The following is a 71,888-nucleotide window of genomic DNA, read 5'->3' as shown; positions in this document are numbered from 1 at the left end:
TCAATAAATCAAGAAGTGTTGCCTGACCAGGAGGTGGTGCAGTGGATAGAGTGTCATACTAGAACACAAAGGAGCCAGGTTAGAAACCCTGAGGTCACCAGCTTGAGTGCAAGGTCACTGGCTTGAGCGTGGGATCATAGATGTGACCCCATGGTCGCTGGCTTGAGCCCAAAGGTTGCTGGCTTGAAGCCCAAGGTCTCTGGCTTGAGCCCGAAGTCACTGGCTTGAGTAAGGGGTCACTCGCTCTGCTGGAGGCCCCCCCCCCAGTCAAGGCACATATGAGAAAGCAATCAATGAACAACTAAGGTGCCACAATAAAGAATTAATGCTTCTCATCTCTCTCCCTTCCTGTCTGTCTGTCCCTATCTGTTCCTCTCTCTGACTCTGTGTCTCTGTCAATAAATAAATAAATAAATAAATAAATAAATAAATAAATAAATCAACAAGTGCTGGTGAGGGTGTGGAGAAGGGAACCCTCCTGCACTGCTAGTGGGAATGCAGACTTGGTGTAGCCACTGTGGAAAACAGTATAGAGTTTCCTCAAAAAAATTAAAAATGGAAGTGCCTTATGACCCAGCAATTCCACTTCTGGGTATTTATCAGAAGAAATACAAAACACTAATTCAGGAAGAGACATGCACTGCTATGTTCATTGCAGTGTTATTTATTACAATAGCCAAGATTTGGAAATGGCCAAGTGTCCATCAATGGACAAGTGGATAAGAAGAAGTGGTGCATATATACAATAGAATATGACTCTGCCATAAAAGAATGAAATCTTGCCATTTGTGACAGCATGGGTGCACCTAGAGGGTATTGTGCTGAGTGAAATAAGTCACACAAGGAAAGGCAAACATCATTGTCTTTTAAATAAATACCATATTCATTTAAATGTAGAATCTAAAAAAATAAAAAAAATAAATGAACAAACAAAACAGAAACAAGTTATAGATACAGAGAAAAATTGTTGGTTACCGGATGAGAGGGGCTGAGTGAACAGGGGAAGAGGTGAGGAAGTGTGGATTGTCTTAGGGACGGAAAGCACAGCGTGGGAAACACATCAGTCATACTGTGATAATTATGGAGAGTGCCAGGTGGGTACCAGCATCAGACTAACCACTTCGCAAGTTATATAAATGTTTAATCATTATGTTGTACACCTCAACTAATATAATATTGTATGTCAACTGTAATTAAAAAATAAAAATATTAGGGGTTAAAAAGAAAGGAAAATCACCATCCTATAGCCCTGAATGAAATGATCAGCTCCAGCTTGTGTCCCCTGTGGATACCGGTGACAGACTGGAAGGGAACTGGACGTTCGCCAGTGTCCCTCGTAGATTACTTGATGGCTCCCAAGAGAGGGACCAGTTCTGACCAAGCCTAGGGACCAAGATCCCCAGGTGCAGTCACTGTGATGATGTACATCATCTATATATCCCTCCAAGACATGTAACCTTCTCATCACACCTGGTTCAGATATAACCTCCAGGTCACAAGCAATGTTGAGTGATGAAGCAAGTAACAGCACAAGAAAACCATCAATCATTGGCCAAGTCTCTTCCACAGTCAATGTTATAAGAAACAAAAGGGGAGGTGGGTCTCATTCTGAATAGAGATTGGCCATTAAGTAACACCAGGGGACTACTGTTCATTTTATTAGCTGTTGAGAGTGGTTTTGTATTGAGTAGGAAAATGTGCTCTTTTGAAAATAAGCTTACTCAAACACTTCAGGCAGAAATGTCACAAAGATAGTAATTTATTTTAAAATAATTTAGGAAGAACCAGGGGAAGCAAACATAGTGAATATTAGCAATTGTTAAATATAGATTCCTGATTGATTCCTGGTCAGGGTACACAGGAGAGGCAACCACCTGCTTCTCCACCCCTCCCTCTCCCCCTTCTCTGTCCTCTCTCTTCTCTCCCATAGCCATGGCTTGATAGATTTGAGTGCATTAGCCCCAGACACTGAGGATGACTCCTGGGAGCCCCACCTCAGGCACTAAAGATAGCTTGGTTGAGAGCATGGCTCCAGATGGGCAGAGCATTAGCCCCAGATGGGGGTCATCTATCTCCCCTCCTCTCACTTGGAAAAGAAGGAAAAATAATATAGATAGGTAGATAGAGGGTATGTAGGCATTCCTAACACTACTCTCTGTATTTTTTTTTTGAAATTTTTCATAATAACGTGCTTTTTTTTTTTAACTTCTAATAAAAACTGAGTACAGGCCTGACCTGTGGTGGCGCAGTGGATAACGCGTCGACCTGGAAATGCTGAGGTCGCCGGTTCGAAACCTTGGGCTTGCCTGGTCAAGGCACATATGGGAGTTGATGCTTCCAGCTCCTCCTCCCTTCTCTCTCTCTGTCTCTCCTCTCTCTCTCTCTCTCTCTCTCTCTCTCTGTCTCTCTCTTTCTCCTCTCTAAAATGAATAAATAAAAAATTAAAAAAAAAAACACCTGAGTACAGACCACATGGTGAACGTGGGCTTTAGAGGACATGTTGTGCAGTATCAATGCGCAGCAGCAATGCACGACTCTTACGTAAGGGAGGGACTGTTGGAAGTTTTTTGTGGGTGCCTGGAGGACCAGGTGCTCTCAGAGGACAAAGCCCTTGAGGCCCTCAGGGGTCGCTTTTTCATCCAGGATTTACACATTCCGGTGCCCAGGAGCTTGGGGGTCTGGGTGAGACGGAAAGGCACAGAGTGGGGGCCAGGAGCTTGGGGGTCTGGGTGAGACGGAAAGGCACAGAGTGGGGGCCAGGAGCTTGGGGGTCTGGGTGAGACGGAAAGGCACAGAGTGGGGGCCAGGAGCTTGGGGGTCTGGGTGAGACGGAAAGGCACAGAGTGGGGGCCAGGAGCTTGGGGGTCTGGGTGAGACGGAAAGGCACAGAGTGGGGGCCAGGAGCTTGGGGGTCTGGGTGAGACGGAAAGGCACAGAGTGGGGGCCAGGAGCTTGGGGGTCTGGGTGAGACGGAAAGGCACAGAGTGGGGGCCAGGAGCTTGGGGGTCTGGGTGAAACGGAAAGGCACAGAGTGGGGGCCAGGTCTTGGAGTTGGGGGTCTGGGTGAGACGGAAAGGCACAGAGTGGAGGCCAGGTCTTAGAGTTGGGGGTCTGGGTGAGACGGAAAGGCACAGAGTGGAGGCCAGGTCTTGGAGTTGGGGGTCTGGGTGAGACGGAAAGGCACAGAGTGGAGGCCAGGTCTTGGAGTTGGGGGTCTGGGTGAGACGGAAAGGCACAGAGTGGAGGCCAGGAGCTTGGGGGTCTGGGTGAGACGGAAAGGCACAGAGTGGAGGCCAGGAGCTTGGGGGTCTGGGTGAGACGGAAAGGCACAGAGTGGAGGCCAGGTCTTGGAGTTGGGGGTCTGGGTGAGACGGAAAGGCACAGAGTGGAGGCCAGGAGCTTGGGGGTCTGGGTGAGACGGAAAGGCACAGAGTGGGGGCCAGGTCTTGGAGTTGGGGGTCTGGGTGAGACGGAAAGGCACAGAGTGGAGGCCAGGAGCTTGAGGGTCTGGGTGAGACGGAAAAGCACAGAGTGGAGGCCAGGAGTTGGGGGTCTGGGTGAGACGGAAAGGCACAGAGTGGAGGCCAGGAGTTGGGGGTCTGGGTGAGACGGAAAGGCACAGAGTGGAGACCAGGTCTTGGAGTTGGGGGTCTGGGTGAGACGGAAAGGCACAGAGTGGGGGCCAGGTCTTGGAGTTGGGGGTCTGGGTGAGACGGAAAGGCACAGAGTGGGGGCCAGGAGCTTGGGGGTCTGGGTGAGACGGAAAGGCACAGAGTGGGGGCCAGGAGCTTGGGGGTCTGGGTGAGACGGAAAGGCACAGAGTGGGGGCCAGGAGCTTGGGGGTCTGGGTGAGACGGAAAGGCACAGAGTGGAGGCCAGGAGCTTGGGGGTCTGGGTGAGACGGAAAGGCACAGAGTGGGGGCCAGGTCTTGGAGTTGGGGGTCTGGGTGAGACGGAAAGGCACAGAGTGGGGGCCAGGTCTTGGAGCAGCTCAGAGGATTCTAGAACTGTGGGGAAGCCCCTGACCTTGGCCAACAGCTTCTCCCTCAAAGACCTCTGCACTGTTTACTGTACCTGCTGTGGAGCCAGGTTGCTGTCCGCTGTGGAGGCTTCTGGCCATGTTCAGGGAGTTCGTTTCTCAAGTCACAGACCCTGCGGAATAGTCCTGCGCCCAGTCGGTTACCCCTTGACTCGCCTCCAAGCTCACTGAAAGATTTGCACCATTTCTAGAAACTGTCACATGAGGCTGGCAGGACTTCCTAGGGTACAGTGTGTACACTGCAGATGCTCCCTGGGAAATCTCCTTTGAAGAGGTGTCTACCCTCCCAATTAGGTCCCAAACGGCTGGAGGTGTAAGAACCTCGCTAGGAAAAATACTGACAAACTGTCACCACTAATAAAGGTCACTGGGTTGGTGCACAGCAATCCTCATGCACAGGTGCCATGGCGAGCTGCCCCTCGCCTGCCCAGACTCCTGGACAGAAGCACTGTGGGCATGTCTATTGCTCCACTGGCTCAGGGCAGGTCATCCATTGAAGGTCTCCTGAAGGTTCAGACATGGTGGGGACTGAGACATCTGGTGTGGCTCTCCAGAAGTGCCCAAGTTGTAAATTGTAAAATCCCAGATTAAGGGGTACCAGATGATGGAGCTGGGTTCACTGACTTTTAATGACTTCATGGAATTCAGCAACAGATGCCAGAGAGGGCAGACTTTACATCATTATGGGGTTCTTTAGCTGGTCTCTCAAGTATCAGGCAACCTCAGGGTGGCCTGGGCCCCTGGCTTGGAGAAGCCCACGTGTGCTGGGTGTCGAGGGGCTGTGTGGCAGCATACATAGGCTTTGGGCCATTGTCTCATCGCATGACTTGTCCAGGACCACGGCCACAGGACCAGCAGACCCTCTGGGATGGACAGCCCAGCTGAGCACCATGTCCGGTGTTCTGTTCCTCCTGTCTTTTCCAACACCACACAGGCCTCTGTGGGCTGTGAAGGCTGGCGTGAGTGGGACAGCCCCACAGCCAGCCTGTGACAGCACTCAGCTGGGCTGGGCTGGAGGACAGAAGTGGCTTCAGGGCCTAGCAGTGAGTCAGCTGTAATCACCTCGCAGAAAGGAACTGACCCGAGTGTGTGACCAGAAGGCCTCGAGTCTGCTTCAAGGCATTGTCATTCTTTGCCTCAGTGCAGCAGCTGACATTTATAGAACACTCACCATGTATGTGCTGGACTCAACACGACACTTGTGGGCTCCTGTCACCCAGGGAATAACCCTCTCAAGATTTAAAGAGGCCTGATAGTTTCCCCAAGGTCGTGCAACTTTAGTGGCAGAGCTAAAGACTAGGACCCCCAGGTCCTGCCCTGGCCCCGGCAGGGAATCAGCCACAGCCAGGTTGCCTGCACCTTGTTCTACAGCCGCCCAGCCCGTCTTCTAAGACAGCTGCACTCCTGGGCAGGACACAGCACTAACCCTAAGGCTTGGGCAGATGCTGGACAGAAAAAGAAATCCAGCTGGCGCTGTCAGACACCATCCCAGGGAGGCAGATAGGCTGAAAATAGAACCAATATTCTGCTCATTTGCATGCAATCTCCCTCCGATTTGCATATTGTGGGCCGGAGTCACTAACTCTAGGCATATAAAAACAAAAGCATGAAGGAATCTGTGTACCGTTCCAAATAGACAAACTCAGTCAATAGGGTATGTCTGGCCACCCCTACATCTCTCTCTCTCTCTCTCTCTCACACACACATACACACACACACATGCATGCTTCTAACCCCACCTCCAAATAAATAATAAACCCTACTTCATACTTCAAGAAATTCCACTCTAATTTCATTTCTTAGACAGAAAATGAGCAAGTAATTGCAGGGAAATCTGGCCCCACCTGAGCATGCTTCCTGGGGTTTCCCTCCCCACGGCCTTTCCTAGTCCACATTGTAACTGCAGCCTGACCCACTGGGAAGGCGCTTGCTGGGCAGCCAGCAGCCTGCTTCTCAACAACACAGCATGCACTTGGAGTTGGCAATTAGTTAGGTACTAATTGATGATGATGACATGATAAAGTGAAACAGAATGGCTAGTCTCAACACATTTGTTGCTGGGAACTTGGGTCAAACATCTCACTTGTGGACCCTCAGTGCATTAGGTGACCAAGATTTGAGTGTATTGGCCCCAGGCACTGAGGATGACTCCCGTGGAGCCGCGGCTCAGGCACTAAAGATAGCTTGGTTGCGAGCATGGCCACACCTTTGACTGTTCATTTCCTTCGCAGCTCTGTGACCAGGCTCCTGGGAGACAGGCAGGTGCCCCAGCAGGCTGACACTACAAGCCTTCACTATGCATTTCCAGAGACAGAGAAACCAATATTCTTTGTTTTCTTTTCATAAAAACCTATGTTCTGACCCTGAATAGTTGGATCTGTGATAGAGTGTTGGCCCAGTGTGTGGATGTCCCAGGTTCAATTCCCAGTCAGGGCACACAGAAGCACCCATCTGCTTCTCCATCCCTTCCCCTCTCGCTTCTCTCTCTCTCTCCCCCTCCTGCAGCCATGACTCGATTGGAGCAAGTTGCCCCCTGCCCTGGGGTGCTGAGGATGGCTCCATGGTCTCTGCCTCAAGCACTAAGAAGAGCTCAGTTGCTGAGCAATGGAGCAATGCCCCAAATGGACAGAGCATCACCCTTAGTGGGCTTGACAGGTGGATCCTGGTCGGGTGCATGCAGGAGTCTCTCTGCCTTCCTTCCTCTTACTGAATTAAAAACAAAAACAAACAAAAACCCTATGTCCCTCTTTCAGATCTGTCCTGGAAATCAGACCTGCAGGGGAAGTAAGTGTACACTAACTTCAGAGGCCAAAACCCACCCCCTGCAGAGCAGAGCTGGTGTTCCAGGACAGCAGAGCATTCCTCATTTGTCTCTCTTGCACTGTCTTTCCAGCTTTCTCGCTATTTTCCAAATCAAACAGCTTCTTGGGAGGCACGCTGAAGTGTTTAAAAATGAGACAATATAATAAATCTCTCATTCTCAGAAGACCACTGACTTGGCCCAATGTTTCAGTCGACTAAATACAGGCACAGGAGAGCTGACTGCTGGACCTGGGGGCTGCAGACCACCTGCAGGGGTGCCGGCAGCAAAGACATGCAGACACCCATGGGCAGCAAAGGCACACAGACACCCATGGTCCTTTGGAAAAGACCCCTCGTTACACCCCCACAAGACGCCTTCACTGCGGCAGGCAGTGACAGTGTCCAGGGGAACACTTGAATTCCTTGCATTTGTGCTGCGACCTATTCCTGCAGTATTGCAGCACTTAGAACCATGCTGCTGCGCACAGGCAGTGGCAGGCGGGCCCTCCCCGAGGACCTGCACTCCCTCCTCCCTCACACCCTCCCTCCCTGCCACATCAGTCCCCAGAGCAGTGCTTTTCAACCCTGGTCTGCGCTGGTTCTAGTCCACCAGAGATTTCATGCCAGTCCACAAAACCTGTCTATTGGGTCTATAATGTTCACACAAAAGGGTGGTTAACTGTTGTAGGTGGCACTGGTCCATGGGCCAGCAGTTGAAAAACACTGTAGAGGATTGCTCATGGGTGTCAAGGAGCTGGGACTGTGCTCCGTCCTGCAGCGACAGAACCCAGAGAACCACTTAGGACTAATCGAAAGTCACCAACTTGCTCTTTACACGAAAATTGTCAGGGCTTGTGGCAACATCATGCAGACATGCACACTGACACCCTTGTGTGCCCTCTGCACTGGAGTTAGCTTTGCTAGATGCATCAGAGATTTAAATATATGTATGTGTATGTGTGTGTGTGTATAAAACCATGAAAGTACCAGAAGAAAATGTAGGAGAATGTAATGTGGGGAAGTCCTAACAAGACATAAAACCTAGAAGCTATTAAGGAAAATACAATAAATTTGATCTCATAAAGATAAAAATTTTCTGTCCAAAAAAAAAGTCATAGCCAAACGCCTGGCACACACATGGCTGAGCACTTGGTTCTGTCGTCTCTAGGCCTCCAAAGCTACAGCGCCCGTGCCTGGAGGACAAGGCTTTCCCTCCTAGAGCCCGGGGCCTGCAGGAACAGCAATAAATGACATGAATGACTGAGCAATGGGTGACCGAGAAAGTATCCACCACCTAGGAAGACCAGGGGGCCCTTTTCTGAAGAAGTAGAGAGCTGTTAAGTTGAAAAGGTCAACGGCCAGATCAAGAGGTGGACAGGCAGTGAAGTGTGGAAAGACGGCTGAGGCACACGGAAAGGGGTGAAGCAGAGGTAGGTTCTCACGCCCAGAGAAAAACGCACAATTATACTCGTGCTTCTTTGTGACTAGCAAAGGTCTAGGCCAGGGGTAGTCAACCTTTCTACACCTGCCGCCCACATTTGTATCTCTGTTAGTAGTAAAATTTTCTAACCACCCACCGGTTCCACAGTAATGGTGATTTATAAAGTGGGAAAGTAACTTTACTTTATGAAATTTATAAAGCAGAGTTACAGCAAGTTAAAGCATATAATAATAATCACTTACCAAGTACTTTATGTCGAATTTTCGCTAAGTTTGGCAGAATAAATCTTTTTTTTTTTTAAATAATTTTTTTTATTCATTTTTAGAGAGGAGAGAGAGAGAGAGAGAGAGAGAGAGAGAGAGAAGGGGGAGGAGCTGGAAGCATCAACTCCCATATGTGCCTTGACCAGGGTTTTGAACCGGTGACCTCAGCATTTCCAGGTCGACGCTCTATCCACTGCGCCACCACAGGTCAGGCTTGGCAGAATAAATCTTTATAAAACAACTTACTATAGTTAAATATTTTTATTTATACTTTGGTTGCTCCGCTACTGGCCTCCATGAAAGCTGGAATGCCCACTAGTGGGCGGTGGGGACCAGGTTGACTACCACTGGTCTAGGAGGATCACCTTAACTGTCCCAGTGGTAGTCTCTGGAGAGTAGGACAGGGTATGGGGGCAGGGGCCAGGAGGTGGTGGAAGAGGACAGGGTGGAAGGGGGCGTTTATTTCTACTTCATTCCTTTCTCCTCTGTTTGAACTTACACCAAGCGAAAATATTCTTATGATAAATACCAATTATTTTTACAGTGACTCTAGTTAATGAAGACCATGTTCACTGCATTGCTTGAATTCAAACATCAAATTAACTAGCACACCCCTTCTGAGGCCAGATTTCATAAGACACAAGAGCTGGAGAGCTGGAGAATTTCTGCTCATGACTTCGACACCCAGGACAGAGCTGAAGCCATCATCGCACCAGCTGGTGAAGTGGGGATGCAGTCCCCCAAGAGGCCACACGGGGGCACGAGGGGAGGAATTCCCTGGTGGTGCTGGGACCACCTTGCTTCCTGGAAAAGAGGCTCTCTGGAAATGCTGAGGTCGCCGGTTCGAAACCCTGGGCTTGCCTGGTCAAGGCACATATGGGAGTTGATGCTTCCTGCTCCTCCCCCCCTTCTCTCTCTATCTCTCCTCTCTCTCTCTCTCTGTCTCTCCCTCTCCTCTCTAAAAATGAATAAATAAAAAAAAAATAAATAAAAAAAAAAAAAAAAAAAAAAAAAAAAAAAAAAAAGCCTGACCTGTGGTGGCGCAGTGGATAAAGCATCGACCTGGAATGCTGAGGTCGCCGGTTCAAAACCCTGGGCTTGCCTGGTCAAGGCACATATGGGAGTTGATGCTTCCTGCTCCTCCCCCCTTCTCTCTCTCCATCTCTCTCTCCTTTCTAAAATGAATTAAAAAAAAAAAAAAAAGAGGCTCTCTGCCTCCAGGCAGAGGTTGGGTTTGCCGTCTGGCTGCAGCACCATGACTGTCAGGGCAAGTGTGCAGACCAGCCTCATAAAACAGAAGATGCAGGGCTGAGTAGGTAGAACTCACCATCCTTGTGTCTCTCCTGCCAGGCTGGCATCTGCAGAGTCCTCAGGAAGGGTTTGTGGCAACATCATGCAGACTCATGTGCCCTCTGCACTGGAGTTAGCTTTGCTAGACAACAATTCCTGGTTCACTCTTTTCTTTCCTAGGAAATCTTAGCTATTCCATTTCCTCCCCGCATAAAGCTCAGACTTTGACAAGCTTGATTTCTCCCCACAGATGCCTCATGGATCTTTCTCTTTAAAACCTGGCATTTTTACTTACCCCAGGTTTTGGTCACTCCCAGATGCTCGTCCTTTCAATGGAACCATCACATTTGCCCTCTGCTTCCCTTCACTCATCTCTTCTTTTCCTTCTTGATTTACTTTTCCTCCTTTGAAGCTCTCATTCCTCTAGGGCAGTGGTCCCTAACCTTTTATGGGCCACGGACCGGTTTAATGTCAGAAAATATTTTCACGGACCGGCCTTTAGGGTGGGACGGATAAATGTATCACGTAACCAAGACAAGCGTTAAGAGTGAGTCTTAGACGGATGTAACAGAGGGAATCTGGTCATTTTTTAAAAATAAAACATCGTTCAGACTTAAATATAAATAAAACAGAAATAATGTAAGTTATTTATTCTTTCTCTGTGGACCGGTACCGGTCCGCGGCCCGGGGTTTGGGGACCACTAATCTAGGGCACTATCTGTCCTATTTTTCACTTTGTGTTCCTTCTAATTTAGCCTTAATTTCTGAAGTGACTTTTTTCATTCATTTTTAATTTTTTGTGACAGAAACAGAGAGGGACAGATAGGGACAGACAGGAAGGGAGAGAGATGAGAAGCATCAATCTTTGTTGTGGCTCCTTAGTTGTTCATTGCTTTCTCATATGTGCCTTGATTGGGGGGGGGGGGGGGGGGGCTACAGCAGAGCAAGTGACCGCTTGCTCAAGCCAGTGACCTTGGGCTTCAAGCCAGTGACCTTTGGGCTCAAGCCAGTGATCCAGCACTGAAGCTGGATGAGCCTACACTCAAGACAGTGACCTTGGGGTTTTGAACCTGGGTCCTCTGCATCCCAGTCCGATGCTCTATTCTCTGCACCACTGCCTGGTCAAGCTCATTTCTGAGTTCCCTTTATAGAGAGAGATGGGGACATTGATCTGCTCCTGTAAGTGCCCTGACTAGGGATCAAACCAGCAAACTGCTTTGGGACAATGCACCAGGGCTCATTTTTTCGTTTGTCTGATTTCATGCTTTAGTGCAGCGGTTCTCAACCTGTGGGTCGTGACCCCAGCGGGGGTCGAATGACCAAAACACAGGGGTCGCCTAAAGCTATCGGAAAATACCTATTTTATTTAAAAATGTATTGTATAATAAATATGTATTTTCCGATGGCTTTAGGCGACCTGTGTTTTGGTCGTTCGACCCCCGTCGGGGTCGCGACCCACAGGTTGAGAACCGCTGCTTTAGTGCCTCACATTTTGTTAATATATTAGTTCATTAAAACAAAGACTTCTGTTTCGCAGGCACATCCTTCTGGCTTGCTCTGCAGTTGTTCTGCTCACGCTCAGCTTTGTATGGACTTGACTGATATCTTTCTGATGCTTCTTCAGTGGTTACAAAATGTGTCCATTTGCTTCAGCATGGCCTTCTTTCCTTCTTGTTTTATTCTGCCCCCAGCAGTTCTTTTCTTTACTATAAGGGAACCCTGGCAGATAAGTCTGGGGACTTTGAAGGAGCTGGACTGCTGCCGCTGCTCAGACTTCTCAAGAACAGCTCCTGGCGCTCACTAGCTCCTGGAAGATGCATCACCTGGCTTGGTTCATCTGCCAGGCTCCCACTGGCCCCTGTGCTCCCCTGCACTGGGGCACCTACCAGCTCTGGTGGAAGCCTGCTCTTGGACTCTGTTTTTAGCACATGAGTTCTAAGACTATTGCATTTGTGCCTCTACTCAGAGTTTATTGGGACACACTATCACCTCCTTTTGCTCTAAATAATGTCTATGGAGTTCACCATGGTAGAATATATGCAACAGACTTGTCATTTTAACCATTTTTACACATATAGTTCAGCTGTCCCTAGGATTTAGGTTTTGCAATCCAGTTGCTATTTTTACATGGGGGTGCCACTACCATCTTCCCAGAATCCCCAGCTGTCCAAAGCCCCGACTTTTTTTTTTTCTTTAGGTGAGAGGGGGAGATAGTGAGGCATTTTCTTGCATGTGCCCTGACCAGGATCCACCCAGCAATCCTATCTGGGGCCAATCCTCAAGTACTGAGCTATTTTTAGTGCCTGAGGTTGATGCGCTCCAATGGAGCTATCCTCAGTGCCTGGGGCCAAGCTCAAAACAATTGAGCCACTGGCTGCGGGAAGGGAAGAGGAAGAGAAGGGGGAGAGGGAGACGGGGGGGGGGGGGGGGGGAGGGGCAGGGGGTGTGTGTGTGGACCAGATGGTCACTTCTCTTGTATGCTCTGACTGAAAATCAAACCCGGGACATCCATACACTGGGCCAACGCTCTATCCACTGAGCTACCGGTCAGGGCCTATAAAGCCCCAACTTTTTCAGACACAACTAATTCACTAGTCTACTTCATGACATTGTACTTAGAACACTCTGCTCAACTCGGGAACCAAAAGACACCCCAAAGCTTAGGCTCTGCTGGGAAACATCATGTATTCAAGGATAAATACATTATTAGAGGTTTCGTGGCCCAAGGTGAAGACACAATGACATCATTTGAGACATTCATTTCATTGCAACACTCTGAAACACACAAGAAGCACAGCAGGTTAACAGAGGCTCACTTTTTCCCAGGTTGCCTCTGGTGCCCCTGTGAGACGATTATGCTGCACTGCAGGCTTGAGAAAGGTCAGCCAGACAAGACAATAGGCAGACACATACTAGAGCACAAACAGAATTTGTGTAAAAGCCCTTCCTTCAGGAACAGGCTGGCTGAGTTGCCTGGAAGTCATTTCGGTGCCCAGGAATGAAGCACATTGGCTATGTAGACTCCTGGGGGACAAACTCCTAACCTAGGCTAAGCCAGGGATGTGTGGGTGTCCTCAGGCATCTCCTGTTACACACCGACATCCCAGCCAGTCCCTTGGCCAGCTCCCACCAAGGACAGGAGCTGACTAGGAAAGTGAATGACCTCACAGGTCCTGATGGGACAAGGGGGCAAGCAGGCGGGCAGCTGCTCTGGCCTGCTCTGCCCACATGGGCCATGCCGCCCCCATAACCCCAATGGGGAGCCGGGGTAAGGCAGCTCAAGTTTCCAAAGGTACATTACTAAAGAAACATCGCATCATGCATCATCCCATGATTCGTGTTTGATTCTGACCCTGCAGTTTTTAAGAAGGACAACATGTCTTCTGGAACTGAGGGAACTGCAAGCACTGGTTTTCATGTCCTGCAGGGGCAGCCCCCACACCTGTGAAACAGTCTGCACAGGTGAGGCCTCATTCTTGGCCTTCTAGAATAGCAACACTGTGGCTCTAGGACCTCTCCTTCCTTTAATCTCTACAGCCTCTAAAGAATGACAAACTCTACCAGGCAGACATCACAATAAAAAAAAAGACATTTTTTCTTTAAACAGTTCACATTTATTATATATAACAATAAAAAAATCTTGTAAAGACTATCAGTATTGTATTACCCAGAGTGAGGTAATAAGTTTACAAAACATTTACAGAATTTGATATGTAAATAATGCATTTAGGGAGAAAAGTGAATTAAGACACTAGTAATAGAGGGAAACCAAAAGAATCATTAGTGCTGGAAGAGGCAAAGTGACAGCAGCTTCTGCAGGAGTGCAGGGCACTGAGAGGACAGATGACACAGCCGCGCCCGCATGGGGACAGTGGTACTGTTACTCATGAGAACCTGCAAGCATCCATGCGGGCCTGTGCTTGACCCTTGGGAGATAAAACAGTGCCACTTCTGAGTCAACTTAAAAAGAACAGATCTTCAGACTGGGGGGGGGGGGGGGGGGGGATGGCTGTGATTCAAAGAGTTCTACAAACATCCCTGGGGTGATGTGGATTGTTGACTGAAGTGTTTTCTTGCCAGCTGTCAACAAAATCGCCATCTGAGACACAGAGAAAGAGAGAAAGAGGGACCATCTTCAGGTCCTTATAACTTGGACACGGGAAGCACCGACTGGAAGCAGCAACTAATCCTACTATGCCATTTGGACAGAAACCTCTGGGTGCTGGTGAGAAACTTCTTTTCTCGCGAGGGGGGTGTGTGGGGGTGTACAGCTCAGCTCCAGGAGGCCAGCAACCACAAGAGAAGCCTGCACCGCCCCCCCCAGTGTGTGGGCAGGTACACGTCCATCACTGACCATGCCAGAGGGCTGCTCCACTTCTTCCAAGCCTTCCCGACACCTCCTCTCTGGGCCACACACACATGTCCTCCACAAAGCTCTCCAGCCTCACCAACAGCCACCTAACACCTTCAGAACAGACTGAGAACACAGCCCAGGTTCTGTACGTCATACACGCTGCTAACAGGGCACAGGCTTCAGAACTGGGCTTCAGAAGCACAGCCCTGCTGCACCCAGCATCACACATCACATCTTTGTCCTGGAGACTGACCTGGCGCAGCATTCAGACAGATTCACAAAAACCCGCTTTTCCAATCAAAAGCTGGAAAACGAGGACTGATACCAGACAAACCAGGCTTTGTAAATGGAAACAGAAAGGAAATGTAAAAGGCAAACCAATCTCATAACTGCTTTGTTTCTATGGAAAATCTTGTTACTAGGATGCAGGTCCTATTTGCCCTGCCCTGCATACACACGCTCCCAAGTCCACTTCTTTTTACAAAGACCCGGGGCTCCTACAAGCCACATGCTATTCTGAAGCAGCCACACTGACAGATTGCTGGTAAGTGAGTGAACAACAAGCAGTTCAGAATGGCAGGTGTGACTGACTAGTGCCTAGGAGGACTGTCTGGGTGCAGGGGAGATAAATCTGGAATAAGCTCAGAACGAACACATGCAGGCAGGAAGAGCAGCACACCAGAAGGAAGGGGAAAGAGTGCCTGCACCCAAGTTCACGCACAGATAGATCCTGCTCTGAAAGTACCAAAAAGATTTGAGAGGAGGAAAGACACAATCACGTTTAATGATGGCGGTGTTTTCCTGGTGTCATGGGAGCCCCGACCCACCAGCACCCACTGGAGAAGTGCAGATCCATTTGGCCTGGGCGCTGAGCTGTGGGTTCCCATAGGCTGCCTCTCAGTCCTTCCAACTTAAGTGGTGTCTGTTCTTAAGGTAGCTAGTGAGCTGTCACTTAATCCGTGGGCCAGGTTGACTAAGAGCAGGGAGAAGGAGAGGACTGCAGTTTGGGGAAAGGCTGGCAGCTTCTGCTTCACGTAGGTTACCTCTGAAGGATGGTGTAGGAATTCATCCACTAATCAACAGTGTGGAGGTTATGCGAAAGATTTTTGCTTCAATATTTGAGACAAAGTCAACCTCTTAATTGGTAATATAAACTATTTTCTTTCAAGATAGCCCTTGTGCTCTGGTTTGATTTTGTGCACACTGTATACAAAATCTATGGCTATTGCGTTAAAGGTTACAGAGAGTTTCGGGACCAATGACTACAGTTAGCATCTGGAGAGCTATCTGCTAGCTAAGGGTAAGAGGAGTCTGCACTGCGGCCGCTGGGCGGTGGAGTGCTCGGGCTGTCTGAGGCAGAGGCACTGCGGCACTACCTGGAAATCATGGAGCTGGAGTAAGACTGGCTGGAGGAGGTGGTGGCGGCACTCAGCTGGGAGAACCCACTGTGGCTGGACTCCAGGCTGGTCATAGAACCTCTGCAAACAGCACAGCAAGGGAACGAGGCATGAGGCCTGAGTGCCGCCCATTTCCCACACTGTCCTGCCAGCTTCCCACAGCCCTGCTCTCTGCACTCCCGCCCCCCCCCCCGCTTTATAACTCCCCCCAACACCAGCAGCACTAATGCAGCAGGGCAGGGTCCCCTAGGGACAAACTTCCCACTGCCCTTGCACACAGATGACACTGTGAAATGAGGACAATAAATGGCCCAAAGGTCACTTCTACCTGTACCCAGCCCTGCTGTCGTGGCTGAGCCCCTCTGCCATGCCAGGAGCTCATACCTGAAGTCCTCAGACCCGATCACTTCGGTGTAGTACATCACTTTACACTTGTGGGAGGACACCTGCAGGGAGGCCAACACATCATCCACTCGGGGCAGGCTGGTGGTGGCGCAGGCTGGCATGTTGTGGAACTTCCACTGCAGAATGTAGAAACCCGGCCACCGTGTCACATGGGAGCCCTGGAACGAGTCAGGCAGATGGCTCAGGAGGTCTCCCTTACAAGTCCCTGTCCTATGTGGGTCTGACAAAGCCGAGGGAGCCGTCTCCGGGTCCACTCAGACTCTGCAGTGGTCACTGACCACCTGGACAGGTGAGGGGCCTGCTACTTTGGTTCATTATCAGGGTTGCTCCCAGCCAGGCCTCTGCTAAGTGTTGGCAAGGCCACGGGGAGTGACACTCTGAGTCTTTCTGCCCCAGGACCCGCCACAGCGTATGGAGAAGAAGGCCAGAGAGAAGAGCTCAAGCGGGCCCATCACTCAAACTTGAGGGGGTCAGAAAAGGTCATATGAACCAGGAAATGCTTTCTGACACATATCCAATAATCTTACTAGCAGATTCTGGGGTAAAAGGATGTCCATCAAAACCAATTGTCACTCTGTGAAAAATACCTCCTCCATTAATTCTGGAATTAAAGACTGTAATATAGCTTAAAATATCCAATTGTAAAACTGAATAAGAGTTTCTTATACTCTGCTCCTAAGACCACCAAAACACTGACAGTCTTATCCCTAAAAACTGTAAAGGCAGCAAAATTATGTGTCTATTATGGAAGGCCTGAGCAGCCAAGAACTGCCATTTTGAGCATAAGCACTCAGAATTAACTGGCTGAAATTCTACAATGAACTGACGGAGCATTTTCAGATAAATTAGAATGCTTAGTAATGACACTTTATGGTCCCCTAAGTACTTGTTCTTCTCACTACTATTTAGGGTGATTTTCCTCTGCAGGAGAAAAATAGACCACGGTCAAAGATGTGCTGGTGGAAGTCCTGTGAAACCCAGCTGTGCATGCACGTGACTTCCCTTCCCTCCCAGGTGGCTTTTGTGAAGATACTTCTAAAGAAAACTCACACACTTCAGACTCACACACATGGATTCTGTGTAAAACCAGTCAGGCCTGAGTCCTTTTATTCCTAAGACTCCCCTGGCTCCTTGAGTCATTCTGATCAGAAATAGAACCAGACAGTTCTATCAGGTCTCCTGCAGACAGTGCCAGTTGTGCAGGGCAGGAAGGAGGCAACTGACCCTTCTCCAGACAAAACTGCCGAGCAGTGTTCCCGCTGGTCTCACCTGCACACTTTCTCCCTCCTTGCAAATCAGAGGCGACTCCACCATGCTGTAGTCCCGGCCCAGCTGCCAGGCCCTGTCTATGAGCTGCACATTGTTCCCTCCTGGAGAAGTAATGCTGTGCGCTCCCAGGGAGTCCTTTTTGGGGGGCTGTGGTGACCTCTTGGAGTGATAGATGTTGAAGACAATGTCCCCTTTGCACACATCAAAATCCCAAGTGATCACTGAAGAGGCATCTACAATCTGAATGAGAATCTGGAAGAAGAGATTGCATCAACCACCAAGGCAGTGAAGGACCCTGCTGTGCTGCTGTGTGCTCATGGGGCTTTCCAGCCCAGTTGTGTGTTAGGGGAGGAGAAATGTCCTATCAGCGTGTCCTTCACACAGATTCATAACCAACTACCAGGTTCCCACTCAGTTTCATTCACTCCACCACTGGGTCCCGCTACAGGTCATGGGCCCTGCTCTGCGCACTTCATGAGACACACCCACAATCCAAGATTTCCTGTTTTAGACAGGACTCTAAAATACTGGGTCCCAGCTGTGAAAACGTCTCAACAATACAAACAGGAAATCAGTCGAGAGGGTATACAAGTGGGCCCATGGACTGCTCTGGGCTGGGGAGCCGTGGGTAGGCCCAGAGCAGGTAGGAGTTGAATGAAGAGCACATAGAAGGAGGAACCACCCCCTGCCAGGGAGGCCCCTTTGCTCACAGTGGGACCATGGCAGCTGGAGGTAGGGGAGCCACGTGGCATGGGGGTGGGGGAAGGGCCAGGGGTTGAGTGCCAATCTAAAATCTACACTTTATATGGCACCCATATAAAGTTTTCCAGCAGGGAATTATCCAAGTTGTACTTTCAAAAGATTACTATGGGAGGGACATGAGAATTAAAACCAGCTGTGCAAAGTTATATATTCACTAAAACATTCCAGCAGAAGCCAGGGCCTGTGCACTCCCTCCGCCCCCGAGTGCGCCTGTGAGCCTCCCTCTGCACGGTGTCTTCAGCACTCTGCTTTGTCGAGCGCGCTTTTCCTTCAGCTGCACCACTACCCTTCTTCTGCTGAAACACCCCTTCAGAACTTTAGTAAAGAGCAGGCTCCATAAAGCACAAAGTCATGTCTAAGAATAACAGTGGCCCTAACCACTCGGCATTCTCTCTCTCCTGCAAAGTAGGTCGCCAGGGCAGCGCTCTCATAGATGTTAACCCCTCAACTGAAAGGCACCCTCTTTCCTGCCTTGATGACAGGACATTTAACTCAGCCTTCATTTGGCGGCGCCACTGTCCTTGATTTGTGCTTTACTTAACCCTCAAAGCAGAAATGAACTTTTCGGACAGAGAAACCCTAGCTACCCATTTTCACAGATAGCCAGTGACTCAAAAAACATAGTGTGCCACTAAGTTCTCCACCACGAACAAGAGTTGATGGTAACTTCAGAAAGGAAAAACAAGAACTATCTTCTTAAACTAGCCTCCAAATAAGAAATACAAATAATCCTTAAGATGCAGCCATGAAAATATGAGACTCCCTACAGAATCTGACTGGGGCACACCACATTTTTATCTCTGCCCATTGAAACCATAACAACAGTATCCACCTGTCCCACAAATTACAGGCAGATCATATGGGGAGACAGCAGAAATGGCAAGCTGCTGTGGCAGGAGGCCATTCTCTGAAAGCCACTGCCTAGTGCTGCCGTCCTCTCAATGTTGAAGCCACAATCTCACACTGGGGCTCAGGAAAAGGCAACTCAGTTGTGAGTTCTTTGCATCTCAGGTCACTCACAATGTCACAGGACACATAGCGTATGTAAAAATATAGGAAAACCTTGTCTGCACTACAATGTGACAGCAAAACAGGAAATTTCTCTTCTATTAGACTAACATAAAATGGGGACATTCCTTTAAAATATAAAACTCAGTCAACAAAAAACAAAAAATGAAATTCCTATGTAATTATAAATAAACCTAAAAGTCAAGCTGCCATGCACACCTCCATGCTCGGGTCTCTGTGCGCTGGAGGGAGGGGCTGCCTCATCCCCAGGTGCTCTGCCTGGGAACAGCTACCTGCAGTTCTGAGACGCTTGCCCAATAAAAGTCTAAAGACAAAGGCTGGCCAAAGCATTTGATTCTTCTAAACTGAACCCTACAGGGATGATCTACTGGTGACTCTGCAGGGAGAGGAGGTCCAGCATCCCGCACGCCCGTCCCACAGGCGCACCTCGTGTGGGGTGCCTTTGAAAACGCTGGCAGACTGGTAGATGGTCTCGGTCCAGAGCTTGAGGTCTTCATTCTCTAGCTCCTCTGCAGTCCGATACAGAGACTTGGGCACCAGCCCGCCCTCTGGTACTTCACACTGGAAAGGGAAACATGGCCATGAAAGCTGTGCAAACACAGCACAGCCCTCCCTGAGCATCAAAGCTCAGGTGAGCCACAGTCTAGCAGGGCCAAACCTGTGCTGCTGAGGGAACGGACACCCAGCGTGTATCAAACACTCTGTGATACTTATTAGCAACACAACTGTCAGAACCCAATGAGACGCATGTGTCTTGCTATAAATAAGACTAAGTCGAAGCTGATTTACCGGAGAATTCACATTAATGTGCACGAGTGCTGGGCTCAATTATTAGAGAAAGGATCTCTGGTTTTTATGAGAATGACAAGTATTAATACTGCACTGTAAAGGAAACATTATGTTAAGAAAGGGGTTTATTCTCAGCAGCTTATAGGCATTATTTTTATTATAGGAAATTACAGTCAAAATACATATCAACAATGAAAGCTCCATGTCTACCTCAAGTCAAATGGTCAGTCCTGACATCAGCCAAAAAATAATAAAAGAGATTGACTGAAACAGGTTAAACTGAATCAGAATCTGTTCATTTCATAAATTTCCTAACTGACCTTGACACAGTGACTTCATACAACTCATAAAATCCAAATGCTTCCCGGATTATCAGTCCTGGGCAGTGATCACACAGAAAACAAACGTGACTAAACCCCATCACAGCAATGGCGTCACGCTGGAAGACTTCACAATGACATGTGGTGAAATGCTCTCGTGCAGGAAAGCAGAGTGAGTGCCACCTCTGTGACAGCCTGGACAGCAGCACAGAAGGCAGAGGAAGTCTCACAGGCCAGAGCATGGTGACTTCCTTCAGTTATAAGGACCCTCCCATTGTGAAGATGTCACGGCAGTCAGTGACAAACAAGCAGCACTGGCCACGAGTCAGGCCAGTCTCCTGCTACAGTTCTCATTTTCGTAGCAGCAACTGCATAAGCGGTTCTCTTACGTAACATGAGTTACTTGTGGGCTTCCACAAACCTGACCTCAGGGTTTCCTAGTCATGGGCACTTGGAAAGTGAGGGACCTGTCATTTGCACAGCACAATGATACACTGGCAATTTTTTATGGCAGAACTGATGAACTTGGAGCTGGATTCAAACACTGTTTAAATTCCTGTAACCATCCAGATTTTCCTAAAAGCCCACTTCATTAGGTAAATACATGAGCCAGATATGCATGTACATATCCTGACAGATAATTTTATTTGCTGTGAAGAATAAGAGAGATCCTTTCTCTAATAAGAACTTGACTTATGATGCCATGACTTCCCACTGGCTGCAGCCGTCCCTCTGCAAGTCACTGGGCCTCCTCAGTTCCCCTCACCCTGCTATCAGGTGGTTGAGCGAGCCCGAGACTGTGAGGTCCTTAGGGAACTAAACTTCTGATTCCTTCATCACAGTGCAGGGTATAGAAATGGAGGCATTTGCCTGATAATCTAGCAACTCAATGTATTAAAAATCCCAAGTAACATAAAAGAGAACTAATTCCCTTCGTTTATGTCCTTTAAAATGTTATCCTAATTTGTCAGTGGGAAAATCTTGAGGATCACTTTGATTTTTTAATAGTGTTTTTAAAAAATGCACAGCTCCTCTAAAACAGTTAAAATCTGATTTCTACCAAGCTGAGGGACTTGCCAAGCTGCAGTTAGATTAGACTCTAGCACACATTTCCACTGATATTTAATGATGAGGAAATGTGCGTGTTATCAGAAATTACTTAATGGTGGGTCTCAGAGATGCCAGCCAAAAATAATAAAAACAAAAATAATCCAAATTAAAAGTTCTGAAGATCAGTTGTGCAAACCAACATTACATTTCCTCTTCATAAGTAGCTGAAGGCACAGCCCCTGCCTAAGTACCTACCATGCACTCCCCGCCCAAGAAATCTGGGATGATCTCTTTGTCGATGTAATCCAGCAGGCCGCCTGGGCCCTGGTAATCGTTTCCCGCGTAAATAAGGAATTTCCTTCTGGTGTTGTCATCGATGAATGGACTAACCTGTCAATAAAAGAAATCCTGTGATCCTATGGTTATCTTTGCTTGGCTGTCTCATTTTCAGAGATTAAGGTTATATTATGAGTGGGAAAGAGAATTTGAGCTTGATATGCTTTTTCTGTCAAGTCCATTTGCATGACATTAGGACACTCAGGAATTCTTTCTTTCCTAAACAATTTGAGAAATTTTATGTCTTCCATGTTAACTGTTTTTTCCCTAACTAGCTAGGATTTAGTCACAGACACATGGATATGAATGCATGCATGTCTGCCTAACAGTCGCTGCAAACCAGCATCTAACCCACCAGTGTCCAGAGGACAGGAAACACCCGGGGAGCCCGCAGTATCAGCAGACGGCCCAGTGTCTCAGGGTAGTTGGCTTCCACCACCTCAATGATGCGCAGCAGGGCCTTGACGCCAGGTCTCCACAAGTGGCGCATGTTCAGTCCCTCCAGGTCCACCAGGCAGGTCCACGAACTGCAGGTGCGCAGATGTGTTATTCAAGAGGGGATACTTAGCAAACTGGGTCCCTTAGCTATTTTTTTCTCTTTAATATTATAAAATCGTCATTTATATCCATTTTTGAAAAATTCCATTCCAGTTTTTAAAATTACAGTGTTATGAACTACACTTCTATCTGCTTGTCTAAGACATATGAAATCAGTGTGGTGGGACCAACCCCTGCACCCTCAAAGTGATTGGCAGCTAATAGACAATGAATAAAATCCTCGGTCTGATACACCAAGTGATCCAGCAAGCGAGGCACATGCTTTGCTGGACAGGCGGAGCCACTCCTAGCAAGCTCATGGGGCAGGCTCTGCGCCCGAATGTGCAGCGCCACAAGTGCTCTCTGATAGAGCACTGTCTTGGGAGCTGAGAACACAGCATGAACAAAACCCTCAGAGCCCTGCCCTCACGGAACTTAAGAGTCCAATGACAACCCACTCAGACTGAGGGCAGGGCAATATCTAGGGGGTTAGAAATACCAAATCCAGCAATGTCCCTCCTAACTGACCACATGACACATGTATCTATTTTCGATCTTTTAGTACACTATGAAAAACAGTCAACTATTTAGATTTGGATCTAAAAATCAAACCAGATTTGGATTCTAAAAATCAGCTAGAAATGTAAAGTCATATTCTCAATAAGCTGGAGAAAAAAACAAAATCTCATGTCTACCTGATGGGCCTGCCAAAAACTTTCGTGTTTTCTTCACATCGTCGTAGCCCTTCTTCATTGATGGAGAGAACCTGCGCACAAAGGGTCACAAATACTCCATGTAAGCCTAAGAAGGTAACACTACCACATCAATAATATAATATATTCTAGGGAAGCCTGTAAACCAAAACAGTCATCTATTCAGATTTTCTGATACACATAAAACATATCCCTGACAAAGACTCTCACTCTGTGGCAAAAGCAACCACTACCTCAAAGTGAGGTCACAGGAGGAGGCACCAGACAGGCAGGGAGGGAGTGACCTGCTTCTGAGTCTTCAGAACAAGCACCTCTGGACAAGCAGTGGTGACTGCTTGTTAAGTGGGGACACTGTAACAACACATGTAGCAGCCAAGAGAAAGGGCAATGTCAGACTGACTTTAAGCATAACTAAAGGGAACACTGTTTAGATAACAAACCTGTCCTGCACCCATACCTTTCTACTATTTCTCTGCACCCATGTGTGCGTGTGGACATGCCTGCATGCACGTGTAAGCACACACAGTGGTGGACGCTAACAGAATCCACAACAAAATGCTAACAGTGGATATTTTAGGAGAACTGAATTATACATAAGCCTTTTAGTTTTTTGCTTTTTAGTCTAAGGACTGTGTTCTCTTCATAACTTCCCACACTGTGGAGGCTGCAGTAGAGGGGATGAGCCTCGATTCAGGGACAAAGGAGACATTTATTTAGTCTAGAAGAAAGATGCTAAGAGCCTGGACTAAGAAAGTGTCAATGGAAAAAATACTATAGGCCCTGGCCGGTTGGTTCAGTGGTAAAGCATTGGCACGGTATATGGAAGTCCTGGGTTGATTCCCGGTCAGGGCACACAGAAAAAGTGCCCATCTGCTTCTCCACCTGTCCTCATTCTCTATCTCTTTCTTCCCCTCCCGCAGACAAGGCTACATTGGAGCAAAGTTGGCCCAGATGCTGAGGATGGCTCCATGGCCTCTGCCTCAGGCGCTAGAATGGCTCTGATTGAAGTGGAGCAACGCCCCAGATGGGCAGAGATTCGCCCCCTGGTGGGCATGTCGGGTGGATCCTGGTCGGGTGCATGTGGGAGTCTTTCTTTGCCTCCCTGACTGCCCGCCTCTCACTTTACAAAAAAAAAGAGGAAAGACTACTACAAAGAGGTCTGGTTTGAGGGACATCTCAAAAAGAGAGTGAGCATGGGAAAGTAGGAACCAATTCAATGTCGGACTCAAGGTCAAAAGATGACTAAGAATCAGCTCCCAAGCAGTCATCTTATGTGGTTATAGTGATTTTGTTTTGTAGATGCTTCCCGTGAACATTTTTATAATTTCTGTGCCTGCTTTTGAAAAATTTTCAAATATATTAATAGCTTTCTCTTTCTAATTACAAAAACAATGCCTGCTTGTCATAACAGGACAATTATAATGTCCCAAACCCACTGGCAGGGAAAGAAAGTGGGAGGCCTAAGGCAGCCTGGCACCCTGGACCCCATGAGCACTTACATATCTCAGCAGGGCCTCCTCCCCGAGGGCCCTTACCAAGCCTTTGGTGTCCATCTGCCCCAGCCTAAGCACATAGAGGGGCCGACCATCTGCAGGAGAGACAGAGGAAAGGTGTTATCAGCACTGTTTTGCTGTGATTCCAAGGATGCAGCTTTAAAAGCCACGACAAGGAAATGCACGCATGCTCTTGTGTATTCCAGAAAAGCTTCAAGTTCTTTCCTACTGAGAAGCAGCAGTGGCTTCTGTGTGTGGACAGGAGGTTCCCTCAACCTTTTCCCCAAAAAAACTGTGCATGGAAAAAACAAAAGCCCCCTGGACAGAGCTGCTTAGCAGGGTTATGGAGACATTTCGGCGCCAGTGAGGGGTCAAGGGTGCTCCACCTCTGTTCAGCTCTAACCACCTGCATTGACTGTGATGTCTGTCACACACTTAGCTCCTCCCTGAAACACCAGGGGCTGAGCAGAGCTCTAACTTCAGCAGCAAGGGACATCAGAATATTCAGTTTTCCTGTGAGTACAGAATGCTTTTATTTTCATTTCATAGGTTATCAAAAATTTAATATCAAGTGTTTTAAAAAGCCAGCTTTCCTTAATTCCCACCCTAAGAATCATGATAAATGAGGGCTTTCTAGAACTCTTAAATCCATAAAAACCAGCACATGTTGGCTCTACTTCTTTACAGCTCAGCAGTCTACTGAATGGAGCCTGAGAGGGACCTAGCTTTGACAAATCCCCACCACCAGAGCCAGCTCCACAGAGGGAGTATGATCCTGATGGCCAGTGTGTCCCTAGGAGCCAGTATTTTCTCGAGCCCTGCCTCTCGGGGCCACAGGAGAGCAGCAGGAAGGATGAGGGTAGATTACGGACCCAAGAAGACACTGAGACGTCTTCTGCTGTCAGCGGAGGGTCAGCACTGGCATCCTGACATGGGCCAACATTTTCCTGGTATTTATCACCTGGTAAACATCATCTCCTAGGGGACTGTGGGTCTAGATCTGGTCTAGTTAAGCAAAAAAGGTTTTTTTGTGCTCTCCAATCTTATTGAAAGGAAGATTTATAAAGTCTCTTCAAACACTAGTAAGATAAATTTAATGTCTTACTACCAAACTTTTTAATCTTTTGAGGTCACAAAGTGGAATAAATGTATGCTTCCAGTAAAAAATTAGTAAACCTACAATTAACCTGCAAAAGTACAGAAGATTAAGTCTGGAAAATGGACAAATCAGAGCTGCTCAATTTTGAAAGGGCCTGTCTAAAAGCGGGAAGAGGGAGTTCCAGGGCAAACCTGTGGCCTCTCTGTGTCTGGGATTCCATTCTGTCCACTGCCAGGAAACAGGGAGCATGCCTATGACAGACAACACAAGTCTCCCCGTGGGCAGGAGATGGAAAGCCCTCCAAATAAAACCGCTCATAAATCAACTTCACTTTAGGTGTGTCACTGTCCTTGGCCTAAGTTTTTGCTTACTCCCCAAAATGGAGCTGAAATTCTCGCTGTTCTGACATTGAAATCCTGGTTATACAATCTTACAGATAACTGTAAGGGTTTAACTCATTGAAGAGTTCCTTTACTAGCACTGTGCTCCTAAAAAAACTGCCTTCAATGTTTTGGTTGTTTAAGTATGTCCAAAAACTATATTTATTTAAGATAGGAACTGACGTAACTAGCCCAAGGGCAATGTGAGCCAGAAGGAAGAGGCAAAGAGCTCAGCCCTCCCGCATGCCCACGGGGATTTCCCAGGTAGGTTAGTGCCATACTGGCTGTGACACAGCATTGGTCTGCTCAGGCTGGGAGGGGAGGGACAAGGCACGCAAGGGCCCACTTAATTCTGTGGAAGGAGTTCTCCACACGTCCCGAACGTTGTCCTGAATGCCAACCTGACACACTACCTTTGTCGTGATGGTGCCAGCCTCCCGCATAGTAGTCCTGAAGGACCTGGGGAGGGTGCCAGGTGTCAAGAATGTAATCCACCTGGTGCTGCTTTCGCCAAGTCAAAGACTGACACATGATCTCTCTGGCTTTGTCTATATTGAAGTCTCGGGCACGTAAGAACCGAAGAATATGCTCGTCTTTTGGGATCTGTTGGGAGAGAAAGATTTTTCTAAGCAACGGTAAAAGCTGCTAAGGGAAAAAAAACAAGTTACCAAGGGAATAGAGCTCTAAAACTCTCACTTCTTACCAAAAGTAGGCTGCATTACTACACTATTTAAAATTCGCCTTTCTTAATGCTTCAGAAAACCAGCATTATTCATCTGAATAGTTTTTACAGTATTCTACTTTAGTTTCAGCAAAGTAGAGAAGGCATCAATAATTTAAATTATCAAATGCTTCAAAATTCACTAAGCTGGTCTATGAATTACAATGATTTCTGCACTTTTCTGTAATGTATGTGTATCATTAACAAGTTAAAAAAAGTGTTGGTTTTGCTAACACATGGGAACCTTCTCTAGAAAGACTGCACTAGTAGCGATCAATACATCGCTTCCCTGAGTAAAAACCAAAGCCAAGACCATGTCTGGGCCTCACTGGACCTACTGTCTTCCCCTATGGCCACGCACTCACTAATGCACATCACTCGCCTACAGGAAATGAGCTGTGGGTGGAAGCTGGAGCCTCCTAACTACCGACTTCTGGGAAAATAACTCTGTACTGAGAGGGCATGACTCAGAAAAATCCACCATAACATGGAAGTGGTTAAAATGACCTGGCTTCAAAACCTGACCTACCACACACTAGCTGCAAGACCTTGGGTAAGTTATTTAACATTTCTAAGTCCCAGTTTCCTCATGTGCAGACAGGGTGATCAAAACCACGTCCACCTCACTGGGCTGTTTGGAAGACTTTTGACATCTTAACACAGTGTCTAATACATGGTCAGTGCACAACAAATGGTCACTAATGTTCCTGTGGCTGTGTTCTTAATAGATGACACCAAGTCCACACCTGGGCTCCAGTAACCATGAGGGACAATTAGAGAGGCCGACTGCCTGTGATGCCTGGCTTCCCTTTACTAAGTAATGCTAGTAATGAGCCAGACACACCATCACACCTCCTCTCACTGCCAGTCCCCATTAGTATGAGGCTTATTTAAAAACCTCATTCTTATGAGGCTAAAATTCTATGAAAAACCTCAAAATCAAAGCTCAAGCTTTTCTAATCTCTGAACAATCTGTGAACTCCTTCAAAGCGTTCTAGAACTGCAATTGTTTTCAAGCAAGATCATTCTCTGTAAAACATGGAAGAACACAGGTAATTATACGCAGAAAGGCACCGTGGCCTGCCACAAGGGACTTGATGCTACACAGAAACACAGATGCAATGACTTTCAGATTGGAAGCATCAGGCTCAGCTATGGCAATCAGGGACCTTAACTCTGAGGAACTGTGGATGGGACCAGGGACCGGTTTCACAGAAAGCACCCCCACACACGGTGCCGATTCTCACTTTGCCCTTGTGGGTCTCCTGGAGCCATTGGCGAAGCCGGATCAGGCAGCTCTCCTGCAGTGGAGTCAAGTCACCCAGGTACCTCTTGATGTAGTCTGCATCCAGTTTGTCTGAAATAGAAGTCATATGCGATCATTTACAACAAGAACACTAGAAGAGAAGTATTCCAGAGTCCTGCTCAGCGGAGCTCAGGTGTGGTTCCGAGTCCCAGAACTCAGTGACACCACAGGACTACAGAGGGAAACCAGCCAGCACAGGACACCTCAAGGACAGCCTCTGAAATCAACTCCCTGAATGACCACAGGTACACTTGCTGAAAGTCTGTTGTATTCTCTAATTGCCAGGTCACCACCATTTGCAAAATTTTAATTCTATTTATAATAGAATGGCGGCTATACCAGATACTTAATGACTTTTAATTCAAAGTTATATAAAAAGAACTTAGATAATAATAATTTGGACCTATCTTGAATACAGCTGTGTTCAAGAATACAAGAAACCTTTTTCATGATAACACACAAACTGCAAAAATGAGGTAAAAATTAAGTATTGCGAAGAAAAATTCACAAGGTGCAAAAACAGAATGTATCCCAAAACCAATGAGACATCTGCCACCTGTTCAAAGCCAGCCAATGGCACAGTTTAACTATAGTGAAGAATTCAGGAAAAGAGAAATACCAACAATTTAACAAAGCTCCCGAATGACAGAATTTTCTCGTGTTTTCTTCTTTTACAATGGGCATCACTCTGAGAAACAAAAAAGGTAGGGGTGTGTGTGTCACACACACATGAAGAGTAGCACAGCAGCTAAAAGCAGACTCTGGAGCCAGCCACTGGTCTAATCCCAGCCCTGCCACTAACAGCGTGACTCTATGCAAGTGACTCAACTTCTCTGGGCCTCAGAAAAGCGTTTCCAACCTAAGAGGAACCACTATTAAATAAGTGTTCATAAAGGGCTTATGACAGCGCCTGACACATAGCATAAAAAGCAATGATGACAGAGTTGTGTTTAAAACATCAGTTGCTACCTTACATTCATTAAAGATGCCTTCAACTGAAATGAAAACCTTTCCTGGTGCCATAACTTCACATAACCCTTCCTGCCCATTAAAAAAAATTCTAAGCTTCTTTATTCTAAGAAACAGGTGCTAGGGGAACTGGAACAGGTAGAGAATAGAGGAGGACAGTTCGTGTCACTAGCTAGTCTTGCTCTCAGAATGAACCCACCGTCGGGGGTCCCCACCACAGGCTCAGGGGCTGCGCTAGGGGTACTGAGGGCCTCGCTGCCCAGCCCTTCCTTCTGCGCAGCGTCTGGGACCACAACAGCCAATGACGCTGCTTGCTTCCTGCACGATACAGATGTCTCTGAAGAGGGTGCGAAGGAGGGAGGAGTCCAGCGGGGTACAAACGTTATGCCTTCTTCCTCTAGCTGATGAAGGTAGTACTCAATGATTTCTTTTCCCTTTAAACAAAATCAACGTTAAAGTTAGTATATATTCACCATTCAAATTATTCATCCCTCACAGGTTTTTAAAACACTAATAAAAACTGAATTGCTTTGGAATAAACAGAAAAAAGTCAAATGCCTTTGCATTTGTTTCTCTTATTTTACTTCTCCTTCTCCAAAAACCTAAGAAATGCTACATAAGGGGGCAGGACTTTGATGACGAATTAAAGCACAGGTTTACCACGTTGGCACTCAATACCACACTGTGTCTCAATCCAAATTCTTTCTTAGGCCCCCAAAATAAAACAAGCCTTCAAAAAGCATTCATAATCCCATACTGATCCATTTCAAAATCCAAATCCCACAACATAATGAGTAGCCGCATAAAAATGGAAGAAAAGTTCTTCCATGGCAGATGAACTGAATGAGCAAAGGTGGGATGGAGAGGTCACCTGGTAAAGCCCCTCGGGGTGCAGGCTGCCTGCCCGCAGAGCCTGAGGGCCCCCAGGCCACTGCTGTGAGTGGCTGCTCCCACCTTGCCCCACCCTTCACCTTCCTGGCGATTTCATGCTCCACATTGAGATGCCCTGGCCAGTGGCTACATGCTCCTCCTTACTTCACTGGCAACAAGCATTCTCTGAACCTGAGGAAGCCTTCCCCTCCCTGGGATCTAAAGGCAAGGGGTAAAGTCAGAACAGTTCTTCTCCACCCCCCCGGCTGGGATCTCTAACTTCCCTCTTCCCAGCCTCCGAAAAAGCCTGCCAGCTCAAATTTTCCCAGGGACGCCTGCCCACCCTTTCCCATAACACCCTAAGATATAGACTCACTTTTTTAATGTTGCTGGTATATTGTTTCATTGCAATTTTTTCCACTGTACTTTCAAAACCAAAGAAAGATTTAATATCTAAACTGGCAGACTGTTCAAAACAGGTCCAATCATCATTTTCAGGGTGAACCTGCAAATAAATGAGAAAACAGTTCATTAACTACAGAATTAACATCCAAGAATAGCATTTATCTGCTCCTCAAGCAACTGGTCACCAGAAGAAAATACTTACTTCACTAATAATGTTACTTTCATGAAAGGAGGAGAAAAGAAAAATTACAGAGAGGTCCAAAATCATGAAAAAAACCAAAACAGTATTTCTAAAATATTCTAATAATGACTTTATAAGGAGAGCTTTACTGTCATTCTTGATTCATTCCTTCATTCACATATACTGAGTGGAGTTCTCCATTATAAACAAAACAACCTGACCAGGCGGTGGTGCAGTGGATAGAGCCTCGGACTGGGACGCAGAGGAACCCAGATCAAAGCCCCAAGGTCACCAGCTTGAGCATGGGCTTATCTGGTTTGAGCAAGGCTCAACAGCTTGGACCCAAGGCCACTGGCTTGAGCAAGGGGTCACTTGGTCTGCTGTAGCCCCCCAGTCAAGGCAAATATGAGAAAGCAATCAATGAACAACTAAGGTGTCACAACAAAGAATTGACGTTCCTCATCTCTCTCCCTTTCAGTCTGTCCCTATCCCTTTCTCTGTCTGTGTCACACACAAAAATTAAATAAAAATAAAACAATCCCTCACTCATGGGGTTTACAGTCTAGCAGAAGGAGACAACTAGCCATAAACATGATTAGGTAAGAAAGTGCATCACTGCTGGAGAATAAGTGTTATGGAAAAAAGAAAAGGTGGAGCAAGGTTAAAACAATGGGGAACGGGATGGGGGGGCAGGCTACAGAGTTAAACCAGGTGTTCTGGCTGGCTTCCTCAAGAAGGGAGGTCTGAGCAAAGACTGGAGGAAGCTGGGTGGGAGTCAGGGAGGACTGGGGACAAGTGCTCCTGGAGAGGTGCCCCTGGAGTGGTCCTTTGTGGAGGCACACCTGTACCATCAGGGACAGCCAGATGCAGCGGGACAGCCAGAAAGGCAGGACAGCAGAGGCATGATCTTGGAATGAAATACCCAGACACTGCTGGGCTCCAGCCCAGAGACGTGTGACATGATCTGACACACTGCCTGAGGACCCTCTGGATTCAGGGCTGACACACTACAGGGAGTGAGTGAGAAACAGAGGAACCAGTAAGTTATTTTAATAATCCAATAAGAGAAGTTCTGGAAACGGTGCTTAAGCAGTGAATATAAAGAGCAGATCAATGCACTCAGTGCCGCTCTTAGAGGTCCCAGTGTCATGGGTCCTTCAATATATGTCACTGCAGTATTGGAATGGATAGAAAAGAAGCTGTATAGTGAAGTGGTAGCTAAATATAGTCAAAGCATCACCTGGTTACCTCCATGCTGAGTGAACCAGGGAAAGAAGTGACAGAGTCTGACAAAGACTATGGGCGCTATGCACAGCAACACAGGGCACGTCCTTGCCAAGTGCAGTACTCACAGTGTAGCAGCAGTGCTCCTTAATGATGACCCGATTGGCAAACGTCTCATTATGCGCCTCAATGTGCAAAGTACGTTCCCGAGAATTCAGTGAGTTTTTCTGGACAAAATAAACATAGTCAACTCCGGCAATCTGAAAAAAAGAAATAAAGAAAAAAAAGATTTATTAGTACCACCCAATTGCACTACAAGCTGTGAGTGTAATTCATTTTGGTTTGGGGGTGCCTCCTCAGAGGGCCTGTGGTCACCTTTTTCAGCAGTCTGGGTGCGTCTATGTCCAGTTTGCAACGTCTTTCTATAACGTGAATAGCCCCATCCTCACTCTTGAATTCACTCACAGTGTCACTGTCCATGAACATCGGAATCAAAGGACATGTAGGAAATCTCCTTTCATAGGCCTATATACATTTGGAAAAAAAGGAATTGACAGTTTGTCACTGATATTCTCCCTGGAGTAAAATCATCTCTTACTGAGCCTGACCAGGTGGTGGTGCAGTAGATAAAGCATCAACCTGGGATGCTAAGGACCCAGGTCCGAAACCCCAAGGTTGCCGGTGTGAGTACGGGCTCACCAGCTTGAGCATGGGGTTACTGGCTTGAGTGTGGGATCACAGACATGACCTCATGGTTGCTGGCTTGAACCCAAAGTTCACTAGCCTGAAGCCCAAGGTCACTGGCTCAGCTGGAGGCCCTTGGTCAGGGAACATATGAGAAGCAACCAATGAACAACTTAAAGTGTCATAACAAGTTGATGCTTCTCGCTTCTCACCTCTCCCCCTTCCTCTCTCTCTCTCTCTCTCTTTCATTCTAGCTTAAAAAAAAAATCATCTCGCCTGACCTGTGGTGGCACAGTGGATAAAGCGTCGACCTGGAAATGCTGAGGTCGCCAGTTCAAAACCCTGGGTTTGCCTGGTCAAGGCACATATGGGAGTTGATGCTTCCAGCTCCTCCCCACCTTCTCAGTCTCTCTCTCTCCCTTTCTCTCTCCTTTCTAAAATGAATAAATAAAATTAAAAAAAAAAAAAACTTACTAAAAAAAAAAATCATCTCTTACTGAGACATCACAACTATCTACATCTTTATATCTTCAGCTTTCACTAAGAAAGAAAAAGACTCTTGATGTTCATGGAATGGAAGACTCAACATAGTGAAGAGGCCACCCTTGCCATGTGGATATAGAGGTTTCACATAGTCATCCTGGCTGAATGGCTCGCTTGTCTGGAACATTGTCTTGCAATGCAGACGTGGCTGGTTCAGTCCTTGGCTGGGGAACATACAGAAACTTATTGAGGTTTCACATAGTCTATCTAAATTCTTGCTAGCTAGTTTTTATTTGTAGCTATAGACAAGATTATTTTAAAATTTATACAGAAAGGGAAAAGAACTGAAACAATTTTTTAAAAAGAGCGAATTAGGAGGAATCAGTATATCTGGTATTCAGGCTCACTATCTAAGCCACCAAACTGCAGGCCACGCAGTACCGGCAGACAGATGTGCAGGTAAACAGACAGAGCAGCTGGCCATAACTGATTTCTAACAAAGGTGCAAAAGCAACTCAAGGGAAGAGGAACAGTCTTTCAACAGATACCCCTGGAGCAACTGCACACCCACAGGCACAAAAATGGACTTCACCCCAAACCCCATCGAATTATACAAAATTTACCTCAAAACGGTCACAGATTTAAACACTTTTGTATCATTTTGAAATGATGAGATTATAGAAATAGAAACTATATTGGTGGTTGCCAGGGGCGAAGGAAGGGGTAAAGCAGGCTGGATGTGGGTGGTACTATACCAGGGCCACCAGTGGGAGGGATACTTGGAAAGTGTTCTGCATCTTGATGGCATCAGTGTCAACATCCTGGTTGGAAAGATGTACTATAGTTCAAGATGGTTTCACTGGGGGAAATGAATAAAGAGCACATGGGACCTCTCCATATTATTCCTTGTAAATAATACTAATGTACTGTGAACCTACAATTATTTAGAAATAAACATTTTTTTTAAATTCAATGAGAGGAGGGGAGGCAAAGAGACAAACTCTGGCATGTGCCCTGACCAGGATCCACCTGGAAAGCCCACTAGGGGGCAATGCTCTTCCCATCTAGGGTGTTGCTCAGCAACCGAGCTCTTCTTAGTGCCTGAGGTGGAGGCCATGGAGCCATCCTCAGCACCTGGGGCTAACTTGCTCCAAAGGAGCCATGGCTGCAGGAAGGGAAGAGAGAGAGAGAAAAGCGAGAGGAGGAGGGGTTGAGAAGCAGATAGAGGCTTCTCCTGTATGCCCTGACTGGGAATTGAACCTGGGACATCTACACGCCAGGCCAATGCTCTATGACTGAGCCAACCAGCCAGGGTAAAATAAAAAATTTAATTGAAGAAAAAGACTTGCTCTCTCTATATATAATTCATCCAAACTTTTAGAAAATGCACATAGGTACCAAATTAGTTCACTCTAGCAATCTGTGCAGATTACTGAATGTAGGTCATCCAGTGGCTCACAGAGACAGATGAATAGGAAACCACAGGATGTGGGATGAGAACTGTCCAGCTGGAAGGAGGAGCCAGGGCTGGCGGCTACAGCTGTGCTCCCACTCTAAGGGAAGGGGCTGCCAGCTGAGCTCCTCCATTTGGTTGTCCTGAAAATGGGGGCATGAGGAATGTGACTTCCCATCTTAATCGAAACCAAGCACAGATTTCTGAAAGAAAGTGATGGTGTTAAAGAGATAAAGTAAATGCAAAAGTGAGACAGACTGCTCTGATTTTACCTCTAACAAGGTGCAAGCAGCTTTGGAACACCAACAATACTGCCCCACCTGGAAAAGTTCCCAATCACGGCCCACCATGAAAGCTGGAACGCCCACTAGTGGGCGGGAGGAACCAGGTTGACCAGCACTGCAAAAGTGGGTGGTTTTTATAAAAAGGTTCGCCATCACGGCCCTTGGATGAGCTTGACTATCTGATATAAGTACTACTCAGACCACAAAGCTGCCATGGAAGACTCCGTAAAGCACCAGAGCAACCCAGTTATTCTTCCACCCAGGATTTTCACTCCATTCTACAGCAAGGAACTCTTCAGTTTTCTGGCACGTGTCTCATCTTCTGTCCCTAACATTATAAGGCTCTGCCACGTGAAAATACTCTGCTGTGCTCTTGTTCCACGCCTGGTGCTATGGAGGGAGGGGAGCAGAGAGGGAGGGGACAATAATGCAGACAGGCAGGAAAGGGAGCCAGGGAAACACAGAGTGACCTAAGAATAATCAAGTGCTGCACACACTTCAGGAGAAAGAGAACACACTCAGTCTGGAGGAACAGCAGTTTGGGAAGGCTTCAGGAAAGAGGAAGCATTAAAACTGAGGCTCACAGCAATAAGGGGAAAGCATGTCCAGGAAAGAGAACCCAGGACTGCGACTTCAAGGGAAGCTTGGTGTGCAAGCAGGGACCCACAGTCTATAGGAAAGGGAACTAGTGGCCTGCAGTGGTACTATGAGAAGGCAGGTCCCTAACTGGACACTGACAACATGGCCAGGTCCCGAAGATAGAGGGGGGACCACGACTCAGCAGGACAATGGGCAAGGAGGGAACTAACTCTACAACATAACTAGGGGCACCTTTTCAGAAAATGTGCTTAAAAATCATGAACAAGATGGTCTAGAAAGGAAGCAAACCAACATGGTGGCAATTATATCATATTTGTTTTCAAAACGTTTTTACTTTGGGAGTTGAATTCCCTTCTTCCACTCAAATAGTATATTCTGAATCCCCTCACTGAAATAATCTTGATAAATCACATAATATTTGCCTAAATGCATTTTATTTAGACATTTAAGGAGTCTATTCAATTGCTCAGACCACTTAATAGCAGGTCTCTCAGTGAGGGTCTCAAACATGTTAGTATGAAGTGCTGCACACACGAACAACTCTAGGAAAACATGCTATCATTTGTTCTACACATGGACACTGAAAAGCATCTAAACTGAACAACATTAAAAAATGGCTTTGTACATCACAGAACAATGCATACTAAGAAACTGAGAATGCAAGGACTTCAAACAAAATACTACTTAAGTTACATAAAGGGCAGAGTAAGCACTTACCAAGAAATGACCTCAGCTGGGATCTCTCTCCTATTTAAGTACCAACTAGATCATTTTCAAAATACCCACAGCATTCTTTAAATTCTTGAAATACAGTGGTCAGTATAAAGCATTACCCACACAGCCTAGCTTTGAATTTAAAACATAGTAAAAACTTTCCATTCCCTGGAATTGTTGCCATCCCTGCAGACTGATTTGAGACCTTCACTTCTGCCCTGGAGCCCCACCCAGACGGCATTATAGGGGTGCCGGCTAATGAACAATTAACCTGGGGAACCCATAAGTCTGTCTCCAGAGCTCTGTCGGTATAAAAGTGGTCGCAAGCATCTGCCTTCCTCCGCTCATTCTCATCCATGTCGGTCACCCTGCCACCAGGGCAGAAACCAATTCCTATACTTCTCTGTATCCCCAGGAGAATGAGGACCTTACTCAATACCTAAAACAAAGATGCTTGTTCAATAAACATTTTTTGAATTATGGAACAGAAGCTTACTAAATAAACCAATGGATCCAGTGTTTTGTTTCTATGCTCACTTACCCTGGCCTTTCAGAGTGAATTCTGGATACTGTTAGCATCAGAAAAGCCCAACTTTTTAGAGGGCTATAGAAAAGGAAAACTGCAAAAAGCTGACATAATGTTAGCCCCTGAAATCCTCATAGGTACCAGTCCCCTAGTTTTCCAGTATGAACTACAACCTATGAAGTTCCTGCAGCCTCTGAAAAATAGAAGCATTATAATATAAACCATTAATACCTGTTCCGACTCTATCCACAGGAAGGCCCTACAAGCAGAGACACTCAGCAACAATGAGCAAACTTGGTATCCAGATCTGTTTTCTAAGTACCTTCTCTACTGAATCCTCTTGAAGAAATGGCTGATTACAAGTCTGGAGCAAGGGAAGGTCAAAGTGAGCCTGAAGCACTTGTTACCAGAAAATGAGGAAATACCAAATAATCTGATGTGGGCATGTCAAAAGGACACAGAAACCAACCTGAATCAGGTTCCATTTGCCAATTCTGGGATAATTTTTGTACCAAAAAGAAAAAGACGGTAAAGCATCATAAACTATATACTGATATTCAAGAAAAATGGATGGGAAAGCAAATTTTGCAGAAATTGTCATCTAACAGACACAAAATAAAAATGACAGAATTGGAAAATCACTCTTCTGCAAGCACCAATTTACAACGCCTGACCCAAGCTGCTGAGGAGGCGTCAGTCTCAATCACCATCCCACAGCATATTACAGAGGGACTCAGGTGCCTTTATAACGGGAAGAGCTAGTAGACGTGACCTTAACCAAATGATTGAGTTTAGGACAGCTTGACAACTCGATGTGATGCAACAGGATCAAACACAACCGATGGTGTTCTGACAACAAAAATGAGGAGCTAATCAGACAAATCCAAATTATGAAACATTCTACAAAAGAACCAGCCTAGACTCATAAAAAAGAAAAAATGTTGGCTCTGGCCAGTTTGCTCAGTGGTAGAGCATCAGCCCAGGGTGTGGATGTCCCGGGTTCGATTCCCAGCCAGAGCACACAAGAGAAGCAACCATCTGCTTCTCTACCCTTCCCCTTCTTTTTTCTCTCCCTCTCTCTCTTCCCCTACCACAGTCATGGCTTGTCTGGTTCAAGTGCATCAGCCCCGATAGCTCAGTTGCGAGCATGGCCCTTCAAGTGGGCAGAGAATTGGCCCCAGACGGGGGTCACGCAGTAGATCCCAGTCGGGCACATGTGGGAGTCTATTTTCCCTCCTCTCACTTGAAAAAAAAGAAAAAAATTTCTTGTGTGTGATAATGATGAGATATCTAGGAGAGTATCTATTCTTAGGCAATTGATCCTTTAACATATAGAGCAAAAGTATTATTATAATAGCAGGTTATTTTGAAATGGTTCTGTAGAAAAATGGTGTGCGTGTATGAAAGAGATAAAGCATATGTTAATTCATCAAGGTGAAATGTTCATAGGTGCTCACACTATCAACTTTTTAAAAACAGCAATTTCTTGCCTGACTACGTGGTGGCACAGCGGATAGTGAGTCAGACTGGAAAACAGAGGACACAAGTTCAAAACCCCAAAGTCTCCGGCTTGAGTGTGGGCTCACCAGCTTGAGCGTGGGGTCGCTGCCTTGAGTGTGGGATCATAGGGGGATTATAGACGTGACCCCATGGTCGCTGGCTTGAAGTCCAAGGTTGCTGGCTTGAGCCTAAAGTTGATGGCTTGAGCAAGGCAAGGGGTCACTCACTCTGCTGTAGCCCCCAGGTCAAGGCATATATGGGAACACAGTCAATTAACAACTAAGGTGCCATAACGAAGAACTAATGCTCCTCATCTCTCTTCCTTCCTGTCTGTCTGTCCCTATCTGTCCCTCTCTGACTGTATCTCTGTCAAAAAATAAAAATAAAAATAAAAACAGCTGTTTATTAAAATAAAAAGCTGTCGAGCCTGACCAGGCGGTGGCGCAGTGGATAGAGTGTCGGACTGGGATGCAGAGGACCCACGTTTGAGACCCCGAGGTCGCCAGCTTGAGTGCGGGCTCATCTGGTTTGAGGAAAAGCCCACCAGCTTGAACCCAAGGTCGCTCGCTCCAGCAAGGGGTTACTCGGTCTGCTGAAGGCCCGCGGTCAAGGCACATATGAGAAAGCAATCAATGAACAACTAAGGTGTTGCAACGCACAATGAAAAACTAATGATTGATGCTTCTCATCTCTCTCTGTTCCTGTCTGTCTATTCCTCTCTCTGACTCACTCTCTGTCTCTGTAAAAAATAAAAATTTAAAAAAAAAAAAAAAAAAGCTGTCGAAAATGTTTAAAAATAAAAGGTAATTTGGGGGGGAATCCACACACAAACTAATTAACTGACTAAATATGGCACTGTTACATTTTATACATGAAAACTTACACAAATTTTAGGTTCACATGAAGATCTAAGACCAAGGTGGCAGGCCAGCTGTGCAGTTCAACAGGGACCTGCACCTTCTCACATGGCCACCTGTCCAGCTCAGTTCCCTGTGGCTGGAGAGGTGCTGGCTCAGAGAACTCAAGCTTCTGGTTTTTCAAAGAAGCCAGCAATCTGGATTTTTATGTGAAGCTTCCCTATTTTTCAAGAACTTTCTACAAGAGGGCTGAGGAGGAACTTCACGTCTCAACCGTCACCAGTTCAAATCACTGTCTGCACAAGGAGGACAGCAGCAATTTCCAAATGTCTTATTTTTTCACAAACTATCTGCAATGTTATCAAATAATTTTGTAATCACACTCAACATTTATCAAGTCAAGAAAAGGCCAAACAAAATGACCTCTTCATGAAGTGATTTCATCAGAGGGAAAAACATTCTTCGATGTCTTTTCTTAAAAGGAAAAATTACTTTTGTAAGAGAAATAACTCCTGTAATCATTGGCTCAGTCTTTCTGTTCTACATAGCATGTGTTCCGATAATAAAAATAAGACTCGCCCATCTGCCCCTGAGAGGAGAACTGCATTCTGGGTAACTCAGTTTTCTCCCACGTTCCTTCACCCACTTTTCCTCTTTCAAAAGGGATTTCTGAGCCTGCAATTTGGGAGCTTGGCAACAGTACCTTCAGTTCTTTTGCCAATCTTTGAATGCAATTTTGACATTAAAAGTTTGTACTGGGTGAAAAACCATATTTTAGTTAAGACATTTCAACTTGAGAATTAATGAGCTTGATACTGCACCCTGCCAGGAAAACCCTAAGAAATTCCATTCAAAGAACCCACCTTTAAATTTAACTATGTTAATGTCCAATTTTGCTAACAAACTAAGCCAGCTGTTTTCCATACAACTTGGTCAGTCTATGGCAGCAGACATGCCCATCCACTCTCTTATAAACATAACTGGTTTTACTCTGGAAAATCAGTACATGAAAACACTAACTATGCCTTAAGTCTCTCTTAGAAGTTGCCAGTGGCTCAAAGAAACAAAAACACAATGTATCAAGAGAATATGGCAAATTGACTAAAGTCTCTTAAAAGTCAAAATTCTTTAACCCATTCACTCAAAATTTCAGATATATACAGTGGGCCTCCCATATGCAGACACTCCGCTAGGACTCCAGAGTACACAAAGGTGGAAGACACAAGCATGAGCTCATTTAGAGAGGCAAGACATAAAAGTGCTGCACTGTAGAGGACAACAGGAATGGAGACAGAGAGGAGGCGAAAACATCTAATGAACTGTCAGTAACAGTACAATGGCTCAAGATATTCAGAGGGACATTAAAGAACTGGACACCTGAGACCTATATAATTCTATTAACCAATGTCACTCCAGTAAATTCAATTTGCTGATAAGTCCATCCTTCCAGAGTCTTAAGTTGGCAGCTGCAGAGAAGTCCCCCAGGGAGAAGGGAACAATCCTGGCAGGAGGAATTGAGCAAGGCCGAAAGGCAGCAAAGCACAGGAGAACCCCAAGGAAGCCTTGCAGGCGTGATCACAAAGGCAGTTTACTGAGAGGCAGACTCTGCCTCACGCCACAGGCCACGCCAAGAATAGCTTCAAGCACCACGGTCTGCTGCTGAAACTCAGACACAAAAGCATCCAAGCTAATTCTAGAGATTAAAGTGACAGCTCCCCAGGGAACTTGGGGGCCCCAACACTGCATTTTACCACAGTTCCATCTTTTGTGGGCTCTGGATTCCACCTCTGCTACTACTAAGAGAAATTTCTATTTAGTTCACTAGTAAACTGAGGTTCCAAATTACATGCTATTTTTGAACAAATGAATAAACTTTATAAAAATTAAAATTTACAGAAGTTTGAGTCCTTTCAAAGAAAAGTTATAATCCAGTTATGACAAGTGTTAGTCATTCAAATACATATTCACAACCCAACCAGACTATTTTTTTCTAATAGATTCAATCACTGATTTTACAGAGAGAGGAGAAAGAGAAGGGGGAGGAATGAGAAGTACCAACTCAAATTGCTTCACTTTAGTTGTCCATTGATCACTTGTCAAATGTGCCTTCGTGGAGCAAGCTGTTTTTCAAACCAGAGACCTCAGTGTTCCAGGTCGGTGCTCCATCCACTGCGCAACCACAGGCCAGGCAGCTATAGTTACTTTTGATGAAGGAGCCATTTCAATATATATTAGCCTATATCACAGAGAGGTGGACAGACACTGGTAAGAAATGTGAGGAGCCTGACCAGGAGGTGGCACTGTGGATAGAGCATCGGACTGGAATACGGAGGACCCAGGTTCGAAACCCTGAGGTCGCTGGCTTGAACATGGGCTCATCCGGCTTGAGTGTGGGCTCACCAGCTTCAATGCGGGGTCGCTGGCTTGAGCGTGGGACCATAGACATGACCCCATGCTTGCTGGCTTAAAGCCCAAGGTCGCTGGCTTGAGCAAGGGGTCACTCACTCTGCTGTAGGCCCCCCAATCAAGGCATATGTGAACAACTGAATTCAATGAACAACTAAGAAAGCAATCAATGAACAACTAAGGAGCCACAACAAAGAACTGATGTTTCTCATCTCTGTCCCTTCCTGTCTGTTCTTATCTGTCCCTCTCTCTCTATCACAAAAAAACCCAAAAAAACAAAAAAACAAAAAGTGAGGAATTTGGTATCAGCATATCATTGTATCCTTCATTCATCATATATGCACTCCTTTGCTCCAAGAATTCTAAACATGAATACTTTTTGTTAAAGAAAAGAAGAAACTTCAGAATTTCTTCTAAAATCCACTTTTTCCGCCTGACCGGGCGGTGGCGCAGTGGATAGAGCATCAGACTGGGATGTAGAAAGACCCAGGTTTGAGACCCCAAGCTCCTCAGCTTGAGCGCGGGCTCATCTGGTTTGAGCAAAGCTCACCAGCTTGGACCCAAGGTCAATGGCTCGAGCAAGGGGTTACTTGGTCTACTGCAGCCCCATGGTCAAGGCACATAATGAGAAAGCAATCAATGAACAACTAAGGTGTCGCAACGAAAAACTAACAATTGATACTTCTCATCTCTCTCCGTTCCTGTCTGTCCCTATCTATCCCTCTCTCTGTCTCTCTGTCACTGTAATAAATAAATAAATAAATAAATAAATAAATAAATAAATAAATAAATAAAATCCACTTTTTCCTCTCAGGAAAAAGTCCATGGATTCAGAGGATGTATGCTACTGGGTGCTGGGCCTGAACCAGGGACCGTCCCTTCCTCCAATGCCCTCTGCACCCTCTGCCCTGCAGCCCACCTAGGTGCCCAACTTCATTACCTGTCCTTAACTGACCTCCAGGTGACTGTTAGCAGGCAACAGTAACACAATTCTAAAGAACCTGGTAAAAATTACCAACAAAATTTAAAATTTTCACATGTAAAAAGTGAATTTCAAAGAGATCACCAATCTGATTTATCCACACTATAATATTTTTAAATAGTATCCCAAAACACCACACAGTAATAGTGTTTTTTTCTGACCTTTTAGTGATCTCCAAAAGATACCTGCGTCTACTCTGAGAGACCGTGTGCCTGCAGAACTGAATGACAAGGGGAGGAAGTGCTCTCCCCACACTGCTGACAAGGGTCTCCTTCCACAGAGCAACACAAAGTGGTACTAAATGAAGCTCTACCAACCAATTTTCCTAACCCTTTGGGTCCTAGAAACAAGTGCTAAAAAACAAAATCAGGGAGCAAAACAAAGGCGTGTGGACAAAGGGTCAGCAGGCTAATATTAGCAGAGAACTAGGCCAACACCGGGGAAGTATAATTTGACAGTGCCCCCCACCCTGCACTCTCCTCTCAAAGGACAGTGAGCTGTGGTTTTTTATACTGCACATATGACAGTCATGTGTCCTGCTAACAAACTGTCCTGATTCATAGAAATGACTGTATATCAATATTTCACAATATTTAGCAAAAAATACCTTTGTTTCTAAGTATTTGAACCATTGCTATAAGGACCAAGCAAGCAAGAAAACAGAGTTATGCATAGCAGAAAAAGTCATCTAAATCTACTAAAAAAACTGGCATATTCACATTTGGCTAAAGCAAGACTACCCTTCAGATCCTACCATAGCTATAATACATAACAGGACAGTTCAGGGAAAAGTTTCTGGTTAAAGACAAACAGAAACTACTCCTTCTGTCCTTGCTAAACCAACTGTACAGCCAGAGTGCCTTGATTTGCAAGGTTTTCCAGAATATCACATCTTGAAGGAAGAAATTTTCAGGCAAGATCACCTGGAAATTTGTTATCACAATTCAATAAACTGGCAGTTAGTGAACTTTCAAATAAAAACAGTATAATCTATTGTAGTATGCTTGATTAACTGCATCTTCTGCATTTTACTTCAGTGTAGAAAACCAAAACCCACACTTGTTCAGCTGTGTCACATTTGTGAGGGAGCTCAAGAGCGACATCTCAGACAACAGCCTGGGGACTCTGTGCTTTCAATTTGCTTATGTCTTGAAGCTAATCACTGATGGCATTTTTGACTGGTGAGAAAGAACACCTGTTTTGGGCACTGCCGCATGATGCTCCACGTCAGAGGTTTCCAAATTTCAGCTGCTCTAAACTTTGTCAGGGTGTGCCAAGGCCAAAGAAATAGTACTTACTAAATTATGGTCCAATCAACTTAAAAATCATTTGTGTTCCAATAACTTAGTAACATTTGAAAAAAATAATACACTTAAAGTTGAAGGAGAACATGGTTTTGTTTCAAAATTATGTGAGGCACTGCCCAGCCTGGAACCACACTGGGTGCTTGCCCGCTCGTTCCCCGGAGCCCACTGCCTCCCCAAGGCAGCACCACAAACGCAGCTCCAGAGGCCGAGCACTATCAAAGAAGTGCAGTGTGACCCAGCCGTGAAACAGTGAACTCTCCAAACCAGGCATCTGCACAGCATCCAGCGATGCTGGGCATTATGTGCTTCCTCACAAACAAAAACGTCCCACAGCTCTGAGTGCCCTGGGAGTTGTACTCACAGTGCTATGAATCTTAGTTATTAATTCAGAAATCCCTTTGCCTACAAATGCATTATTCAAAACCTAAACAAATGATCTTCGATACAACTGATGACCCTCTACTATCAAAATTCCTAAAAGCCTGACCAGGCGGTGGTACAATAGATACAGCATTGGCCTGAGATGCTGATGACCCAGGCTCAAAACCCCGACCGAGGTCAGCAGCTTGAGTACAGGGTAGCCAGCTTGAGCATAGGATCATCAACATGACCCCAGGGTCACTGGCTTAAAGTTCAAGGTTGCTGGCTTGAGCAAGGGGTCACTGGCTCAGCTGGAGCCCCCTGGTCAAGGCACATATGAGAAAGCAATCAATGAACAACTAAGGTGCCACAACTATAAATTGGTACTTCTCATCTCTCTCCCTTCCTTTCTGTCCCTGTCTGTCCCACTCTCTCAAAAACAGATCCTATTAAATACAGAAAGTCCAGTGTTTTAGTAAGTTTCCAATTTCTACATAAAAGCCTTTAAACAAAATCTGAGAGATAAATAAACCTTTTCTGTGAGTGAGGGACCAAATAGTGAATATTTTCAACTTTCTGGGTCAGATGGTCTCTGTCACAAATCGGCCTTTACAGGACAAAAGCAGCCACAGAAAACAAGTGCACAAACGAGTATAGCTGTGTTCTACTCTATTTAGGGACACTGATATTTGAATTTCATATACTTTCACCTGTTGTGAAATATTTTTCTTTTGACTATTTCCCAACCATTAAAAATGTAAAGGCCATTTGTACAAAAACAATGTTTAAAAAACAGGCAGTTTGTCCACTAATGATATAACAGATTAACTTATAACAGGTTCCACTGAATTACTTTCTCACAAAAACTTTCTCATAAAAACTCAAGTTATTTTAAATACCAAAACTGTGAAGAACAAAAATCCTTAAAAGAAACAGAGTCCCAAAGCCTATGGATTGTCACTTAATACAGTTGTATTTAACCAAACTGTTCTCTGTTCCAAAGCAGGGACCCCACAGATATACATCTAATATGTATGTAAATCTGACCATGTACATGTAACCCAAAAAAAGAGGTGGGGAGGAGGGGGAAGAGAAAATGAATGCTAATAGTGATGAAAACACCCACTGTATTTCACTCTACGAACAGATGGACTCCTGAGCTATGTAGTCAGGCAACTATTTAAATTTAATTAAAAGTAAACAATTAAAATCCAGTCCCGGCCTGACCTGTAGTGGCGCAGTGGATAACGTGTCGACCTGGAAATGCTGAGGTCACCGGTTCAAAACCCTGGGCTTGCCTGGTCAAGGCACATATGGGAGTTGATGCTTCCAGCTCCTCTCTCCTCTCTCTCTCTCTCTCTCTCTCTCTCTCTCTCTCTCTGTCTCTCTCTCTCCTCTCTAAAAATGAATAAAATAAAATAATAATAAAATAAAATCCCTCCTGACCTGTGGTGGCCCAGTGGATAAAGCGTCAACCTGGAAATGCTGAGGTCGCCGGTTCGAAACCCTGGGCTTGCCTGGTCAAGGCACATATGGGAGTTGATGCTTCCAGCTCCTCCCCCCTGTCTCTCTCTCCTCTCTCTCTCTGTCTCTCTCTCTCTCCCTCTCTCTACTCTCTAAAATGAATAAATAAAATTAAAAAAAATAAAAAATAAAAAATAAAATCCAGTCCCTTAGTTTCACTAGCCACATTTCAAGTTCAAATATTTGCTCTGATATTCCTGACTTATACGGAATACCTTAACTCTGTAACAAACACTTTGACCCAGCAACTACACATCTTTGTCCTCAGCACTGTCTTTAGACTGGCTATGGGACTGCGGTGGCAGATGCCCTAAAAGTGTCTTATAATAAATTCTCTCCATAAAACCAAGTCACTGATACTCATTGATAAAGTAATTATATTAGTGTGAGTTTCAAATCTGCTTTATCAACTAGACTTGGTTATTTAAAACCTTCTACCTAGATGTACAATAGAAGGCCTTACCCTATTTAAAATTTTCTGGCATCAAAGTGAATTTGTAAAAAAAAACAGCCTCTGAACTCACAGCAATCCTAACACTAACATAGGAGTAAATATTAGTTACTTTCTTCAGCACAGCTTATGAGGTGGCTCAAAGACCTCTTCTGAAGAGATTCTGGAGGCAGAGTGAGCACCAGTAGGTCACAGGCCCCCCTCTGCCTCTGGAAGCTCTTCCTCCCCCAAAAGCTCCCTTCCTGCTCAACTCTCCCCCATTAATCCACTCATCTCTCCCCTCTCTTGATCCTAAGATTCACATATCTAGTTTTGTTTTTTGTCTGGAATATAACTTTAGTTTTCTTTCTTTTCTTTTGGCTGACAGTCTATAGAGTATCCCTTTGTTTTCTAGTATACAAATATTAATAAAAAATTTTAAATAAATGATAGTTTTTACTTTATTCTAACAGATCCAAAGTCTTAGAAAAGTACTATGGAATCAAAATATATTACCTTTTTTAAAAATACCAATGTTTTCTGCTGCAATGAATAAAAATGAACAAATTGCGGTATATCCAGACAATGGAATGCTCTTTAGCAGTACAATGCAATGAACTATTTATTCATGCACATATGAATGAATCCAAAATAACTATGGTGAACCAAAGCTACTAATACTGTATGATTCTAACTATACAACATTCTAGAAAAGGCAAAGAAAAAGAGTACATATGATTCAATTTCTGTAAAATTCTAGGACATATAAACTAATATATAATAATAGCAAGTCAGTAGTTGCCTATGGGTGGAAATGTGTTGGGAATGGGTAGGACAAAGTACAAGGGGGCATAAAGAACTTTTGGGGTGATGACATGATCATTATCGTAATTACAGTAATGGTTTCACAGGTATATACAAGTCAAAATTTCTCCAACAATGTATCTTAAAAATTTAGTTTCCTATTTGTCACTTACAACTCCTTAAAGCTGAAAAAAAAAAAAAAAAAACCCAACATAAATACATATAATTTTAATTGGCAGGCCAACTCAGGGAAGCATTTCTAGTAGTGACCAGTATATCCTGATAAAGAAACCTGATTTGCTATAATTCAACACAGAGCAAGAAAATTTCAAGGTTATTTGAAAAGAAATCAGTATAAAAGGCTTTATTCATAACTGCCAAAACCTGAAAGCAACCAAGATGTCCTACAAAAAGTGAATGAATACATAGGTAGTTGTATATCCATACAATGGAATATTATTCACCAATAAAGAGAAACGAGCTCTCAGGCCACAAAAAGACAGGAGGAAACTTAAATGATTACTGTTTAATGAAAGAAGCCTGTGTGAAAAGCTACTTATACTGTGTGATTCCAACTATATGACATTCTGGAAAAGGCCAAACTGTGGAGAGAATAATATGATCAGTGTCTGCCAGGTGCTGAAGGGAAGGAGGGATAGACAGGTAGAGCAGAGAAGATTTCCTGGCAGTGAAACCACAGTGTGATACTGTCATGGTGGACACATGACCTTATGCATTTGTTAAAACCCACAGACCTGTATAACACAAAAGGTAAATCCTAATGTAACCATGGACTTTAGTTAGCAATAATGTGTTACTACTGTTCACCAACTGAATAAACACACCACACAAGATGTCAATAATAGGGAAACTGGAAACAGGTATGTAGAAACTGCTCTATCTGTTCAATTTTCTGTAAATCTTAAACTGTTCTAAAAAATAAAATCTATTAAGTATGAAAAACAGACATAAATAACACCTTGGTCAGAGGTAAAAACCTATTAACTGTTTGTGCTATAAAAAAATAAAAAGCCTGCCTGACCAAGTGGTGACGCAGTAGATAGAGCATCGGACTGGGTTGCGGAGGACCCAGGTTCGAGACCCCGAGGTCGCCAGCTTGAGCGTGGGCTCATCTGGTTTGAGCAAAGCTCACCAGCTTGGACCCGAGGTCGCTGGCTCGAGCAAGGGGTTACTCAAGTCTGCTGAAGGCCCACAGTTAAGGCACATATGAGAAAGCAGTCAATGAATAACTAAGGTGTTGCAATGAAAAACTGATGATTGATGCTTCTTCACCTCTCCGTTCCTGTCTGTCTGTCCCTGTCTATCCCTCTCTCTGACTCACTTTCTGTCCCTGAAAAAATTAAAAATAAATAAAAATAAATAAAAAGCCTGACCAGGTGGTGGCACAGTGGATAGAGCATCAAGCTGGGAGGCAGACAACCCAAGTTCGAAACCCTGAGGTCACCAGCTTGAGCGTGGGGTCGCTGCCTTGAGCAAAGGGGTCACTCACTTTGCTGTAGCCCCCCCACCCCACCCACCCCCAGTCAAGGCACATATGAGAAAGCAATCAATAAACAACTAAAGTGCTGCAACAAAGAACTGATGCTTCTCATCTCTCTCCCTTCCTGTCTGTCTGTCCCTATCTGTCCCCCTCTCTGTCTCTGTCACAAAAAGAAAGAAAAAAGAAAAGAACAGGCCCTAGCCTGGTGGCTCCGTGGAAAACTGTCGCCCCAGCATGCTGACATTGTGAATTCACTCCCTAGTCAAAGTACGTACTCTCTCTCAACTCAATGCAAAAATTAAAAAGCAAAGAAAAAGACAAACTTCTAAGAAGGATCTAGAGGAATTCATGACATCATTTATTCAACAAACATTCACTCCCTCCCCATAACAAGGCACTGTAAGCAGGAGCGAGAACCTGTGAGTCTGTCTGAGACAGGGATGCAGCCTGGAAAGAACTTTCACGAAGGGAGAAGCAAGGGAGAGGCAGACCACTAGCCCATGCCTACTTACTGAAGGCCTACACACATGCACCAAAGTCACTTTCACAGAGATGAACACATTTATGAGGCATGAGCTTTCTATGAATAAGTTTCTTCCCTCTTAAAAATGAAGAAACAGACACCTGGCCTGTGGTGGCACAGTGGATAAAGCACCGACACTGAGGTCACCGGTTCGAAACCCTGGGCTTGCCCAGTCAAAGAACATATGACAAGCAACCAATGAACAGCTAGAGTGAAGCAACTACTTCTCGTCGCCCCCTGCACCTCTTCCCTCTGTAAAATCAACAGACAAAATGTGTTTGTTTTTTTAATTTTTATTTATTTATTTTTTACAGAGACAGAGAGTGAGTCAGAGAGAGGGATAGACAGGGACAGACAGGCAGGAACGGAGAGAGATGAGAAGCATCAATCATTAGTTTTTCATTGCACGTTGCAACACCTTAGTTGTTCATTGATTGCTTTTTCATATGTGCCTTGACTGCGGGCCTTCAGAAGACCGAGTAACCCCTTGCTGGAGCATGCAACCTTGGGTTCAAGCTGGTGGGCTTTTTGCTCAAACCAGATGAGCCCGCGCTCAAGCTGGCGACCTCGAGGTCTCGAACCTGGGTCCTCGGCATCCCAGTCCAACGCTCTATCTACTGCGCCACCGTCTGGTCAGGCAAAATGTGGTGTTTTTTTTAAATGAAGAAACAGAAGCTGAGAGAAGTGGGCCAGAACTTGAACCCAGCTCTGTCCTGCCCCAGACACAGGCAGCATAACTCAGAGCACAGGTGCCCGCAGGGAAGACCTCGCTGTAAACCCCAGCTCCACCTTCAGAAGAGGTCCTTGGCAAGGTTACTTAATTTCATTGAGCCCCGGGTTCTTCAATGCACAGAGCTGTGGAAGAGTACATAGAAACTGTGTCTGGCAGCCCTGACAGAGTGAGAACAATACTCAAATATGCAGCAACTGCTCCACGCTGCACAAGATCTTTCCAAAGAGGTAAAAAGGGACAGACACTAAGTAAAGACTGCCACCCAGCAGTCCAGGAACCAACGTGGCTACACACAAAGACAGAAAGGGAAGCTTTCTAACGCAAACAGCTTTAGAAACTAAAAGTTTTCATTTGACATTTATCTACTCTATTATATTTTGAAAATGCATGAAAAAAATTCATGTTCAACAGACCAAAATGATAATTATATTTCCCATGGCCCTAAAAATACAAGATATAAATCTCACAAAGCTTTGTTGAAAACCAATTATTTTATTATTAGCCATATGAAAAAAAAGGGGAGCCAGTTGTAAAATATCATACAAGTCTCCTTCCTTCTATAAGGAAAAGAAAAAAGAGATAAAAGATAGAAATGATCTTATTTCAAAATTAAGGCATTAAGAGTAAAATATTTCCTTTGTAACATGAAGTAAATACAAGACTATATGAATTGAGCTAGTGATATAACTCATTAATTAGCTAAGCTCTCAGCTGCTGGCAGCAGACAAGGTGGCCCTGATGAGAAACATGATGGAGCAGAGCCAGAGCTGGGAAGAGTGCATTCATAAAATTAGTGGGGGAGGGGAGGGCTGAACAACAAGACGTCCTCTAAAAAGGTTCTGGTTACAGGAAACCCTGTGCTAGTGGTATTAACATTTCCCACAGAATAATGACACACAATACACTCAGAAGAGAACGATCTCCAGTCAGGAAACAAATCGCTGGGCTCCCACCCTGGCCTGAATAAATGTAAGCATTAGCCTGCTGTTCCTACAGCCCTCAGAGTGTCAGGCTGTTCCAAGGACAGAAGCCTTCTCAGGTTCTCTCACACACAATTGTCCACCACAGATGCAGTGCTGCACCTGCACTTAAACTGACTAGTTCAAACTCAAGAGTTCCTCTTGGCTTTCCATCCACTCCCTTCCCCACCCCCACCTCCCAATTACCAGGTATTCAACAGGTCCCTCCAGGAGTGGAGGGACACTCTGCACTGTCACTTTAAGGTCACTTTAGGGTTAAGACACACACCAAGTACAGTGTAGCTGCCAATGAAGAGCCTGTAAATAGGCCTCAATTTAAATGTCAGAGGTATCACCTAGCTGATCTGTGAGCCACCAAAGATGAAGTACTAGAGGAAAAAGTCTCACTCACCATCAGGGAAGCAGGTCACAGGCTGATCAAAGGGAGAAAGGGCTGGGAGAAGAGAAATGGGAGAGAACTGTAAAGCAAAGACTGCCGACTGGCCCTGTCCAGAAGTAGGAAAGCTAAGGTCTGAATGTTGCTGGCTGACTGGCAAGACCTGGGTTTGTCTGGAGGTGAGCCAATGCCGGTGGGCTGTGCAGACCTATGGGTAGTTCAGAACCATGGACTTAGGAAGTCTGCACCACTGTTAGCAGCTGAGGCAGCCAGGTCAGGGACTGTCACTGGGCCAACAATGTAAACCTGTTTCCTCATTGTAAAGTAGGTAAGACAAAAAAGCCTACAAAGGGTACATGTTTCCAGTTATAAGATCAGTAAGTTCTGGGAGGTAATGTACAGCATTATGACTAGTTGATAATACTTGACCATAAATTTGAAAGTTGCTAAGAGAGTAGATCTTAAGTTATCACAAGAAAAACATGGGTAACTATAGATGTTAGCTGAATTTGTGGTGATCGTTTCATAATATGTACAGATGTCAAATCATTATGTTGTACACTTTAAACTAATACAATGTTACATGTCAACTGTATCTTGGTAAAGCTGGGTAGAGAAGAGCCTACCCCACAAAGTCAGTGTGAGCCATAAAAGAAAGATGGGCACAGAAGCACTCCATAAACGCTCACCATTTTTCTCAGACCTTTATATGTTCTTTAAGTGTCTCGTAAATAGTGGTTCCCCAGCAGGACGTCTGTCCACAGAGACCCAGGCCACTAGACCTCTGCACTGGACTGCACATGGGATGATAGCAGAGCCACAGAAGTGGTCTGGTTGACCACAGCCTACTCCAGGCCCTGCAAGCCGCTCTAAGAGGTTATAAGACCTCTGAAGCAGGCCCTGTTTTAGAATAATTTTCCAGCCTTCTACGGCATCCAGACCTACTTTGCTTCCTGTGTACATACTAACATTCTCAAATTAACTGCTTTAACGGTTTTTAACTGGGCCCTGGCCAGGTAGGTCAGTTGGTTAGAGCGTCATCCCAACATGCCGAGGTTGCAGGTTCGATCCCTGGTCAGGGCACAGACAAGCATACGAGAATCAACCAACAACGGCATAATGGGTAGAAAAACAAATTGATGTTTTTCTCTCTCCCTCTCCTTTCCTCTCTCTCTAAAAAAAAAATTTTTAAGTTTTAAACAAAGACACAAGACAGTAGTATTTGAGGACCATTTACAAAGTACTCTAAAATTTCCTTCATGAAAAGGAAACATGACCAGGACAATCACAAACATAAAAGACTTTTCCCCCTCTTTTCCACTGTAGGGTGACAAAGCAGAGTTCACATGTATACACTGTGTTAATTTCCACAGCTCTGTCAGATCCAGAAGTTGAAAACAAACATCACTATTTTTCATTCTCAGCCTCACCATCAAAACTCAAAATAACTAGTTAATCAGCACTGCTGATTCACTGTATGGAAGGGCTGCCCATTAAAAAGAGTTGAGCCAACAAGCCACTCAAGCGAAGCACAGATAGAGTAGCACAGAATCTTTATCCCCATGCCCCCAACCTCGGATAGGTTTCAAACAAAACCCGATCTAAGGACCTGGCTGGTTTGGATTAATCAAAGCAGAGCAAAATCTCTACTCAGAGAAACTGCTTATGAAGTTTGAATACTACATAAACCTCTCTCAAAAGAGAAGTTTCCCTGGACCTTTAGCATTGACTATTTTCGTTATAATGTTACTTAAATGTGTGCAAACAAACTAGGTGGAAACTCATACAATGACAAAATCAAGCTAACAATATACATTTAAAGGGAAGAACGACGATCTGTTGCAGAGCACCCTTTTCCAACATGAACAGGAACTGACAGGCAGCTCAGGCTGGCACACTCAGCAAGTCCAGGCCGAGACAGGCCACTGGTGAGTCACACCGCTCACCAATTCTATTTAAACCTTTATTTGTACAGTTCCCTAGGTGGAAGTAGCCCACACTTGGCTCCAACACATCATTTACATATTAATTTTACCTCTATTCTTGTATTTGTTTCCAATCATTAAAAATGTATTATTTGGTGCTCAAAAAGTAAACACAGAAGCAAACCACATGCTGTCTGACAGCAGTTAGCTATACATATATGACAGGCATCCAGATACCTCCACCCGTCTATGTATTTTTTCAGTTCTCAAAATAAAAGCATTAATCAATTCCTATCAGAGAATTAAAGGACACTAGTTAGAAAAACTAGAGGATGCACATCTCTAAGTAAATTTTTATCCTTAAAATATCTATTTCTGCCAATAAGCCTTGAAGGTCAAATGTTTCACCAGTCCTGGTTCCTTCAAGCCCCAGGCAAACAAGAATGACTGGGGTACTATGGAAGCTCTCTCTCCTTAGTTTTTCATGTGCTTAATTTTGTATTTAAAGCAATCACTTTGACTGATCCATGATCCAATGGGATCCACAATATGCCAGGACTTTCCAAAACCATTCCTGACCCATAAGATTCTTGTCTAATAAAGAGCAAACTTTATGCGACAACAAACACAGCAGTTCTGCATATTCCTCTTCACATCCAGCTGGACTTGGAAGAGCACTACTCTACTTTCCAGAGTGTAAAAAATAAATCTGTGGACTTCAGAAAAGCACTTGGTGTTCCAGGGAATTGCAACTGTCAGCTTTTAAAGATGTCATATGTTTCCCCACATAAAAGAATGTAATAAGGTATGGAAACACTATCTGGTTTTATGACCTGGAATGAAAGTGGCATCATCAGCAGACTGACAGGAGGAACCAGCTGACCCACCAGCAAAGTGTCTCCTGTACTGCTGCTCCAATGCCTCTCAGACAAGTTGAACTCCCAGACTCTGAGCATCTGATTCTCTACTTCCTTCGCCATGTCCCTTCCTCATGGCAGGAGCCCAACACCTGATTTCAGAGGATCACCACCTACCTCATTCTACACCTGCTTTTAGATTGTTAATAAACTAACAGCAATGGCAATCTTGAGATGTAAATCACCGTATTTCCCCATGTTTAAGATGCATCCCCTTTCGGCCCTGGCCGGTTGGCTCAGCGGTAGAGCGTCGGCCTGGCATGCAGAAGTCCCGGGTTCAATTCCCGGCCAGGGCACACAGGAGAGGCGCCCATTTGCTTCTCCACCCCTCCTTCCTCTCTGTCTCTCTCTTCCCCTCCCGCAGCCGAGGCTCCATTGGAGCAAGGATGTCCCAGGAGCTGGGGATGGCTCCTTGGCCTCTGCCCCAGGCGCTGGAGTGGCTCTGGTCACGGCAGAGCGACGCCCCAGAGGGGGAGAGCATCGCCCCCTGGTGGGCAGAGCTTCACCCCTGGTGGGCGTGCCGGGTGGATCCCGGTCGGGCGCATACGGGAGTCTGTCTGACTGTCTCTCCCCGTTTCCAGCTTCAGGAAAAAAAAAGAAAAAAAAGAAAAAAAAAGATGCACCCCCTTTCAAAAAATTTGGGGTCTAAAAACTGGGTGCATCTTATACAGTGGTTGTAGTTTTTTTTTTGACTTGTATTTCTCACTTTTTGGAGCTTGCTTTGTGCACACTGTTGAAGAGAGTGATTTGTCAACAAACACAGATGAGGCCTGACCAGGCGGTGGCGCAGTGGATAGAGCGTCGGACTGGGATGCAGAGGACCCGGGTTCGTGACCCCAAGGTTGCCAGCTTGAGTGCAGGCTCATCTGGTTTGAGGAAAAGCCCACCAGCTTGAACCCAAGGTCACTGGCTCCAGCAAGGGGTTACTCGGTCTGCTGAAGGTCCGTGGTCAAGGCACATATGAGAAAGCAATCAATGAACAACTAAGGTGTTGCAACGCACAATGAAAAACTAATGATTGATGCTTCTCATCTCTCTCCGTTCCTGTCTGTCTGTCCCTGTCTATCCCTCTCTCTGACTCACTCTCTGTCTCTGTAAAAAATAAATAAATAAATACAAATTAAAAAAAAAAACACAGATGAGGACAAGCTAATAGATGGGAGTTTTGACAGCGATGAGTTGCATGAATTTTATGATGAATAAAACTTGAGTTCAATAACTTTATGTAATATTTTTTTCTAATTTCAGGCCCCAAAATTACGGTGCGTCTTATACATGGGAGCATCTTATACATGGGGAAATGTGGTAAAGATCAATTCTGACTAGGCCCTGGCCAGTTGGCTCAGTAGTAGAACATCGGCTTGGTGTGCAGGAGTCCTGGGTTCGATTCCCGGCCAGAGCACACAGAAAAGCGCCCATCTGCTTCTCCACCCCTCCCCCTCTCCTTCCTCTCTGTCTCTCTCTTCCCCTCCTGCAGCCAAGGCTCCACTGGAGCAGAGTTGGCCCGGGCACTGAGGATGGCTCCATGGCCTCTGCCTCAGGCGCTAGAATGGCTCTGGTTGCAACAGAGCAACGCCCCAGATGGGCAGAGCATCGCCCCCTAGTGGGCGTGCCGGGTGGATCCCGGTTGGGTGCATGAGGGTGTCTGTCTGACTGCCTCCCTGTTTCCAACTTCAGAAAAATACAAAAAAAAAAAAAAAGATCAATTTTGACTAGATGGAATAAAATACAGTGGTTGAATTCCACAAAGAACTTGTCCTTTGGATCTGGAATTTATCAAATATAAAAGACAAAAATAAAAAAACGTATGCAATTATTTCAGGTTGACATTATAGTTAAAAACTAGATGTTAAAAATGTACAGTTGGGCCTGACCAGGCAGTGGGGCAGTGGATAGACCGTCCGACTATGATGCAGAGGACCCAGGTTCAAGACCCCGAAGTCGCCTGCTTGAGCACGGGCTCATCTGGTTTGAACACAGCTTCACCAGGTTGAGCCCAAGGTCACTGGTTTGAGCAAGGGGTCACTTGCTCTGTTGTAACCCCCAGTCAAGGCACATATGAGAAAGCAATCAATGAACAACTAAGGTGTCGCAACGAAAAACTGGTGATTGATGCTTCTCATCTCTCTCCGTTCCATCTGTCCCTCTGTCTCCATCACAAAAATAAATAAATAAATGTACCGTTGGCCCTGGCCACTGACTCGGGGATAGAACGTCAGCCTGGCATATGGACGTCCTGGGTTCGATCCCCAGTCAGGGCACACAAAAGAAGTGATTGTCTGCTTCTTTTCCCCTCCTCCCTCTCCCCTTCTTTTCCTCTTCCTCTCTCGCAGCCAGGTGCTCGATTTGTTCAAGTGTAGGCCCCAGGTACTGCAGATAGCTTGGTTGGTCCAAGTGTCAGCCTCAGGGGCCTCAGGTGCTGAGGATAACTCGGTTGATTTGAGCATAGGCCCCAGACAGAGGTTGCCAGGTGGATCCCAGTAGGGGCACATGCAAGAGTCCATCTCATTATCTCCCCTCCTCTCAGTTAAAAAAAAAAGAAAAAAAGAATACATAAAATAAAATGGATTATTCAGCCTTAAAAAAGAAATTGACACATGCTACTTCCTCCACCCTGTCCCTTCCTCATAGCAAGAGCCCACCGCCTGACTTCAGGGAACATGAACAGTGCAGACATTATACTAAGTAAAATAAGTCACCAAGGACAAATACTACATGATTTCCATTTACATAAGGCACAGTCACAGTCAGAGACAAAAAGTAGAAAAGGTGGGGACATGTTTGCCAAGGGAAATCTATTCCTTTCATGTTTGGAAGGGGAATGGGGAGTTAAGAGTTTAAAGGGGACAGACTGTCAGTTGGGGAAGATGAAGTTCAGCTGATGGATGCTGGGGATGGCTACACAACAATGTAAACGTATTTATTAACACTGAACTGTACACTTAGAAATGGTTAAAATGGTAAATTTTATGTTCTGTATATTTTACCTCAATTCAAAAACAGTATAAATCTACTCCACCTGAAAATTAGGAGACAAAGTCATACAAATAATTAAGTTCAAGAACACACATGTTTGTGAATATAACTTTGGTATCACTGAATAAACTCAAGAATGGCAGTCTGGAGAAGCACATGAAACAGTCTCCTTTCAACAGACAGTAAATCCAAAAGGAAGCATAATGTAAAGAATCTATTCCTGCCAGACCAGGCGGTGGTGCAGTGGATAGAGTGTCGGACTGGGATGCAGAGGACCCAGGTTCGAGACCCCGAGGTTGCCAGCTTGAGCGCGGGCTCATCTGGTTTGAGCAAAAGCTCACCAGCTTGGACCCAAGGTCGCTGGTTCGAGCAAGGGGTTACTCAGTTTGCTGAAGGCCCGCGGTCAAGGCACATATGAGAAAGCAATCAATGAACAACTAAGGTGTTGCAACACGCAATGAAAAACTAATGATTGATGCTTCTCATCTCTCTGTTCCTGTCTGTCTGTCCCTGTCTATCCCCCTCTCTGACTCACTCTCTGTCTCTAAAAAAAAAAAAAAAAAAAAAGAATCTATTCCTTTCAAGAACTTTAAATTAAAGTTATAACTAAAACTAACTTTCTGTCCTCATATTCCATCTGCTACAAATTCAAATTAAGAAGAACTCAACCAGTAATTCTCAAACCTGAGCAGGCATCAGAATCACCTGGAGGGCTTGTGAAACTACATCCTGCTGGGCCCACCTCATGAAATTCTGAGTCAGTAGAGAGAATTGTTAGAATGAGCATTGTAAACCAATTCCATGTTAAAAAAAATGAAGATAACAGGTGTTTGAGGAAGATCTTTCTGTAATGATTGCATAACTCCTGCCAATACAGCCAATAATCTCTTATCAATTTACTCCTTAAAATATGTACCTTGCAGAGTTTAGTTCTGGGCTTTGGTTTTTTTTTGAGACAGACAGAGAGAGGGATAGACAGGGACAGACAGGAATGGAGAGAGATGAGAAGCATCAATCATCAGTTTTTCGTTGCAACAACTTAGTTGTTCATTGATTGTTTTCTCGTATGTGCCTTGACCGCGGGCCATGTAACCCCCTCGTTTGAGCCAGTGACCTTGGGTCCAAGCTGGTGAGCTTAGCTCAAACCAGATGAGCCTGCACTGAAGCTGGCGACCTCAGGGTCTTGAACCTGGGTCCTTCCGCATCCCAGTCCGATGCTCTATCCACTGCGCCACCACCTGGTCAGGCTGAGCTTTGTTTTTAAAACATAAGCAGGTATTAAACTAGAAAAAAGAAAAGAAACACATATACTTTATAATTGGGAGTACCTAATGTTAGGTAGAACATGTAACTTACTCATTAAGAGTCATGTATTCCATTAAAAAAAAAAAAAAAAGTCATGTAATAACCAATCTCTCAGCTGTAAACCTATAAACCTGTAGAGGTCTCAAAAAGAAAACCAGAATGTAGAGATCTCAAAAAGAAAACCAGAATACCATTCCATCCATCAAAAATTTTCTAATGAACTTTATGTAATGCAAACTGAATTTTTTAAATCCTAAGTATTCATCACTATGGCAGAAAAGCCACTCAAAACACCCAGTGATATATAAGCCAGGCCACATTTTCCAGTCAACTACAGTAATTATAAGCTCCAGTTTACTGAACGTAAATTCTATTTTACTCAAAAAACAATTTGTATCAGATTTCTTCCAACCACGATTTAATTACAAGTAGTAAATACCTGCCTGACCAGGCAGTGGCACAGTGGATAAAGCATCAGACTGGAACGCAGAGGACCCAGGTTTGAAACCCCTAAGTCGCCAGCTTGAGTATGGGCTCATTAGCTTGAGAGCAGGCTCACCAGCTTGAGCATAGGGTCGCTGGCTTGAGCGTGGAATCATAGACATGACCCCATGGTCACTGGCTTGAGCCCAAAGGGCGCTGGTTTGAAGCCCAAGGTCTCTGACTTGAGCCCAAGGTTGCTGGCTTGAGCAGGGGGTCACTGGCTCTACGGTAACCCCTGGTCAAGGCACATATGAGAAAGAATTCAATGAACTAAGGTGCCACAAAGAATTGATGTTTTTCGTATCTCTCCCCTCCTGTCTTGTCCCTATCTATCCCTCTCTCTGTCACAAAAACAAAAAAACAAGCAGTAAATACCTCTAATCAAAAGAATATGTTCCAATGGGAACTTTGGTCAAAATTTTCATTACCAAAAGCAGAAGTAACACAGGAACACACGCATACATTCCAAGACTCCTTCTGTAGACAAATCTATTTTTTTAGTATTTTTAATTATTTATTTATTCATTCATTTTAGAGAAGAGAGAGAGAGAGAGAGAGAGAAAGGGGGGAGGAGCAGGAAGCATCAACTCCGATATGTGCCTTGACCAGGCAAGCCCAGGGTTTTGAACCGGCAACCTCAGCATTCCAGGTCGATGCTTGATCCACTGCGCCACCACAGGTGAGGCCGACAAATCTATTTTTGAGGTTTACTAAGGCAAAGGGACCAGTGAGGTTGACAGTGAGCCTGTGGAGCACAGAGCAGGAATTTCAGCAAGGAGAATGGAATCTGAGCAGTCAGATAGGTGAGAAACAGGTGATGGGCTTCACTGGCAGGTTGGTATAAAGGCACAGAGGCCATGAAAAATAATGGGGGACCTAGGAATCTGCATAGAATCCCAGATAACTAGGTGGTGAAGTAGGTGTGGGGACCTCGTATTTAGCCATGAGGCAACAGAGAAAGGTAGGAGGCAGACAGGGAAGGGCTCTGGGGACCAAGCTCAAGAATCTGAAATTCATTTGAAGTTCAACTTGAAGGTGAGATGTAGCCATTTAAAAATTTTATACTAGCAAGTGGCATGTTCAGATTTACAATTTAAAGACTCTGTGGCAACAGCTCTAAGAAAGAACGGGTGGGATAGATGGGGCTGAGGCTGAGTCCAGAGGTTACTACAGGGACAGGAGTGGTGAGGGGTCACCTGAGACAGCCACATAGTTAGAGGCACAGATTCAGGAACAGTTAGACATCCTTCAGGGTCAGGAGGGAAGGCTGCAGTGCAGCCAGGTTTCTGATCCGAGGAGAGGACACATAGTGGAGGCACATCAGAAGCAGCAGCTCAGAGAAGGTGGAGCTTTTGAGTGGCATCTTATTGGTTTTGGGAGGTTTGAGTGTTTGTTCTCTGTTGGGCTGTGTTCTATGTGCAGGCAGGAGGGGGGTCTGTTTCAGATGTACTAAATCTGCTTTGGAACAGCCAAATGGAGATGTCCTAGCAGGCATCTGGCTGAAGAGTCTGGAAGCCCCTGAGGAACCTGGACTGAAGAAAAACCTTTGAGATCTTTGGTGTATAAACTAACAGTTGCAGCCACTGGTTCAAATGAGACTGCCCAGGAAGAGATGTCAGGTAGAGAGAGGGTATCTCTAAAATCGCATGAACTACCAATTTAAAACACCTATTTTGGTCAGAAAACACAAATATACAACTAGATGTCCTAAAATAGCAAAATAAGTTATCACCAGAGGAAGCATCCATCTTACCCAGAAGGCAAGGAGGTAGGTGGGCAGAGAAAGAAAAGCAAGAGCAATCAGATGGAAAGTCAGGGACCTGAGAGGAAGAGAGCTACCAGGCAGCCATGTAATCAAACATACAAGACAGTTATAAACTGGACACTCAGCATCCAGAGCTGAGACTCAGTGTGCAGCATGGGCACTGGAGTGCAAAACCATGCAGGAGAACTATAAAATACAGATAGCAGATTTCTGAGTGGAAAAGATTCATATAGCAACTATCTTACATAGCATGATAATGACATATACATAGATTTTTTTTAAAGAATTTTTTTTTTGGCAGAGACAGAGTCAGCGAGAGGGACAGATAGGGAAAGACAGACAGGAAGGGAGAAATATGAGAAGCATCAATTCTTCATTGTGGCAAATTAGTTGTTTGATTGCTTTCTGATATGTGCCTTGATGGGGGGTGCCTACAGCAGAGTGAGTGGCCCCTTGCTCAAGCCAGTGACCTTGGGCTTCAAGCCAGCAACCTTTGGGCTTAAGCTAGCAACCATGGGGTCGTGTCTATGATCCCATGCTCAAGCCAGCAACGCCGTGCTCAAGCCAGCGACCTCGAGGTTTCGAACCTGCGTCCTCTGCCTCCTCTGCGTCCCAATCTGACGCTCTATCCACTGCACCACCGCCTGGTCAGGCTAAAAAGAAATTTTTAAAAGCTAGTACTCCTAACATCAAATTGTACCTCTCAAGAAAATTATAATGCAACATATGCATTGTTATAACATATAAAATTATTCCCAAAAAATATACAAAATTCCCTGCTTCACTCTTGTACTGGTTAAAAATCAAGACAGAAGGATCAGTTATAACAGTGGCTAACCAAAATGCTCTCTTCAGTCAAGTTCTGTGTAGAAGCTTCCCCAACCAGCCCAATACCTCCATCCTGGGTTCTGGTGAAGAAGCACAAATGACTGATTAACTGACCAGCACAGCTGGTCACCTCAGCCTACTGCCACACTCCCCTAAACCCCCCCTCCCAAGCCTAGGCCAGACTACCACCAAGCATTCGCTGTATGTGCTAGAAGCCTTGTGAATCAGACACGACAATAAATTAACTCCTTTTAACTCCTTTCTGTAAAAAGTATTAGGACTGACGGATTACATTAAAAAGTATAACTAAAAGACCCAGTTTAATTTGGGAAAAAATATTTTGAAGCTTATTTGCAACTCAAAATTGCACAGGGTGATCACCGGGATGAAAGAGCAGCAAATGTTTAAATGAAGCTGCTAACATGTACTGAGTGGACTGATGTGAGGTCTGCATCTTCTCCCTATGCCTATTTGCTATAATGAGCAATTACATTGGCAAAAGGTTAAGGTAATTGAGCAGGACAAATGACCCACTTTCTCTAACAAATGGCATAAAAGAAAAAAAGGAGACTGCAGAAACATAACCAAGTGCAATGCAATGGCTGCATTTGAAGCAGGATCCAACTTATAACACGTGGTTTAGACAAAAGTCTGAACGTGGACTTGGTTTTAGATAACAAGAAATCAGTACTTTTGTTAGGTGTGATAATGCCATGCGGTTATGTTTTAAAAAGAAAAAGATCCTTCCTGGTTAGAGATGCATGGTGAAATTCGTATTTATCAATGAATTAACAAGATGTCTGAAATCTGCATTCTATAAGCCTCTCATCTTGGATGAGAGGATGAGAATGTGCTTCGAGAAGATGAAATAACCGTCACTAAAATTATGCTGAAAACCCACTACTCATGGGAGTAAAGTCAGAGGAAAAAACAAAGTGAGAGAAAAGGGGAGAAGGGGCTCAATACCTTAAGCAGGAAGGAAAGCAGGGAGGAGGGTGGGGCTTCAGGAGGCAGCAACTGCCACACAGTGAGGAGGAGAAGGCAAGGCTGAGGCAAGAACAAGTTCCAGTAGGCCCTGTGCTCCTCTGCCCCAGCCAACCAGAGGAATGATCTGAAAGCACAGGATGGCTCGGTTCCCTCAGGACGCACTCTTCCTCCCAGCTTTCTGCACACCTCACCTCCCCTACAAAAACAGACTCGATTTACTCAACATGAGGCTCCGCCAGACTGCATTTGAACATACAAGTCTACCCCAGGGTCCTCCATGTCTCCCTAGCTGTTTGAATATGTGAAATCCGAATGGATGAAACAGAGCTTAAATAGAAGTACATCTCCTTACATATAAACTGATTCATTTCACCTCATATTTGGAGGTGGGAAAGGGCTGGATACCAGAAAAGAAAGGATGTGGGTATTACCAGGCCCTGGCTTACGCACCTCATCTCAGTGGTCTGTTTGATTCTTTCACGTTCTCACTAGTCTCAGACTAGTAACTGGCCTAGCTACTGGGCTGTAGCACTGTCTGTAGCCAGGCCCAAAGTGGTGTCCAGTCCCATAGCAAAGTGGAAGACATGAGAAATCTGAGCAGAAAGGGCAAAAGGACTAAAGGAACAGAGAATGAAATAAACAAAAATAAAACAAGAGATGAGAAGAGCAAAAAAAGCACATTTTGTTGTGGTGGCCATTTATAGTCAACAGTACACTGGCAAATAGGCTTTTTGGTTATTCAACCTATAAAATTACATTCCTTAAACTACTATTATGGTGTTTATTAACAGGGTTTTGCATAATTTATAAAAATGTAAAAAGAAAAGGCCAGAAACCTTTGAGAATTACAAGTGCAAGAACCAACAGTGACTACGCTAAGGAGTCAGAGCAAAGGGATGTGTGATCCGCAACTCGGAGCATAGGGGAGCAGTAAGATTCCAAGAGGTTCCAGAGACAGATGGGAAGAGGCAAACATCAAAGACAGGGAAATCAGGTCAGAAGAAAGGGGGAGAGGGAAGGAGAGGCCACACTGTGAGCAGCAAACCAGGACAGTACAGGAAAGAGTTAAATGTCTCTGTTGGGAAGTCTGCATAACATGTGAAATAAGGTTGCACAGAGATTAGGACATGGAGGGCCTTGAGAAAAAGCAAAGGAGTTCAGAAGGATATGCCAAAAACTGGAGATCACCAAAACAGAGGGCTGACAAATGGACTCAGTGTCTGGCAAAAGAACATAGATGACCTAACAGGATAAAAGTTCTAAGTAAGGCCTGGCCAGGCAGTGGCGCAGTGGATAGAGTATTGAACTGGGATGCAGAGGACCCAGGTTTGAAACCCCGAGGTCCCAGCTTGAGTGCAGGATCAGTGGCTTGAGTGCAGGCTCAGTGGCTTGAGCACCGGGCTGCTGGCTTGAGTGTGGGATCATAGACATGAACTCAGGGTCTCTGCCTTGAAGCCTAAGGTCGCTGGCTTGAACAAGGGGTCACTCGCTCTGCTATAGCGCCCCCCCTCCCCGTCAAGGCACATATGAGAAAGCAATCAATGAATAACTAAAGTGGCACAACAAAGAATTGATGCTTCTCATCTCTCTCCCTTCCTGTCTGTCTGTCCCTATCTATCCCTGTCCCTCTCTGTCTCTGTCATAAAAAAACAAAGTTGTGACCCTGGCCGGTTGGCTCAGTGGTAGAGCGTCTGCCTGGCGTGCAGAAGTCCCGGGTTCGATTCCCGGCCAGGGCACACAGGAGAAGCGCCCATCTGCTTCTCCACCCCTCCTCCTCTCCTTCCTCTCTGTCTCTCTCTTCCCCTCCCACAGCCGAGGCTCCATTGGAGCAAAGATGGCCCGGGTGCTGGGGATGGCTCCTTGGCCACTGCCCCAGGCGCTAGAGTGGCTCTGGTGGCAAAAGAGCGACGCCCCGGAGGGGCAGAGCATCGCCCCCTGGTGGGCAGAGCGTCGCCCCCTGGTGGGCGTGCCGGGTGGATCCCGGTCAGGCGCATGCGGGAGTCTGTCTGTCTCTCCCCATTTCCAGCTTCGGAAAAATACAAAAAAAAAACACACACACACAAAAAACACAAAGTTGTAAGAAAATAATGAGGTGAGTGAGACATCATGTGATAAGGATTTGGCTGCCATTTTTTACTTCCAAGATGGAGCAAGGGGATCACGAGCCAAAAACAGGCAGCATCTGGAAACTGGAAAGACAATGAACTCTCCCCTAGAGCATCGGGAAGGAAAGCAGTGATGCTCACACCTTAGTTTTATCCCAGTGCGATCCACTGCAGACCTCTGACTTCAAGAACTAATTTTAAAATAATTAATCTGTGCTGGTTTAAGTCACTATAAAAGAAAATAACAAGTAAACTTGGGTCTTTCCCTCCAAAGAGATGAGGGCTTAGGCTGGAGCAATGATAGCAGTGCTGGAAAGAAAAGGACATGAAGGTGCAATCTAAAGGTGGTGTCTACAAGGAACACAGATGGTGAAGGGCTTCAGGACACACTAATGAGAAAGGGAAACTGGGGAGAGTGGATGGCTGAAGAGAGGACAAAACTATGTGACAATCTGTTGTGGTAATGGAAAACCATTAGGAATGGGACCAGTGACTTGTGGCATGTTACAGGAAGTCACGGAGCCTCTCCTAATGACAGCTGTCCTTAGGCGAGAGAAAGAATCACAGATAAGTCCTCCCCTCACTTGTGACTGTTATGAGAGATACACCTGTTCCAGAAGGGGACTCATGCTGTCTTCTCTCCCTCACTTCTCCATCCTGCGCCCTATCCGTCCTCGTCCATGCCACCCTCCTACAGGGCACGTCACTGACTCTCTGCCTCCTTTCTTTTTCCCTGTGTATCGTTTAGTAAGGGGCCATTAACATCAGGCGGAAAAAAGTTGTACTTGAAATGTTTTCAAATTTGTGTTTTACCTTACAAATTTCAGAATGAAGCACTCTAACCCAAGCATCCAGAATCCTACCTCCCCTTCTAAGTTCCTCTCTGTGGAGTCACAAATCCTTCAAGGCACAATAATTGGAATGTCCTTCACTGATTAAATTCTCCCCTACAAGTCAGGTAGAGTGGCCCCAGGAAATGTTCTTGGCTGAGACTGGCAAGACATTGTCAAGGACAAGAACCTTCATTAAGCTTTCCAGGACACACATTACTACAATGCTGGGGTGAGTGGGGTGAGAAACACATGGCATGATACATAGAATCCTCAACTCCAGGGTCAGAACTTGCCCTGGCTAAACAGCTTGGTTGGTCAGTATCGCCCCAATGCACAGAGGTTGCCCATTCAATCGCAGTCTGGGCACATACAGGAACAGATTTGATGTTTCTCACTCTCTACAATCACTCAATTAAAAAAAAACAAAAACCTGATCTCCACAGCTAATTCCATAAGCTTGAACTTTGACTCAGATTCCTCACCTCAAAAGGGGCTCGAGTTAGGTGAGTTTTCAATTTAGAGAAGCTGTAACATACTGTTTCTGGATTAATATCTAACAAAGAATCCCCCTAATATGTCACAAATGTCTGTTGAAAAGTTCCACTTCAATTTTGTTTATATTTAATTCAAATGAATTAATGAGAACATTAACATGATTTCTTAAGGCTATCAGTATATTGACCCAAAAGAAATAATTTTTCATTAAGTCAATCAAAATTCAAACAACATATTAGATACCCACCATGTACCTATCACACTAAGCATTTGTTATGGAAGCAATTTTCTGGCAATACCGCCTGACCTGTGGTGGCGCAGTGGATAAAGCGTCGACCTGGAAATGCTGAGGTCGCCGGTTCGAAACCCTGGGCTTGCCTGGTCAAGGCATATATGGGAGTTGATGCTTCCAGCTCCTCCCCACCTTCTCTCTCTGTCTCTCTCTCCTCTCTCTCTCCCTCTCTGTCTCTCTCTCTTTCCCTTTCTCTCTCCTCTCTAAAATGAATAAATAAAATTTTTAAAAATTTTTCTGGCAATACTAAGTTACACAAACCACCTCTCAGTTAAGACAGACAAGGGCATTAGGTAGACTGCGGCATTTTCTCCAGCAGTCTTTCTCCTTCTGGGACCCCTGTAAATTAGGATTAGATACACGGATGGATTCCACAGGCTGGCCACCAAACAACCTCCTTTGTTCACCGTCACATCCTGTGATTACTGGTCTGGGTTCTCTCACAAATATTTCAGCTGAAGCTAACTACAGCTCTATTCTCATTTTAACTGTGTATCTCTCTCCTTCCTCTGAAAGAATTGAAAAGAACATTTTCAGAGTCACTCTATTATACTATTTTTTCTCAATAAAAATAAAAGTAAAGCAAAGTAAATTAAATACAAAGGGTTTTATGTCAATTACATAAGAAAAGTGGCAAATGACACTATACAAAAACCACTAAAGACTTAACAAATACTAGCTTCTTTGTAATTCTGTAAGGAAAAAGGCATACTTTATTTTCAGGTTACAAGTATATTCTAATAACTAAAAAGAAAATTACTACTGCCTTAAAACAAAAGCAATTTAATAGTTAATTTTAAAAGGCTGGGGGAGTGGTTTTGACTTTCAAATTCTTCTGTAAATCCATGCGTAAAGTTGGCAGAACAAACTACCTATTTTTTTTAATTTTATTGATTGATCCTGAGAGGGAATGTATGGGAGAGAGAGAAACATCCACTGTTGTTTCATTTATTCATACTGTCATTGATTGATTCTTGCAGGTGCCCTAACCAACAATCAAACCCGCAACCTCAGCATGTCATAACAACACTCTAACTCAGGGGTCCCCAAACTTTTTAAACAAGGGGCCAGTTCACTGTCCCTCAGACCATTGGAGGGCCGGACTATAAAAGAAAAACTATGAACAAATCCCTATGCACACTGCACATATCTTATTTTAAAGTAAAAAACCAAAACGGGAACAAATACAATATTCAAAATAAAGAACAAGTAAATTTAAATTAACAAACTGACCAGTATTTCCATGGGAACTAGGCTCCTCTCACTGACCACCAATGAAAGAGGTGCCCCTTCCGGAAGTGCGGCGGGGCCAGATAAATGGCCTCAGGGGGCCGCAGTTTGGGGACCCCTGCTCTAACTCAACTGAGCTACCCAGCCAGGCCCTATTACCATTCTAAAAACAATAAGGTAAGAAAAATAAGGAAGTTTAACTGCAGACAATCAAAATACCTCTTTATTTAATCTACTGTTTGCAGAGGACACCATCACAACCTTTGCCTCAAACTCTCAGGGTTGCATCAAGCTTTGAAAATCATAGTGACCATTTTGGAAAACATAATGTACCAGCTATGATGCCCACCCCCACTCCCCCCACCACACTGTCTCACACCATCTGCCTTTCTGCCTCCCACCAGGCAAGCAATTCACAGGCTGCCCAGTAACCTGGATTCTAGGTCCAGGGGAAAGATGACCAGATTAAGTCTCTCTCTAGAATCTGAACTAGGAAATGTGACAAGAATTGATCACTTAGAAACTGAAAGAATGCAAGAAATGCCACAAAGTTGGATTGGGACCAGAAGGTTTGACCAGCTGACAGAGCACATGAGCTGACGCCCCAAAGGAACATGAGGAGTAAGCAGAGCAGCCAGTTGGTGGCGGGGAGAGAGACTCATGCACACAGGAGGTAAAGTTCCAGAAACAACTGCTGGAGGCCCCCAGCACCAGCACTGCCGGGAACCACCCTCCAAGCCATACTCATAGCTCAGCCCACCCCAGCACAGATTCCTGGATGTCTGTGCCCTTCCTATCACACAAGCAGCACTGTTCCCACTAACAATACTCCTTGGGCATGCTGGACTGGGTCTTCACTCTGGACAACCAAAAGCCAAACCAGCACACAGGACATGCAAGCAGGACACAAGCCTTTCGATAAGCCATTATCATAAACTACTGAACAGTCTGGTATTTAAGGGAAAAAGGACCACTCACACAGAGAAACTAATAAACAAAAAGTCTCAGACCAGACAGAGAAGAGACACAGGGAACTTTCTGAGGTAATGGATGGAAAGGGTCTAATCTTGACAAGAGGTGTGGGTCACTTTTTTGTCAATACTGATCAAACTGTACACCTACCATGTGACCATTCCACTCTAAGTAAATTATATCTCAATTAAAAAAAATAAATTATTCCCTTGGGAGGACTTGAGATTTTTGTTCTCCAAAACTAGATTGATCTGGATAAACCTCATAAACAATGCAGAGCAGAAGCCAGATGCAAAAACACCTGAGTTTCAATTTATATATAGAACAGAAAGAGCTAACATTCCTCCATGGTGTTCAAAGTAAAAAAAGGGGGGTGGGGAAGGGGATGAAAGGGACTGAGTGGGGCTTCTGACGGGGGTGGTATGTTGTGATTCTTGATCTTGGTTCAATCTGATATTTCCATCAGGCTGTATGTTCATTAGAGAAGCATTTCCTATGTGTACATTATACCTCAGTAGCAAAATGGTACAGAAGAGGGGAAAGAATATCCTATAGTAATCTAAAAGTGACTAGAAATGGGTTTCTTTTGTTTTGCATCAAGTGAAATGCTTATTTTCAGGCAAACTCTTCAGGTAAATAACAAAAAAATTAATTTTAGTGACCCCATTATTGGAATTCTAATAAGACTCATGAATTTGATGCTGGGGGGCAAACTAATTCAGCAGAGTTATTAGAATAATGTAAATTAAACTCTGTCCTATAGTGCTCAACTCAGTTCAAGGTAAAAGGAATTCACTCATGATCACAGCACTCTTCCAAAAGAGCAGCAGAGGGAAATTCCACTCTCCCCATCCTTTTTATGCTTTAATGAACAAAAAACCAGCAGAATCCAGAGGAAGAAGTATATAGTTACAATCCCACTTCTGTTCTGTACTTCCAAAGGGAGAATCAACTCAAATTCATATATTAACCTGAGGTGCATTTTTAAAAAACAAATGTGCAGATTTTTATTTTCAGAGACTTAAGAGTTTAAAACATTTCACAAAATCTAGATACAGTTCATAAGCACAAAAAAATAGAGTAAATACAAATGGAGCAATGGAGACAAACAATAAAATGAACATCAGTTTATAGATCATCAAATCCAAATACTTAAAGAACATAAGCCAAAGAGTAATCTTTAAGTACTTACAGCCATAATTAATTCAAAGGGGTGTTTATACACCCGCACTGGTGACTGGTATTTCTGCACCATGATTGTAATATAATAGCAATCCTCTCTCACCTGCAAAACACAAACATATGTGATAAATAACCATGAATTGTTAAAAATTAAGTCTGCATTTCCACATCATGCTACAGTCTAAGGGTGGAAGGGAACCTCAGCAGGTCGTAATTGTATGGACACAAAAAACAAGAGATGGCAGCAGATGTAGGAGAAAGTAGTAAGACTGATAAGTTGAAGGAAGCCCAAGCAGAATGAGGGAAACAGCCCTGCTCTAAGGTTTAAAAGATTCTGTTCCTGCCTCTGTCTCGCTGGACCTCTCCTAGGGCTGCCCTGGGTTAGTCCTTTCCACCAGTCAAATGCTATGATCGGATTATTCTGATAACCGATATGATTAGGTCTTGAGTTGTTTTCTCTTCAACAACTTCCAGGAGAAGCCAAATAAAAATGATGGCTTTAAGATATTAAGTGCGCGGCAACACAGAAATTTAAAAGTGGAGAACAAAGTGAAAAGTACCATTGTTGCTCAAATTATGGACTACTCCTCTAAAGCTAGCTTCCAAGGAAGCTTGTCAATGCCCACTTTCGAACTGCACAGACTGCAATTTCAGAGACACCAGAAACCCCAGCCAGAGGCTCCACTGAAGTTTTCCAGCCTCAAACAGCTGTAAGATTGGGTAGGCAATCAATTAAACACTGGCACCTACTTCACAGACCAAGGAATTCACTCCTGTCCCAGCCTACATGAGTTTTTCTGAAGACACACTTTTAACTGGACTCTTCTGTTGTGACTTTACTTCCCTATTTAAAAGTGAGAAAGAAAAATAAATCCAAAGAGCCTACCTGTCCTGCAGAGAATAATCATTAAGAACGTTATTTTACGTGGAGTATGGTGAGTGAATACTCAAAAGTAGAAATGGAATATCCTCGAAGAGCCCCCAGTCTAGACACAAAAAAACAAAACAAAAAAAATTACAAAGATAGACTCTCTTTTGCAAGGTTCCTATCTATAGTATTATGTTTAAACAGGTCTGGAACTTCCTCTGGTACGTTTGGTTCGCATCCCTCTCCGAAGGAACAGGTTAGGGTGGGAAAGGGCACTGCCTGACAGTCTGAAAACTGCTAGAGATGAACTCTGGGTGATCTCCAGCAAGTCATTTGACTTCCCTGGGACTCAGTTTCACCTCTGTAAAATGAGGTCTGGAGTGAGATAATCTTGAAAGACTTCCAGTTCCAAAATCATGAGACTCAAGAGCCAACTCCTGAGTTCTCGGCCACACTCAACTGGAAGACGTCATTAATCTCCATTCTGGAACTGGCAGGTCCTGGTGCACTGGGACCACCTTCTGTTTGGTTGGTGTACAGTAGGAATTCCATAACCTTTTAAAAATATAATTGGGAAAATTATTTTAGAGTTACAGTATCTCCCAATAAGGAGGAGGGTGATCATCGAGTATAAAAAGCGGGTGGGGGTGGGGGGACAGAAAAGCAGAATTCTTGGCTAAGGTACTGTGACATCCATTCAGAATTCCACCGCCCGGCAAAACCCAAAGTGACTAGGCTCAAGAACCTGCTAATTCACAAGCTTGTGAACTCCTGCCAGTTTCCAGCTTCGGGTGCTCCGGTCCAGGGAAACGTCCTACGTGGGAATCCGGAGTTACCACGGCCAAGTGGCACCCAGGCCCAGAGCCCCTTCTACTGCAGGACAATCGGTCCTTAAAAATTAGCCAATGGCCACAGCCAGTAAGTCCATCCCGAGCAGGAACGAGGGGCGGCCGGGTCCTTGGATCGTCCGTCAGGGGGTCCAGCGCGGCGACTCCGGTGGGCCCCCAGCCCAGGCCGGCCCGGGGAGGTGCGCCAGGGATGGCTCAGGCCCCAAACTCCGTTTCCAGCAAGGAGGAGTCGCGGAGTGGGAAGCCCGGCGGGGTGGGGGTGGGGGTGGGGGTGGGGCGGGGCGACCAGACTGGAGTAGTGGCGAGGGGGCAGGGCTGTGGCGGGCCTAGGCAGCCCAAGGGAGCAGGGGGGAACCGGGGGGAACGGGAAGGGTGGGCCGGGCGCAGAGGCGGCCATGAGAGCCCCGCGCCGACGGGAAGGGCCGCGCCAGGGGCCCTCTCGGAGCCCTCCGCGGCGACGCGCGCCTACCTCTGTCAGCAGGGCCAGGCCCGGAACGCAGGGCGAAGGGAGGCACTCATCCCGGAGGCTCCGTGGTGCCGTCGCCGTGCTACCACCCGCGGCCGCAGCTCTACCACCGGTTCCGGGGAGTGGGCAGGGAGGGGCGGGGGCGGGGGCGGAAGGGGCACAGCGAGGCTCCAGTGGTTGTTACGGGTGACGGGAGGCGGGGCCGAAAGGCCGGAAGCGGCACGCGTGCGCGAACGCGGCGGAGGTGGCTGAAGAGGGCGCGACGACGGTTGCTAGAGGGGGGGGGGAGGGGGGAGGGGAGACAAGCGCGTCCTGGTCCAGATGCGCAGGCGCCAACTCCGGGCCTGCGGGCTTGGGAGGAGCTCCAAGCCTAGGTTGGCTCTAAGGTCTGGCTGGTCTCGCCCAAGGACGCTGGCTCCGCCCAGTTACGTCACAGGGCGGGCCCAGGGCAAGACACAATGGGCTGCATGCAAGGACCCAGAAGAGTTCTGTGAACTGGAACAGGGAAGTCTCTGAGGTGTCGAAATAACCAGGGGCCTTCTGGCTAGCCCGCCTGCTCTGAGAGTCTACCCCCAGTCTGGTCGGAGCTGAAGGTCCCCCCGTGCTTCCCCATTTCTTGTTGGCCGCTCAGAAACAGGGTTTCCCCTGCAGTGCCCTGACCACATTCTCGCCAATGAAGCAAATGCCAGGGCTGGGGAGGGACTGGGTGTGACCCAGCAGCAACTTTTCTACACGTCCAGTCTGCGGGATGAACAAAGACAGGAGCCAGGATCTGCCCTTTGAGGATTTGAGGGCAGCATTTCAGCAAGAGAGCTGCGGTTCCAGCTCCAACCTTGAAAACACAAGGGTGATTGATACACACTGTAACATTTAGGTGTCCTTAAGAGGAGCTCATGACTAGAGAGGGACACCACAAGCGTCCACCCACACAGCAAGGCTG

General features: G+C 45.5%; 1 protein-coding gene across 11 annotated transcripts; it reads right to left on the bottom strand.

The window, feature by feature from the left end:
* Window positions 1–13,426: 13,426 nt before the first annotated feature.
* SEC14L1 (SEC14 like lipid binding 1) lies at window positions 13,427–71,108 on the bottom strand. Of its 11 annotated transcripts, none has more exons than XM_066381313.1 (19): window positions 70,952–71,108; window positions 69,994–70,189; window positions 69,653–69,752; window positions 68,777–68,869; window positions 31,820–31,969; window positions 31,573–31,704; window positions 30,011–30,139; window positions 28,964–29,198; window positions 27,737–27,846; window positions 26,182–26,371; window positions 24,296–24,384; window positions 22,779–22,849; window positions 21,902–22,073; window positions 21,466–21,600; window positions 19,478–19,612; window positions 17,261–17,512; window positions 15,971–16,149; window positions 15,566–15,667; window positions 13,427–13,934 (listed from the first exon to the last, which is right to left on the bottom strand). In XM_066381313.1, the coding sequence occupies exons 4-19, from the start codon at window positions 68,837–68,839 to the stop codon at window positions 13,919–13,921; spliced, it is 2,160 nt and encodes a 719-aa protein (XP_066237410.1). In that variant the 5' UTR covers window positions 68,840–68,869; window positions 69,653–69,752; window positions 69,994–70,189; window positions 70,952–71,108; the 3' UTR covers window positions 13,427–13,918. The 11 variants fall into 11 exon arrangements, with proteins under 11 accessions (XP_066237410.1, XP_066237418.1, XP_066237412.1 ...); XM_066381321.1 differs by having other exon boundaries at window positions 24,332–24,384; XM_066381315.1 differs by having other exon boundaries at window positions 70,095–70,189.
* Between the last annotated feature and the right edge of the window lie 780 nt (window positions 71,109–71,888).

Source organism: Saccopteryx leptura, chromosome 4, assembly GCF_036850995.1.
Source record: "Saccopteryx leptura isolate mSacLep1 chromosome 4, mSacLep1_pri_phased_curated, whole genome shotgun sequence".
In the NCBI taxonomy this organism is placed as follows: domain Eukaryota; kingdom Metazoa; phylum Chordata; class Mammalia; order Chiroptera; family Emballonuridae; genus Saccopteryx; species Saccopteryx leptura.
The sequence above is the reverse complement of the archived record's forward strand: the minus strand, read 5'-3'. Positions and strand labels throughout refer to the sequence as shown.

Coding starts and splice junctions, on each gene's coding strand:
- SEC14L1 (XM_066381313.1), bottom strand. CDS start 68,839: ATGGTGCAGAAATACCAGTCACCAGTGCGGGTGTATAAACACCCCTTT. Junction 26,372..27,736: donor AGGAGACCCACAAGGGCAAA/GTGAGAATCGGC, acceptor CTCTCCCAACAG/ATCCCAAAAGACGAGCATAT. Junction 24,385..26,181: donor CTGGCACCATCACGACAAAG/GTAGTGTGTCAG, acceptor TCTCTCCTGCAG/ATGGTCGGCCCCTCTATGTG.